Source organism: Cetorhinus maximus, chromosome 16 (assembly GCF_964194155.1).
Source record: "Cetorhinus maximus chromosome 16, sCetMax3.hap1.1, whole genome shotgun sequence".
In the NCBI taxonomy this organism is placed as follows: domain Eukaryota; kingdom Metazoa; phylum Chordata; class Chondrichthyes; order Lamniformes; family Cetorhinidae; genus Cetorhinus; species Cetorhinus maximus.
This window is the reverse complement of record NC_135894.1, coordinates 30,635,120-30,696,067: the sequence shown is the minus strand read 5'-3', so window position 1 is coordinate 30,696,067 and position 60,948 is coordinate 30,635,120. Positions and strand designations below refer to the sequence as shown.

At 49.5% G+C, this 60,948-nt stretch overlaps 1 protein-coding gene across 2 annotated transcripts; it reads right to left on the bottom strand.

Annotated features, from left to right (window-relative positions):
* Positions 1-5,964: 5,964 nt before the first annotated feature.
* Positions 5,965-41,159, bottom strand: epsti1 (epithelial stromal interaction 1). 2 transcript variants are annotated; one of them, XM_078559608.1, is made up of 10 exons: positions 40,925-41,159; positions 24,192-24,250; positions 23,604-23,687; positions 17,513-17,586; positions 16,125-16,282; positions 14,546-14,639; positions 10,761-10,844; positions 8,275-8,348; positions 7,919-8,133; positions 5,965-6,748 (listed from the first exon to the last, which is right to left on the bottom strand). In XM_078559608.1, exons 1-10 carry the CDS (start codon positions 41,113-41,115, stop codon positions 6,621-6,623), a joined length of 1,161 nt encoding a protein of 386 aa, XP_078415734.1. In that variant the 5' UTR covers positions 41,116-41,159; the 3' UTR covers positions 5,965-6,620. The 2 variants fall into 2 exon arrangements, with proteins under 2 accessions (XP_078415734.1, XP_078415735.1); XM_078559609.1 differs by lacking the exon at positions 10,761-10,844 and having other exon boundaries at positions 40,925-41,148.
* Positions 41,160-60,948: the final 19,789 nt, after the last annotated feature.

Below are 60,948 nucleotides of genomic sequence, written 5' to 3'. Positions count from 1 at the left end.
TGTACCAGGATTTTCAAACGTTTTTCTAAGATTTTCGAACTTCCAGTCTTCACAAGGCACCCTACCCCAATTTTTCCCTTTCTCTTGTGGGACGAGGGCACTGCTGGCTTGACAACCAAACCTTGTCCACCCGTGATGGGCCTTGAGAAGGCGTTCAGATTGTAACAAGCTAAAGTGCCTAAAGCACTGAAGGGAAAAGAAAACTATTGCTCTAGTTCAACAAACTGCACAGCATGCAGCCAAATACTGCCAATAACACAGTAAGATGGTCACAGTAAGGGAAACTCAGTGTTTTAGTACTTGCAGAAGGACTTTTAATCCTTTCCCTTTCCACTGTGTCTCTTGGAGGGGGGGAGAGGGGTGAGGAGGATGGGGTTGGGGGTGCAGTCCTGCACAGATGGGCCAGGCTTCTGCGCATGCATGGAGTGATACAGGCAGTCTGGACACAGTGGAGTGATGCCACTAGATTTCTGCGCATGTGCAGTACATTGCACGTGTGCTGACTGCCATCCTGTGTTGGCTGAGACACAGTGTAACTAGAATGGCTCCCATTCTTCAAGGTTTGGTGTGATACGAAAGAGCTATTCATATCTCCAGGGAAGTCACTGTCAATGAGTTTGTGTTTACCCTGTGGAAATGTACATTGAATTTCAAATGTCTTCACAATGGATGCAAAGGCAGTAGAGATGAGTGCAGAAAAGTCTTACAAGAACAGTTCCAGGGATAAGGGAGTTCCTTAACATGGATGGATTGGAGAAGCTGAGGTTGTTCTCCATAGAGAAGAGGAAGTAGAGATTTGATAGAAGTGTTCAACATCATGAAGAGACCACAGATTAGATAGAGAGAAGCTGTTCCCATTGGCGGAAGTGTTGAGAAACAGGGGGCAGATTTAAGGTGATTGGCAAAAGAACCATAGGTGAGTGGTTAGGATCGGGAGTGCACTGCCTGAAAGTGTGATGGTGGCAAATTCAATCGCAGCTTTCCAAGGGGAATTGGATCGGAAGCTGAAAAGAGAAGAATGTGATTCACTGAGTTGCTGTTGCAGAGAGTCAGTACGTACACACCAGCTGGAATGGTGTCCTTCCACGTTATAACCATTCAATGATAATCGTCCATATCCTATGCTCTAGAGCTCTGCTCTATATCTCCATGTCTTTCTGCCTCCCTCTTCTCTTCAGAAAATCCACCTTTTGGATCAAACTTTTGACTGTCCCTTCCAATATTTTGTTCTAGGGCTCACCTTTTGTTTCTATCTCATGAGACTTCAGTAAAACACCTTGGGTCATTCTCTATGTTAAAGGTATTATCTAACTGAAAGTTGTTGTTGTAGTATACAGTATAAATGCATTAAAGATACAAGCGTCTGTTTCAGATGAAGACATGAGCAAACATGATTTCAGTGGCTTTGTGACACTATCCTTCGAATTAAATTCATTGCATGGGCTATCCTCAGATTCTGTTTGGTGATCTGCCAAAGACCTTGCTTTTTTCCAAAGGTTGTTTTTGACCTTCTTGAACAGTGGAGTGAACTGACATCCAGATTCTGTGGTGTGGCAAAAAAGGAATGATGAGAGTGGGATGGTATTTAATGGTGGTGATGGGGGTCTCACTTGGCAGCTGGAGAGCCAGCCTCACATCGCCTCTTTTACGGAAGGCCTGCCATATGAAGTGCCACTCAGACAATTAAGTGGACAGTGGTGGGTCTTTCCTGGGATGAAGACCCCGAGGGTGAAAGCAGAGAGCTGCCGGCAAATCAGAGCTCCATTGAACAGGTGGTCACTGCTGCTGGTACGACACGTAACAGAGGCCTTGTATCTTCGCTGGATCCCAGGCCTCAGTAATGAGTAATGATGGGAAGGGGTTTGCAGGGTTAAGGGAAGTGGGGTGGCTCTCGGTGGGTCCCCCACCTCCCAAATGCTGGGTCCCTCAATCAGGCCTTTGAACCAGGGAACCATCCTGGAGCCTGTAACTCTGCAAGGTTTTTACTTGTCATGCTCGTGCATGAACTGCCCCGTCCACTGCTGGGTTAATACCAGGAGCAGCAGAATGAAGGCCTTCCATGGGCATTAGTTACTCACCTTAGGATCTCAACTGGTAGCAGGGCAAGAATGCCATTCACAGGCACCCTGCCACGGACTTAATTGGGGGGGAGGTGGGAAGGCAGCAGGGCCCACGCCTGCCACTTTCCCACCTGATTAAATATCCTCTCATTGGCAAACCTGCAGTGGGGGAGGGCATTAAATTCTGCCCATGGAGTTTGACTTTTTAATTTAATGCTGAAATATTTCAGAGCACAGTTATAGTAGATTCAATGCATGTTCAATAAACATTAGTGTCAATTATAACGTCACCGCATATGAACGGCTGTTATGGGCTTTGAAAATATACCCATTGGTTTTCAAGTAAAGTCATTTAGGTCAGTTTCTAATAAAAGTCTAGTTTAATTCCTTAAATAATAAGTATGCAGTATGAATCTTAACTCAGCTGGCTCACTTCCAGGAATCACTGGACCCAATTTTAACTCTGGGTAAATGAAGTGGATTGAGAGTGAGTTAAAATTGGGCCCAGTATTGTTTCAATAGCGTAAGAATAAATTAATCACGGTAAAATCTTCCTGTGATGTTTCCAGACTAATTCCTGTTGTATATTAGTTGTATCTGACATGTTGTGAGGTTATGTGGTGTCTCACTAAGAGGTCAGGAGGCTTGCATGGTTAAACATTAAGTGTTTATTAGTAACCTATATCTACATACATATCCAAGGTGCTGCCAAGTGTGGGTGCTGTCTCCATGCTAGCTCCTTCTGGACTCTGCTACACAGTCTCCCATCATGTGACTCTCAACATCATCATGTGGGTGGTACTGTTTCCCCAGGCCCACATGAACTCTTCTCTGCCCAAACACCCTTTTACTACACCACATACTTCACTTCCATTCAATTTAGGACCCAGTTGACTTGAAGAAACATTAACTGAATCTTAAAGCATGGAAGACAAAACAACTAAAACTGAGCTAAATTGAGTTGAACTATTTTTGAATGTTTATATTTAGAATGAAATTTCCTCGGACACGTCAAACATTCAAAACTAAAATGGACAAATAGATCAAAATCCTCGATGATATGAAGACTAACGGTAGTGACGTGGACTCTAACCTCACCACATTCATGGTGGAGGCACAGAATTTGGAGGAGATGCTAAGTGAGATAGTGTAATATCACAAGGCTGTGACAAGGCATTGCCATGGGGAATGACTGTCCCCAAAGCTTTTGTTTAGTTAAAAGCTGAGAGTTATTTTACTGCAATGCTTGTGTTGTGTCAGGTGTCTGGTTTAAAACTGATTACTGCACAGTGAATCAGTGAGTATGGTACTGAGCTATACAGATTAGAAGGATTCGAGAATTGGTCTTAATGACCCAAAATCAATAGTCTGCCAACTCTAACTGTCTGGAAGTTACATCACACCTTCCATGATGACAGGATTTCCAAATGCACTTCAGAGTCAATGACCTACACTGAAGCATAGACAGATGGAGCAGCCAATTTGCATAGAAGGATGACCAATTAATCAAATTTGGTGGTGTAGATTAAGAGATAAATGTCACGCAAGACATTGTGCAAACTACCTTGCTCTTTGATTTGTGTCATGCGGTTTTTTGCATGCATGTTTGCATGTTTTGCATGAACAGATATTTCAGGCCTTGCATGAATGCTTCATCTGAAATATGGCCTCTTTAACAATGCCTTACACCTTCAGTATTACACTGAAGTATCAGCCTAAATTTTGTGTTGAAATCCTTTGGGGATTGGGGGCAGTCATGAACCTACAACTATTTGATCTCGATGCAAGAATGCCATCACTGAGCCAAGCTCAACTTGAAACTGCTAATTTAGTCAAAATTTTTCACAGAGCTCCTCCAACTGTGCAATACATTCTTCATTCATCAGGTTGAATAATGTACTTTAGACATTTATTCCAGAGTCTTTCATGATTATCTTTTATGAAAAGATTTTATGCCAAAATTTTCCATAACTTTATCTCAGGTTTTAAACTAATTGGATTGATAATAGGACCTTTGTCTGCTGAGGGGATAGGCTGAAAGGCCTTTCTTGATCCAGGGCTACACATTTGTGTAGGACATGTTTTTTACCCCTGGAAAGTGAAGACAAAGAGAATGAAATGGGGCAGAGCAGATAAGATATCAGCTGTGAACGAGAATGCATTACACCTGTACTGTTTCTTTATTTCATGATGAACAAAAAATGGCTGGTCCAGTTGTACAGCTGTAACATGATTGGATAGTGACAAAACATGCGGCTGAAGAACCTCAAGGACTGTGGGTGGAAGTTCTTATTTTGATTCATTTTTAAGAGTTTCAGGCTGCTGTTAGGCTTGTTAGCCATCTCTATACTCTATCTCAAATGATGGGAGGAAGTGTTACAAGACTGGGGGAAATTAACTGGTAAATTAAACATTTGAGTTTTTCTTTTGCCAAGTCCTGCACTATTTAGCTGTCAAGGTTATCTCTGTATTCACTCTCAAAAGGAATTTGCCAGCTCTCTCCTCTTTAATGTAAATGTATGATACTGAGACCATGGGACTGCGTTTAATCCTGTCCTTTGCTGAGTTAGTGAATTCAGCCAGGGTTAAAGCAGGTTGCAACTTGTTAGTTAATTAGTTAATCAATTAATTAGTCCTCACTGCCAAGGGTCTAAGGAGCATCAGCTACATAAAGGCATTGGATAAAGATAAGGATATATTCAGCAGTGATCTCTTTCGTATTGAAAAAACCTGTTGCTGTTTCAGTCCAGCCTCCTTAAAGAATGGGCAAAGTACGAGAGGGGTTGGTTGGAAACAATGGGACTGGGAAAGGGAAGATCCAGAGGCGATATAATGGCTGCATTTAGGATTCTGAAGGACCTGGCTAGAGTAGACCATAGCCAGCTAGACAGTCAAACCAGCTGATTGACCCGAAGGGAAACAAATGTAGTACCAATATGTGGAAACACAAGGGGTAATTTTAACCCCTCTCCCAACCCCCAAAAAAACCCTTAACCCAATCTGCCTTAACCTGGGGTTTTAATGGAGGTGGGACAGGAGGTTGGTAACCAACCCACTCCCAAAGCATGGTAGCTCATTTATATCATTTAAAGAGGCTGAATGCCTCAAATCATAGCTGTAACACTGGCCAGCTCGGTTTCCAAGTCTTCAGGGTGCCCGACAACAGAGTGCTATGTGGAAGAGGCAAGTGAAACTCACTAAAATGTGACTCTGCCCTCTGTCTTTTTGCTTCTGGCTGAACTCTGAACCTACCCCAATTACCTGGACTCTAGGGGTTCAGCACTACTCCTGGTCCCAGCAGAGGCCACCTCTCCTATTGGCACTGTAAGGAATGAAGAGCTGCCAGGCCTCTGAATGGCTGGCAGCACATGGAGGTGGGACATCTGTCCTTGAGGTGTCAGGAACCCTGATGGCAGGCAGGTAGTGTCTGTTTGGGGCAGCAGGAAATGGCAGCGAAGGTGTTGTCAATCTGACTGGTGAACAGAGCCACCAATCTGGCCATTAAATGCAGAACTCTCTCTCTAGGAGTTAATCCTTTGTGAACCAATGAACAAGAACCATAGGAAATGCAGAGCATGATTTAAACCAAAATCACATCTGGCCCCAATAAATAAAAATCCCGATGTGTTCTGATGTTATTGGGCAAGGAGCGGAATTGCTTCCAATTCTCAGCTGTCTCCTGGATTTGGTTTCTGACCCTATCAGTTGAATGGTTGAATTGGTGCTACAAAATAAACTGTACACTTAGCAGAAATTCAGGCGCACATTGTTCATTTTTTGCACATGGAACCTTGCTTGAGGGGTGTCTGCCTGTTACCCAGATTCACACAAGCCAGCCTATAGTGAAAACCATCCAGAAACACACCTTAAATGAGAACAGGTCAAAAAACATTGAACAGGAAAAGTCAGTGGAGGAAATGTTTAATAAAAACAAAGTGCTAGAAAAATTCAGCAGGTCTGGCAACATCTACGGAGAGAGAAAGAGAGTTAACGTTTCAAGTCCACACAGGACTCTTGTTCAGAGGAATTGTCACTTTTTAAAGCCACACAAATTGGTTTCATATTCCAATGTGCACATGAGAAAGACCCTTTGGATCTTGAACTTCTCTCCTTGAGAACCCATTTGATTGAAGACATTTCCTGGGCAATGGAAACAATTTTTAACTGACTGGGCCTTATTCTTCAGTTTAAAGAATTAAGGAGCCATAATTGTCAGAATCTTTGCTTAGCACCAAGTGGACAAAGTCTCTCTGGTTCATGACTTCCCAACAGCCAATAGCAGTAGGTGAGTGCACACAAACTGATAGATTTTAGGTTAGGTAAGGGACATGTGCCAAAAGCAGGAAAATGGGATTGAAGCAGAGAAGTGTCTCTAATGTTATCTAATTAAATGGTGGAACAGGGTCAAGGGGCTGAATGATCTCCTGCTGTTCCTATGACACAGGAAGTGTGTATCATCATTTTAAATCAATAGCTAAATTAAAAGATGAATTAAGTCAACAGCTAACAGAATCTGGTACAGAGATTGGGTTGAAGACAACTTGCTGAGTTTTCATCTGTTCACTGCAGAAGCTGGATCAACCTGGTGTAGTCCCCATCACACTGTAGCAGGAGCTCTTCAAGCACTGACACTTCATAACTAGGGAAGCAGTTCTGGAGTTTCATCAAATTCCAGTTGTAATCAGTACCTGTTCAACAAAATCCAATAGAGAATGGTGGCAGTAACTCAGTAAAATCCATTATGTGAAAGTTTCTGTAGCAGTGTCCAGGCACAGCCCTAATCCTCTTGGCAATCCTGAACACCACACAAATTGCTGTGCAAATGGTGCCAACATCGGAAAAGATTTCCCTCTTCTGATCCTTTCAAAACCTCCGTCATCTTTCCCCTCCTCAGAAAACTCACCCACAATGTCCCACTGCATCCCCTCCTTCCTCTTGAATCCCTAAATATGTTGTCACCTCCCAACACCGCGCACACTTTCCTGGAAATCCATGTTTAAATCCTTCCAATCAGGTTTCTCCCCTACCATAGCACTGAAACACCCCTTTTCAAAGTAGTGAACTGTCCTTCCGTATCCTCCTCCTTATCTCTGGAGATTTCGATAAGGTTGACCACATCATCCCCTTCAATGTTGCTGCTCTATCATTCAGCTGAATGGGGCAGTTCTCAACCTCTTCCATTCTTTTCTATCCAGCCATGGCCAGAGTATCAGTTGCAATTGCTTCTCTGCCTTCTCCTGCACTGTTACCTCTGGACTCTCCCGGGATCAACCCTAGACCCCCTCCTGTTTCTCAAGTACTTGCTACCTCTCGACAATATTAGCTGCTGAGGTGAGGTCAGATGCCGGGTACATTGCTGGACCTCACCACAACCTCCCTCCATCGGTTCACTGCTTCTTTCATCCACCTCTTGATGAGCCACAGTTTCATCTAATAATACACCAAGAAGATAAAAGCCTTCGGTCCTTGGCCATACATCAAACTCTGTATCCTCAGTGGTGATTTAATCTCCATCCCTGCCTGAAGCAGACTGCTTGGAGTCCTGTTGACCTTGAGCTGAGCTTCCAAGCCTATCAAAAAGATCCTGTGCACCAACAGCGTGCTTCAATCCCCGTACTAGCTGTGGTGGTTCATGGTGACCTGTCTTGCCTTGCCCCATGCTTGTGGAGTGGTTCCTCTCAAGCCATATATAACCAATTGTCTCTGTCTCTCTCTCCAATGGACGGTCCTTGGTGGATTATGGTTAATTACCATACTTCCACCTTAAAATGGAGGGTTTTTTGCTGCATGAAATGATCAGTTATCATGCTGTTTATAATGTTATTGATAATGATAGTTTATATAAAATGATTAATTACCTACAGGAGAGTTGCTGCAGGCGATACCTTTGATCATAGTGCCAGGATTGTCTCGCTCATCCTCCCTCAGATCTTCAGATGAGGTCCATACAGGGGCATAGGGTATGGTGTCAGGTTCACAGCTCTCATCATCACAAAAAGGAGGGGAGAAGGGGAGCAAATTCTCAGAGGACTGTTGCCTCCTTTCGAGATTATCCAAGAAAGCTTTGTTTTTCCTTTAGAAGAGAGAGAGACCAAATGAAAGCCATCTTCCTTGAAGATCCAGTCCATTACACAGAGTCTGCAGACAAAGCTCACTCAGAATGGAATATCTGAGTATTAACACTTATTAGCATGGTACAATGTAGAATACACACCTTCTGTGTTCTTCCTGAAGCCATTTTTGTCTCTCGGTTTCCACTCGAGATTCCTTTTCTGCTGCGAGTTCACTCTTAGAAAGGAAAGCACAGTTATGATGTTCATTTCCTGAACTCACAGGTTAGTCATCTGAATGAGACTGCACTCCCAGGTCACAAGCTAGTTTGAGACTGCTCACTTTATTCACACTGTCTGCTCTTTCTTTACAGCTAGTTTAAGCTTCAGCCATCACGAGCACACTGCTCACTGGCTGAACACCCATCAGCCATTCCATGACAGCCTTCGCCTCTCAATGTGGAGGTGCAGCCTTTGGTCTGCAGAGGGAACATGTGCTTGAGGGAGCTGACGGAGGCAGTGGGCGAGCATCTCAGTTCTCAAACGCCTTGTACCATGTAGTGGTGGGTGAGAGCGGTATACACTCTCGCCTTGTCCCAGGAGGCAGTAAGGTTTCCAAACACATGAATTACTTCAGTAAGTCCTGGGAACTTCAGTTCAGGGAGATGTGGCTGCAATGTTGGAAGAAACATAATGATCTTACCTTTGTTGCTGAGGCATGAACATTGTTCTGATAAAGTCACAGCTGCATCACTTACACCCTCACTTATTAAAATGGCAGCATTCACAACCTTCTCCTCTTTGACTTACTTCACTCTCCCACAGTCAATGAATCTGCTTATCCTCACACTCACTGCTATTAGAATCAGCACTGACCCATAACTCACATCTCTCTTCCACAGTCCTGTAGTGGAAGGGTCTGGTATATACAGGGTTAATGTGGGATTGCCTACAGTACTGCCCACACAGTGATGTAAGAAGGCACATGACCCAGACCTAGGGTCAGTGTGATGTTGGCCAGAGACATGTTAAGACCTAAAGATGGAGATAGCTCCATACCTGTACCCTTTACTGTATGTGTATACTGTTACAGGTAGTTAATAAAGACTTGCTGTTAACCGACTGAAGACTACAAAGACTTCCTGAACAGACACGTTCTGCAACCAACATCATTGTGACAAATATCAGGACAGTGACACCCTCCAAACTTGTCACGGGTGTTGCCACTGACATTCTCCTCAGTATAAGATGGTGCAGAATGCTTGGTGGCTGCCCGGGACTGGGGGAGGAAGTTTGTCTGCACATCCTCCCCCTGCCTTGTGCTGGCTATCACAGACCGTGACAGAGCAGAGCTTCTGGTAATGGGCAAATCTGGAGGAGACACCATGCAGGGTTTATTGCTGCCTCACCCTGCACTCTGCATGACCAAGTGCAGATGCTTTCCACGCCCATCTCTCTCTGCTCTCCCTCACCGTACTAACTAACCTTTGCCCCTCTCTTTCATTTCAGTTGCTGTAGATGTTGAAACCTCAGTGCCAATAACAGAAGGGGAGGAACAGCCTTGCAGTAGACACACGGCCATCCAATCTCACCCTTGCATGGACCAGGCAAATTACCGGTACCTTGCCTAATGTGCAAGTGTGGTTGGAGGAAGTGTCTCCATGTGATGACTCACCAGGCACAAGTGTTCTGGAGTTAGGGCAAGGACGTAAGGTGCCACAGGGTATCAGTTCACCAGGGGCTGAGACTCATTCTGCTGCACAAGGACTCAAGTACTGAGTTCAAGGGCCCAGCCTCCTGAGGAAAGTTGATGACTGCATGCCAGGGAAGGTGGAGCATGTGGCAGCCTGTCACCGAGACTGTTTTAATGTGGCAGAGCATTAGGTATCCAGTTCCAACATGTGTCCAGGCTTTGTGTAGACCTTGAAGGCCTTGTATCTAACATTGACCATGTGAGCAGCTCCATCAGATACGGAGTGTTACACAGCAACACAGAGCCATTCTCATCACAGCTACATGGAAACCCAGGCAGCTGCAATCCTGACCACGGAGTCACCGGAGCGACACCATATCGGAGCGTCGGCGCACTGGAGCGTCAGCGCACTGGAGCGTCGGCGCGCTGGAGCGTCGGAGTGGCACCGTGCCGGAGCGTCGGCGCACCGGAGGTTCACCACAACTGAGTGTCACACATCTGCTGTGCTTTGTTCTCCACCAAAGCCCTGGTGGGTCGACTTGCTATCCTGGGAGAGTGACCTGCTCATGGGAGAGGCACCTGGTCTCTACAACATGCTGACTAACCCGCCCCGCCAGGCAGTCCTGAGTGGGAGGGTGAGGTTTTCCCTCCCTCAGGGACATCCTGCTCCCCCTGAGCAATGGGGCTGACCTGGGCACATTAAAACACAATTTTGTGGCTGATAGATGCAGATCCCTCTGGTGGAAAGGATGTCTTCCTCAGATAGTACATCACCTCTAGCAGTGACACCGTGCCCCCTCCCCACTAGGAACATCTTAGGGTAGCCCCTGCCCTTGGCCCTCGCTCGATGTAGAAGGTAATTCCGTTCTTTACAAGACAGCTGGAAAGCTCCTGGAACATGTTGTGTATGTAAGCTGTCACTCACTGAAGGCATTTTGATTCTGTGTTTACACATACCTTCTTCCTCTGTTCATCTTTCTGCGCCTGTAGCCTCTTCATTTCGGCCTCCCTCTGAGTCTCTCTGTAGCTGTGGCTCTTGGCCTAAGATACAGGCACAGTCAGGCAGTGAGGCTCAGACACAGGCACAGTCAGGCTGTGAGGCTCAGACACAGGCACAGTCAGGCTGTGAGGCTCAGACACAGGCACACTCAGGCTGTGAGGCTCAGACACAGGCACACTCAGGCTGTGAGGCTCAGACACAGGCACACTCAGGCTGTGAGGCTCAGACACAGGCACACTCAGGCTGTGAGGCTCAGACACAGGCACACTCAGGCTGTGAGGCTCAGACACAGGCACACTCAGGCTGTGAGGCTCAGACACAGGCACACTCAGGCTGTGAGGCTCAGACACAGGCACACTCAGGCTGTGAGGCTCAGACACAGGCACACTCAGGCTGTGAGGCTCAGACACAGGCACACTCAGGCTGTGAGGCTCAGGCACAGGCACAGTCAGGCTGTGAGGCTCAGGCACAGGCACAGTCAGGCTGTGAGGCTCAGGCACAGGCACACTCAGGCTGTGAGGCTCAGGCACAGGCACACTCAGGCTGTGAGGCTCAGACACAGGCACACTCAGGCTGTGAGGCTCAGACACAGGCACACTCAGGCTGTGAGGCTCAGACACAGGCACACTCAGGCTGTGAGGCTCAGACACAGGCACACTCAGGCTGTGAGGCTCAGACACAGGCACACTCAGGCTGTGAGGCTCAGACACAGGCACACTCAGGCTGTGAGGCTCAGACACAGGCACACTCAGGCTGTGAGGCTCAGACACAGGCACACTCAGGCTGTGAGGCTCAGACACAGGCACACTCAGGCTGTGAGGCTCAGACACAGGCACACTCAGGCTGTGAGGCTCAGACACAGGCACACTCAGGCTGTGAGGCTCAGACACAGGCACACTCAGGCTGTGAGGCTCAGACACAGGCACACTCAGGCTGTGAGGCTCAGACACAGGCACACTCAGGCTGTGAGGCTCAGACACAGGCACACTCAGGCTGTGAGGCTCAGACACAGGCACACTCAGGCTGTGAGGCTCAGACACAGGCACACTCAGGCTGTGAGGCTCAGACACAGGCACACTCAGGCTGTGAGGCTCAGACACAGGCACACTCAGGCTGTGAGGCTCAGACACAGGCACACTCAGGCTGTGAGGCTCAGACACAGGCACACTCAGGCTGTGAGGCTCAGACACAGGCACACTCAGGCTGTGAGGCTCAGACACAGGCACACTCAGGCTGTGAGGCTCAGACACAGAGCTGGATTTCAGGGTTTAAGGATGGTTCATTGTACCATGCGGATAGAGGAGATGTAGAAAAGCTCTCAGACTTGACCGGTTTCCTCAACATTAGGACACCCAACTACACATTTTGAAAGCAGGTTTTGAAAGCACATTTGTACCGTAAGTTTATATGTTTACAGAAGTGCCACACCGTACCCTGGACAGAAAATGAACTAACTTATGACATTCACACTTGTTGTCAAGTTTGATCATTGAGTTTGGTTAACTGTATCAGTCGGTTATCGAGTTTGATCACGTGTGTTTGGTTAAGTGTCTCAGTCGGACATCGAGTTTGATCACGTGTGTTTGGTTAAGTGTCTCAGTCGGACATCGAGTTTGGTCACGTGTGTTTGGTTAAGTGTCTCAGTCGGACATCGAGTTTGATCACGTGTGTTTGGTTAACTGTCTCAGTCGGACATCGAGTTTGATCACGTGTGTTTGGTTAACTGTCTCAGTCAGATATTGAGGACAATTAATTACACAGGAACAGTCGGACTCCAGATCGTGGGGCTATGGGAGAAGACCAAAGGAGTAGGATGAATGGGATCATCCTTTCAAAAAGATAATACAAACATGATGGGCCATATGGTCTCTGTCTGTGCTGCAACATTCTACGGTTCTATGACACGTGACAAAACCAGAGAGTTGTTGGAGTAACAAATGCTTTGCCACAGGGTGTGGTTGAGGTAAAGTCCACAGCACCTTTCGTGAAAAGAATGGAAAAACATTTGAAGGAGAGGAAATTGAGATTGATGCTGAGAGACTGGAATTAGATTTGAATTGCTCAGGGAAATAGCCAGCACAGGCTGAATGGACTGAATGGCTCCCTATTATGCTTGAAGCATCTCTCTGATACTATCAGAACATAGTATGGAACATTCAGGAAACATTCCTTGAACATATTCGTGATCCCCAATGCTTGCTCATGGTACGCTGGGCATACTTGCCACCCTAATGTGGAAAAGTATCCTTGATTCACTAACAATTAAGAGTTTTTTTCATTGTTTGCTGGGATGTTGGTGCCATTGGTGTTATAATTATGAGGTGTATAAGATTGTTATGTTTTGGCTCTGTGTCTTCAATTTAAGGTAAAATGAAGGAAGTTATGTGACCTGTTCTGAAGTTCACCTGACAGCAAGTCTGGGTGGTTTGATTGTTAAGAGTTTAAAGGGTGCCCACTTTGTTTTACTGGGAAGAAGGTGCAAGATATTTCTGCTTGGAGACAATAGCAGCAGCCAGTGTGCTCACAGTGGATAGACTGAGTTTCCAAAGTCCCAGAAAAGTGTTGAGAATGTTGGGTTGTAAACAGTTGTGCTTTAACCTGTCCATTTAATTCCAAGATAAAAGAAAGTTGAACTCTCACAGATAGCTAATCAGCATTTCTACCTGGATACAAAGCTCATGTGATTCATGTTCCCTGGTGATGGACTTTGAGATGGGAAAGGGTACAGAGGAAGCCATTGTGATATCAGGTTACAGGCTTTCATAAAATGTGATTGAATATCACAGACATGTTAGTCTGCCAGGGTCTGGGAGAGGGTACAGGCTGAAAGTCTCCATGGTGCATTGTGTCGGAATGTGGTTAGGAGCTTGCGCTTAGATTGGCCAATCCAGATTTGTGGGGAGTTAAAATGGGGCTGGAAGATTTGCCTGGCATTAGCTAAGGGGAAAAGTCTCCAGGAAAACTCAGGCTGTGAAAGAGAGAGTTCTGGAATTAGAATTTCCAGCCTGAGAAACAAAATGGTTGGAGCTAAGAATCACTTTGGACTAATTCTGGGAGAATTGAATGGCTATTTGAAAGGACAGTGTAATTTGTACCTGGTAGATTTTAACACAACTGAAAAAACACTTTTGTTCTGTAGTTTAAAGAATAAGTTGCCTACTAAAATAGTGTTTAATCAGATGTGCCTTTAGTCTATTTGTTACAGTAACCATCTTAAAACATGAAATCTTGTTCTGTCATTCATTCAGCTTTTAACTGAAAGCTCAAGTTTCTTTTTACAGGGGTTCTAAGACTTGTTGCCCATCCCTAATTGCCCTTGAGAAAAGTTGAAATTCCAATTGATACAGTTTGTGTGTGCTAATTTTACAAGGACATCAATTTGTTTCAGACAATAAGTGCATTAGTGTAAATGCGTGGATAGATAATCACTAAACTTCAGACATTTTCTGTTACACTGGGCTCTGGGTGAAGAGTCCAAACTCATAAATTATTGTTCATTCCACAAGGCAATAATGAAAAAAATGTCAATAGCCTAAATTCCAAATTGTTCTTGCTAATAGAGAGAGTGTGAGAGAAAGAGAGAGAAAGAGAGAGAAAGAGAGAGAAAGAGAGAGAAAGAGAGAGATATATAGAGAGAGAGAGGGAAAGAGCCAGAGTGTGAGAGAGGGAGACAGGGACAGAGACAGTGAGTGAGAGAGACCTCAGCTTGTAAACAATCCAGGTTCTGTCTTGAGGTGCTTACCCAGGATGTGGTTTGAACTGTGCAGTGGGGGGGCAGGGGTGAGTTCCTGCAGGATCTGTTGGTCTCGAACGTCTGAAAGAACTGCTGGTTTGCTCTGTGAAGACATTAGATGATGGTGTGAATGAGCCATCTCTGGGATAGTTTAAAAAAAACACAAGCAACACAGACAAAAAACCAATGCCAATTTCTAATCTAATCCTGGCTGCATTATTCCCAATATAGTCAAGATTGGTGAAGTGTGATAGGCAGAACATCATTTTGGCTTGGCGGCAGCATCCGGTTAGTGCCAAATACCACTGGTGTTGCTACTATATAGTAGCAGCGTGAAACAGCTAGCTTCACCTGTTGCTCTAATTTTTGAGATATCTTGCCCTTCCAGGGTAATCTGAGGTTGACTGGGCACATTTCAGGTTTGAAAGTGACTGCCTTAGGCCTGTTCGTGAGTTTGCGTGATATACAGCGCAAAATGATCTGATCAGAGTAGCCATTATCCTGCAGGATGTCTTTGATGCCCCTATTTCAGCATCAAGCTTGCATGGTGAGCAAATGGCTCGGGCCCTATTTACAAGGTTGCCGATAAAACCAATCTTATTGCATGTGGAACTGTAAGAATCCCAACGTGTATATTGACCAGTGAAGGTAGACTTGCGTTATATTGGTATTCTTGTGAGGTGTCCTGATGAGTGCAAGACGAAAAGCTTTGACATGTCTCTTTATTTATAGGCACTCTATAGCTTGCAACCATCTCCCGCAGGTCCACACTCACTCCCAGCAAGGTAGGCCTCACTCAAATCCCCGGTCTTTATTTATAGGCACTCCTCAGAATGGTCCTCGGCCATCAGTGAGTGTCGCTGAGGAGCACTATTTCACCACTTCACCAATAGCTTAATGTTCAGTAGTGGGGGTCATGGTCCAGGGGTAGGTAGGAAGAAGTGTCTGAGAGTTGGCGCTCAGCCTCTGCGAGGTAGAAGTCAGTGTGCCAGACAACAACAGCATGGCCTTTAATTTGCATTGTCACTCTAACCCGGGTGGAAAGTTTAAATTAATCCAGTGAGTGTGCGAGGCATGACACAAAAGAGCCAAATACAGAAACTGCTGAATACATTGGATTAAGTCAGCCGAGTGGAGCTGCCAGGTATAAGGAGAATTGTAGCCAGCTATACGCAAAGCTTCCTGGGCAGAGGGTTGAACTGATAACAGAGATTGGAATTTGAATAGACAACATGGGCACAGTTACAATGGGCTAAATGGTCTCCTTTCCTGCATTCTACAATTTAACTGAGATAAATGGGAAAGTAATGATTATGTAATAGAATAGAATATAAAAGTAGGCGTCTGACCATTGTCTCTCTCCATGAAAGGTTCTGTAAGTGTGGATGGGCCTCTTAATCCCAGAGTGACCCACCAGCTAAACCCCTGCATGTACTCAACTACAAATCCATTGAACATATCGACTTCCACCTAAAGTCCGGGGATGGGTCTCACTATTACTGCATGATCCCTGAGGTTTTGTTACTTGCCCCAGAATTGTCAAGGTCTGCTATAGTGTGAAGGTTCTCGAGTTGTATTTGAAACTCACTGGTAGTGATCTGCTTGGAGCTGTGCTCTCCTCTGCTCTTCCTCCTGCCTTTGCTTCTCTACGAGTTTATTCGCTTTTTCCCTCTGAATCTCCTTCTTCTTCTGATATTCCAGCTCTTCAGCTTCTTTCCTTTTGCGATCATATTCTTCTTTCTTAGCCTGATGAGAAAAGGAATAATTTAATATGAAATATTCAATCGTTATTAGTTTACAGCCTGGCGATGAAGGTGGTAACCAGGGAACATGCTAGGTTTAGGTGTACCAGCTGAGTGTGAGATCTATATCTGGTATAGGGGTACAGGCTGGGTATAGGGGTACAGGCTGGGTATAGGGGTACAGGCTGGGTATAGGGGTACAGGCTGGGTATAGGGGTACAGGCTGGGTATAGGGGTACAGGCTGGGTATAGGGTTACAGGCTGGGTATAGGGGTACAGGCTGGGTATAGGGGTACAGGCTGGGTGTGGTGTGGGGGTACGAGAGTACACGATGGGTATAGGGATACAGGCTGGGTATAGGGATACAGGCTGGGTATAGGGGCACAGGCGGGTATAGGGGCACAGGCGGGTATAGGGGCACAGGTGGGTATAGGGGCACAGACTTTGTTTAGGGTAAAGGCTGGATGTGGGGGTACAGTCTGGCTGTGGCGTTCAGGCTCCATGTGTAGTACAGGCTGGGTGTGGGGGTACAGGTTGGGTGTGGGGGTACAGGCTGGGTATAGGGATACAGGCTGGGTATTGAGGTACAGACTTTGTTTAGGGTAAAGGCTAGATGTGGGGGTACAGTCCGGGTGTGGAGTTCAGGCTCCATGTCTAGTGAAGGCTGGGTGTGGGGTACAGACTGGGAAGTGGGGCACAGGTTAGGTTGTGTGGTATAGGCTGGGGGTGGGATACAAGCTGGGTGCGGGGTGCAAGTTAGGGAGTGGGGATATGGACTGTATAAGGGGCCACAGGCTAGGTGTTGGGGACAGGCTGTGTGTAGGGCCCAGGCTGGGTGTGAGGTACAGGTTATGGAGTGTGGGCTATAGCCTGCGTGTGGGCTATAGCCTGGGTGGGGGGGTTCAGGTTGTGTGTGGAGTACAGGTGTAGAGAACAGGCTGGGTGCGGGGGTACGGGCTGGGTGCGGGGGTACGGGCTGGGTGTTGGGGTCAGGCTGGGTGTGGGGTACAGGTGTATTATTACGATCTGGGATGCGGTGACTGAGGTGCTGAAAGCAGATTGAATAGTATCCTTCAAAAGGGTGTTGGAGAAATGTTTGAAAGAGAAAAATGCCCAGGGTGATGGGGGAAAAGCAGGGAGCATGACTCTCAAAGTGCTGGCACAGGCATGATGGGCTGAATGGCCTTCTCTGCTGTATGAGTCAATGATTTCTATTGTATTTGAACACACTAACTCGTTGTTGGAACTTGGACCCTCGAAGATTTATTTGTTGCTGTCGCCGTGCTTCAGCTTCAGAAGTAACTCCACCTAAAAGAAAAAAGATTAAGTAAAGATATGGAAATAAAACAGGGAGGCTGCTAGCCATTGAAGAAGAATGGGTTATTGAGTAAATTCAATGAATAAAGAAGGCTTCATAGATCCACAAGTGCTATGTTGTGTTAAGTATGGGATAAACTGAGCATTTTATCAGGAAAGATCTTTCACAGCCTCATCAAATGGATATTATTAGGGTGAGGGATATTGGTGTCCTTCAGATCAAATTCCAAAAGGCTTTTTAAAAAACTTTCATGGGATGGCGGTGTCGCTGGACTGGCCAGCGTTTGCTGCCCATCCTAACTGCCCTTGACAAGGTAGTGGTGAGCCGTCTTTTTGAAATGAGCAGCTTGCTCATCCATTTCAGGGTCAACCACTTTGCTGTGGGTCTGGAGTCACATGTAGGCCAGACCGGGTAAGGACAGCAGATTTCCTTCCCTAAGGGACATTAGTGAACCAGATGGGTTTTTTGTGACAATTGCTGATTGTTTCCTTGTGATTGAAACTGATTTTAAATTCCAGATTACCAATTGATTGACAGCTGTCATGGTGGGATTTGATCCCATGTCCCCAGAGCATTAGATTCAGCATTTGGATGACTAGTCCAGCAACATTACCACTATGCTTCTGTCTCCCACTACAATAGCAAGCACAGGAATTGCATCCACGTCTGTTGACCTGTATATTTCATGATACAGGTTAATAATCAGCAGGACTACTGGACTTAAACATTGTAGGAGTTGTTTACTGTAAGAGTGAAACAAAAACACAATTACATTTGTCGTCTGTAAGGGGTTGTTAGAAGAGCTAATTTGGGTTAATGAAGGTACAGGAACAGGTGGTGTTGAGTTAAGTTGCAAGAGTCCATTGAGTGATCCTGGGTCCCAGTATGGGTCCTCATTGCTACAAGTCAATCAGTCCTAGCACAACTGGTAGCTCCATCAAGCAAGCCCCCTCCCTGGAACCATACCACATTACTGACTCTGTTCTCACTGTTCTTTGATTGATGGGGTGAGAGTTGCTTCTGTATTTTTCTCAGCAAGGGCATTTCATAAATGCAAGCTGACAAAATGACCTCCTCACACAGATTTGTAAGAAAATGAGCCCAAGATGTGAAAAAAAATGGTCAATTACTAAACATGCCTTTCCGCTGCCTGGGCACTGCCCAGTACCACCAGTGTGAATGCCATGTCACCTACTCCAACTCAAATGTAAAAACAGCCTAATCCCTGACTCTCTATTCTGAATTTGACTATGGGTGTCTTGATCCCAGCATCAGGGAAAAAAGCAGCTCCTGAGCCAGGACCTGCAGGCAGCGGGACCAATTCAGCCTCCTGACTGGCTGCCTCTAGGCTTGTTGTTCAATTAAAGACAGCGAATGGGCTCCTGATCCTGCCAGGCTGATCAGAGGGCCGGCAGCTCTGAATCCTCAATAGTGCCACTGGGAGCAGTGTCCGCTACTGAGGCAGGCAGGAAACTTCGAGGGTATCTCAAAGTAAGTGTGTAAAAGTGAGAATTCAGGCTGGCTGAGGGCGGTATGTCATGCTGATCGCAAGGCAAAGCCCTCCAGGTGGATCACTGGGTGATGGGTTAACTTCCAGCAGCATCGCCCCTGGGAGATGGCAGCCTAGTGGTAATTACTGAGCTACTAATGAAACTCTTTCGAGTTATCAACGGTCACAGATTGCAACTCTTTTGAGTACAATCACAGTTCTTGGTTTCCGGGAGTGGGACATGAACCCACAACCCTCTGATTCAAAGGCGAGGGTGCTATGAACTGAGCCACAGCTGACACCTCCTTAAAATTCTTTCGAGTTATCAACAGTCACAGATTGCAACTCTTTCAAGTACAATCACAGTTCTTGGTTTCCGGGAGTGGGACGTGAACCCACAACCCTCTGATTCAAAGGCGAGGGTGCTATGAACTGAGCCACAGCTGACACCTCGAGCTACTAATGAAGAGGCCCAGGCTCTGGGGGCTTATGAACAAGGAGCAGGTGTAGGCCTTTTAGCCCCTCGATCCTGCTCCGCCATTTAATAAGATCATGTCTGATCTGATAGTAACCTGAAATCTGCATCCCACCTACCCCTGATAACCGAATATGTCCTTGCTTACCAAGAATCTGTCCATCTCTGCCTTAAAAATATTCGAAGACTCTGCTTCCACCATCCTTTCAGGAAGAGAGTTCCAAAGACTCCCGACCATCTGAGTGAAAAAATGTTGCCTCATCTCTGTTTTAAATGACTGACCCCTTATTTTTAAGCAAATCTAGATTCTCCCACAAGAGGAAACATCCTCTGCACATCCACCCTGTCAAGACCCCTCAGGATCTTATGTGTTTCAATCAAGTCACCTCTTACTCTTCTAAACTCTAGTGGATACAAGCCTAGTCCGTCCAACCTTTCCTCATAAGACAACCCACCCTTTCCAGGTATTAGTCTGGTAAACCTTCTGTGAACTGCTTCCAATGCATTTACCTCCTTCCTTAAATAAGGAGACCAATACTGTACACAGTACTCCAGCTGTGGTCTCATGCCATGTACAACTGAAGCATAACCTCCCTACTTTTGTATTCAATTCCCCTCACAATAAACGATAACATTCTATCAGCCTCCGTAATTATGGGGTTTCGAATCCCACCACAGCAGCTAGTCGAATTTGAATTCAATTAATAAAATCTGGAATTGAAAATGGTGACCATGAAACAGCAGTTGATTGTTGTAAAAACCCATCTCGTTCACTAATGCCCTTTAGGGAAGGAAATCTGTTATCCTTACCTGGTCTGATCTACATGTGACTCCAGACCCCCAACAATGTGGTTGACTCTTAACTGCTCTCTGAAATGGCACAGCAAGTCACTCAGTTCAAGGGCAATTATGGATGGTAACAAATGCTGGCCCTGCCAATGACACCCACATCCCAAAATAAAGAAAACATCTTTTGGACATGAATCCTGCAGCTCCAATTAACGATTAACGTTCTCGGGCTGCCCAGGGAGGCAGCATCCATAAAGCTGGTGGCCTCCCCACGCGGGTGGTTGTGGGGGGACCTGCTCCACTGTTGGCAAAATGCTGGTAAGCGCACATAATGGTCCAGAATTGGACCTTTAACTCTGCAAATCGACTGCTCACCTCCATCCTGAGATGTATGAGATTGTTCTAGCCTCTCCAGCAGACAGAGGGTAGAATTGGAAGCTTTGTGTTTGAACAAAGTGAAATGCCCTGGTTGAAGCTGCTGTTTTAAATGCATCAGATGTCAGACTTTTCTCTTGAGTTAAAGGTTCTCAGATAAATTTCATGTTTTTTTTATTTATTCCTTCATGGGGTGTGGGTGTCATTGGCAGGGCCAGCATTTGTTGCCCATCCCTAATTGCCCTTGAGCTGTGTGGCTTGCTTGGCTATTTCAGAGGGCAGTTAAGAGTCAACCACGTTGCTATGGGTCTGGAGTCACATGTAGGCCAGACCAGGTAAGGACGGCAGATTTCACTCCCCAAAGGACATTAGTGAACCAGATGGGGTTTTACAACAATCGATGTTAGTTTCATTGACATCATTACTGAGACCTGCTTTATATTCCAGATTTATGAATGGAATTTGAATTCCACCAGCTGCTGTGGTGGGATTTGAACCCATGTCCCCAGAGCATTGGTCTGAGCCTCTGGATTAGTAGTCCAGTGACAGTACCACTACCATCCCCCATTTATGCAGTTGGTAATTGGTGAACCAATAGCATGAATCTGAAAGAGATAGATATTATTAACAGAACTGTCCTGGCAGACCGATCATGTCAGCCTGTTCCTGCCCCACGGAACTCATTTCTCGTTATCTTGACTCCATTATCTCTCCCCTTGTCCAGTCCCTTCCCACCTACATCCGTGATTCCTCTGACACCTTACGTCACATCAACAATTTCCAGTTCCCTGGCCCCAACCGCTTCCTCTTCACCATGGATGTCCAATCCCTCTACACCTCCATCCCCCACCAGGATGGTCTGAGGGCCCTTAGCTTCTTCCTTGAACAGAGGCCCGAACAATCCCCATCCACCACTACTTTCCTCCGTCTGGCTGAACTTGTTCTCACACTGAACAATTTCTCCTTAAACTCGTCTCACTTCCTCCAAATAAAAGGTGTGGCTATGGGTACCCGCATGGGCCCCAGCTATGATTGTCTCTTAATGGGTATGTGGAACATTCCTTGTTCCAGTCCTACTCCGGCCCCCTCCCACAACTCTTTCTCCGGTACATCGATGATTACTTCGGTGCTGCTTCACGCTCTCGTCGGGACCTGGAAAAATTTATTAATTTTGCTTCCAATCTCCACCCCTCCATCATTTTCACATGGTCCATCTCTGACACTTCCCTTCCCTTCCTTGACCTCTCTGTCTCAATTTCTGGTGATAGACTGTCCACCAATATCCATTACAAGCCTACCGACTCCCACAGCTACCTCGACTACAGCTCCTCACACCCTGCTTCCTGTAAGGACTCCATCCCATTCTCTCAGTTCCTTCGCCTCCGTCGCATCTGTTCTGATGATGCTACCTTCAAAAACAGTTCCTCTGACATGTCCTCCTTCTTCCTTAACCGAAGTTTTCCACCCACGGTCGTTGACAGGGCCCTCAACCGTGTCCGGCCCATCTTCCGCGCATCCGCCCTCACGCCTTCTCCTCCCTCCCAGAAGCATGATAGGGTCCCCCTTGTCCTCACTTATCACCCCACCAGCCTCCGCATTCAAAGGATCATCCTCCGCCATTTCCGCCAACTCCAGCATGATGCCACCACCAAACACATCTTCCCTTCACTCCCCCAGCGGCATTCCGTAGGGATCGTTCCCTCCGGGACACCCTGGTCCACTCCTCCATCACCCCCTACTCCTCATCCCCCACCTATGGCACCTCCCCATGCCCACGCAAAAGATGCAACACCTGCCCCTTCACTTCCTCTCTCCTCACTGTCCAAGGGCCCAAACACTCCTTTCAAGTGAAGCAGCATTTCACTTGCATTTCCCCTAACTTAGTCTACTGCATTCGTTGCTCCCAATGCGGTCTCCTCTACATTGGAGAGACCAAACGTAAACTGGGTGACCGCTTTGCAGAACACCTGCGGTCTGTCCGCAAGAATAATCCAAACCTCCCTGTCGCTTGCCATTTTAACATTCCACCCTGCTCTCTTGCCCACGCCTGTCCTTGGCTTGCTGCATTGTTCCAGTGAAACTCAACGCAAACTGGAGGAACAGCACCTCATCTTCCGACTAGGCACTTTACAGCCTTCCGGACTGAATATTGAATTCAACAAATTTAGATCTTGAACTCCCTCCTCCATCCCCACCCCCTTTCCGTTTCCTCCCCCTCCCTTTTGTTTTTTCCTATAATTTATATAGATTTTTCTTTTCCCACCTATTTCCATTATTTTTAAATCTATACCTTTAATGCCCTGTTAGTCTTTCCACCCCACCCCCACTAGAGCTGTACCTTGAGTCTCCTGCCATCCATTCTTAATTAGCACATTCGTTTAGATAATATCACCACCTTCAACACCTCTTTGTTCCTTTATCTGTGACATCTTTTGATTATCTGCTCCTATCACTGCTTGCTTGTCCCTACAACCACCACCCCGCTACCCCCCCCACCTCCCGCCCCCCCAACTTCTCTCCCCCGCCCCCCCCAACTTAAACCAGCTTATATTTCACCCCTCTCCTAACTTTACTCAGTTCTGCTTAAGGGTCACGAGGACTCGAAACATCAACTCTTTTCCTCTCCGCTGATGCTGCCAGACCTGCTGAGCTTTTCCAGGTAATTCTGTTTTTGTTTTGGATATTATGCATGTCAAGTATGTTACAAAGAAAATGATTGAATCTATCAAACCAGTTGGATTATGACAAGGGAACACTATTGCTAATTAAATCAAGCAAACATCCCATTTTAATCTTATAAGTGAGTGAAACCAGCATTCCCTCTCTGTAACTGGGATGCTGAATAGAATCAGTGAAACTGTATAGTCCCTAATTCTTACCTAACTGCATGGGAGTCAAGTTGATTGGACCAGGCCTGTTATCCTCTTTCCATTTCTTCAGGTCCTCCAGCTCCTTGTTTATCACTTGAATGAAGAAGATCAATGTTACTATCCAGTGGTCTGCATGAGCTCAATAAACGGCATGTGACAAGATACATTGGCTGAACAGTGTAGGTAGACCTGTTGCCTCTTCCAGCTATACTTCCAGCTATACTTCCAGCTATACGTGATCCATGATAACATTTGGTGAGTGAAAATCAAAACGATTCAAAAGAAGCCATTTCTGAGATCTTGGCAGGTTGTAGGCCTGGAGGAGATTACAGAGATATACAGAGGGCTGAAGCTGTGGAGGATCGAAAAGGAGAATGAGAATTTTAAATGTGGTGGTCACTGGACTGGGAGCCAGCAAGCGCAGGGGTGTTGGGTGAATGAGACTTGTGAGGTAGCAGAGTTTTAGATGAGTTGAAGTATATGAAGGGTGAAGAATGGAAAGCTAGTCAGGAGAGCACTGAGGTAACAAAAGCATGAATAGGATTCGGATTCAGCAGCAGACTTAACAAGCACCATTTCCTTTCCTTAATTACTCACTCATTTGCAGACGAGATCTCCTGCTTTCATTTGGTGCAATCATTGAATATCCTCCCCGACTGTAATTTAAAAAGAAACAAATATTACTTGTATGTTGTATGAATAGAAAGAAAGGCTTGCATTTATAGAAGATCAATCACAAGCTCTGGATGTCCCAAATGGCTTCACAGTCAATGAAGTATTTTTGAAATGTAGGAATGGACACTGTTTAACAAATCTTTTGACACAATTTGCCACAGTACAATTAATCACAATACTTTGTGTGGTGGAACTCCTATGCTTTATCTAAAAAAAAAAGCAAAAGTTATCTCTTTCTTTGTATTTACGAAGAGGTCTTTCCCGCAATATCTTTGAATTTTCAATGTTTCGTATTGCTGAAAGTCCGCGATGTTGGATAAGTTGTCTTGCTCATTATATGCAGCTGATAAAGTAAATCGCTCCAGGCACTGAGAGTCTGCATTATTGGGCATTGAAGAACCTACTGAGTATTTCACCAGATATTGTGGCCACAAGTGTTATGTGAATAAAGATGTTATAGGTTGGCTGGCCTGTCTGCCAAGTTGCTCCAGTTAGTCAGCACCCAATTGCAACAGGCACTTGAGAGGATACCTGGATAAAATTAAGCCTTTTCTCCCTGGATGGACAATTCTGCAACTCCCCTTTGTTGAAGGGTCTTGTTATGGCTTCCAATGAATTCATTGTAACCCTACTGCTGTCCATGAGACCTTGTTGTGCACAAATCGGCTGTCACTCTTCCTAGGTTCTAACATTGCACTTCAGAAAGGTACATTGCTGGCTGTAAAGCACTGACATCCCGACTTCCTGAAAGATGCTAGACAAATGTAAGTTTTTCTTTATCAGCTGCAGTCTTCACTAAAGAACATGCACAGAGCTCCCGCATCCAAAGAGCAATCCGTAGTCACTTTACATATACTTCCAACATACATGATTTGAAATATTTATTTTGTATGTCATTATTATGATTTTCTATCAGTAAGGGTGGGTGGATGATGGTATTTAATTATTTGCTGAGATTAGGACTACTATACAGGAGCTTTCGTTGTCAGGGTGACCTGTTGATGTCATATTTATGCACCGATCCTTCCAAGAACATGTTCCAACATAGCTAATCTTCAGATGGAAACAGAATCAATATTAGAATTAGATGAGGGCTAAGAAGTGATCAGTCACACCAGGAGGAGTTATCTACAGATCATCTAATAATAGAAGGGCACGGGGGTGGGGAGAAATATGTAAGTAAATCGATGAAATGGGTAAAAGAGATTGAGAATAATCATGGGGCAGACGTCAACAGGCCCCAATTAAACAGCAGTGGGAAAGATTTAAACCAAAGGTCAATGGGATTAAGGAGAAATATATTCTGGGTAAAAAAAAATAAACGAACCTATAATGAAATAGCATGGACAACTAAAAAGATCAAAGGCAAAATTGAATCTAAAGGGAAAAAATGCATGCATAAAGTAGAGAGACAATAGAGAGGACAAAAAGGGACATGAAGAAATTAGGAGAAAAGTTTTTTTAAAAAGCAATCAAGAAGGCAAAGAGGAATTACAATATTAAATTATCAACAAGCTAAACATAAATATTAAGTTATTTTACAAAGGTATAAATAACTAAGGAAAAATTAAGATAGGGATAAGGGTCTCTAAAAGATACACAAGATAAATCCATAGGTAGTGACAGTGAAAAGACAGACATATTGAAAAGTTAAAACTAACATGGTGAATATGACATTAGAAGTGGTAAGGCATTTAAGAAAGAAAGAGAAGAGATAATTGATAAACTCAACAAAATTAGAGAGGATAAAACTCCTAGAAGAGATGGATTGCTTCTGAGCTGGACAGGTAATCTGATTCTTAAATGTAAAAGGCAAATAGATCAAGTCCAAGGATCTATAGACCAATTAATTTAACATTGATGGTAGGAAATGTAACTCATTTCAAAAACAGTGAGATCAAATAAAGTCAATTGTACGAGAATCCTGTGTCCAGACCATTGGGTTCAAGTGTCGTGGTTACCAGAATTGGTTCAATGAAAACTGTTTCAATGCGTCCTGGAGAAAACGAGCAGCCTTCATTGCCTGGCAGAACAACCCAAGGTCACAAGTCAAGAAGGCAGCATTCCAAAAGCTCAAGGCTGACACCCAAAGACAAATCTGGAAGATAAAGAGCAATGGCGGAAGAGAAAGCCCAAGAGATCCAACAATATGCTGATCATCACAACATGAAAAAAGCTTTTTGAAGCCACCAGATCATCTATAGACCAAAGTCAAATGGACAAAATTCCCTTCGCTCACAGGATGGTGGTTCTCTTCCCAAGGATGACAATGCTGACATTCTTCAGCGCCGGAAAGAATGTTTTCAACAACTCCTTAGCCGTGAATCCACAGTGGCAGCTGATGCTCTCCAGGCTATCCTGTGGTAGAAACCATGAATGAACCACCATCGATGGGAGAGCTGCAACAAGCAATCAAACAGATGAAAAACAACAAAGCCTGCAGCCCCAATGGTTTTCCAGCTGAGGTCTTCAAAGCTTGAGGACTTTTTCTTAATTCATTCTTTGGATGTGGGCAATGCTGGCTGGACCAGCATTTATTGCCCTTGTTCACCTTGCTGTGGGTCTGGAGTCACATGGAGGCCAGGTAAGGATGGCAGATTGGTGAACATTAGTGAGTCAGATGGACTTTTCTTGCAATCAACAATAGTTATCATCAGACTTTTAATTCCAGATTTTTATTGAATTCAAATTCCACCATCTGCCGGGGTTTGAACCTGGGTCCCCAGAGCATTTCCCTGGGCATCTGGATTACTAATCCATTGACAATACCAATATGACATCACCTCCCCACAAGTTTTGTTCACATCAAAACTCCATGCACTCATCTTATGGATTTGGGAGGAACTAAAGTTCTGCCCCTCAAACTCCCCCAGACTCCAGGAATGCGACAATTGGAACAATATTCAAGAAGGGAGATAAATCACGCTGTGGGAACTAGCGAGGTATTTCCCTCTTCCCCATAGCTGGGAAAATCCTGACATGCAATATCCTGAATCGCCTATTCCCTGTGGCTGAGGAAATCCTCCCAGAGACACAGTGTGGCTTTTGCTCTTCCAGAGGAACCTCGGACCTGGTCTTTATTGTCAGGCAAATCCAAGAAAAAATGTGGAGAGCAACACCAGGAATTCTTCATTGTATTCATTGACCAAGGCCTTTGGGTGGGATTTTCCGCCCATTGCCAGGGTCATTCGGTCCCGCTGGGCCACAGCATCCCCCACAGCGGCTCCCACCATGACAGGGCTGGGAAATTCCAGCCTTTCTCTCATTAAATTGTAAGGCCTGGTGGATTGTGCTCCAAAGATTTCGATGTCCTGGAAACTTCATCACAATCCTGCAACTGCTTCATGATGAAATGACAGCAAATATCTTGAGCTGGAGACCTGAAACAGCCATCTTCCAAATCCCAACCCGGGTAGCCCCACGCTGTTTACATTCGACCTGACTGTGGCTATTCACCTCATCAAAGATCAACTGCCCTCTGGTGCCAGTATTAAATACTGCCTGGATGGAAAATGCTAACCTGAGTCACCTCCCTGTCAAAGCTAAACTGACCACCACAGACATACATGATTTGACAGTTTGTGGGTGACTGCAGTGTTGCTGCTGCACCAGGTTTACAAGCCACTCTCCATCTCTTCAGTTCTGTATACAAGAGACTCAGCCTGTCCTCGAATGTTGCCAAAACAGAACTCATAGATCAACCCTCACCTGGACAGCCAAATATCCTCCCCATATTTATGTTGAATGAGAGACTCTAGAATTTGTTGAGCGCTTCCCATACCTTGACAGCCATCTCTCTCTAAAGGTCACCACTGATGAGGAGATCGAACATCAGATCAGCTGCACCAGCTCAAATTACAGCAGCGAGTGTTTGACAGATCGCAACAATCAAAAACAGATTCGCAACAATCTTCAGCCAGAAGTGCCGAGTGGATGATCCATCTTGGCCTCCTCTGGAGATCCCCAGCATCACAGATGCCAGTCTTCAGCCAATTTGATTCACTCCATGTGATATCAAGGAACAGCTGAAGGCACTGGATAGTGAAAAGTCTATGGGCCCTGACAATATTCAGGCAATAACAATGAAGACTTGTGCTCCAGAACTTGCCATGCCCCTAGCCAAGCTGTTCCAATACAGCTACAACACTGGCATCTACCCGGCTATGTAGAAAATTGCCCAGGTATGCCCTGTACACAAAAAGCAGGACAAATCCAACCCGGCCAATTACCGCCCCATCAGTCTACTCTCGATAATCAGTAAAGTAATGGGAGGGGTCATCAACACTGCTATCAAGCAGCACTTGCTTAGCAATAACCTGCTCACTGATGCCCAGTTTGGGTTCTGCCAGGACCACTCAGCTTCTGACTTCATTACAGTCTTGGTTCAAACATGGACAAAAGAGCTGAACTCCCGAGGTGAGGTGAGAGTGACTGCCCTTGACATCAAGGCAGCATTTGACCGAGTGTGGTATCAAGCAGCCCTAGCAAAACTGGAGTCAATGGGAATCGGGGGAAAGCTCTCTGCTGGTTGGAGTCATATCTAGCGCAAAGGAAGATGGTTGTGGCTGTTGGAGGTCAGTCATCTCAGTCCCAGGACATCACTGCAGGAGTTCCTCAGGGTAGTGTCCTCGGCCCAACCATCTTCAGCTGTTTCATCAATGGCCTTCCTTCCATCATAAGGTCAGAAGCGGGGATGTTCGCTGATGATTGCACAATGTTCAGCACCAGTCGCAATTCCTCAGATACTGAAGCAGTCCATGTCCACATGCAACAAGACCTGGACAATATCCAGGCTTGGGGCTGACAAGTGGCAAGTAACATTTGCGCCATACAAGTGCCAGGCAATGACCACCTCCAACGAGAGAGAATCTAACCATCACCTCTTGATCTTCAATGGCATTACCATCACTGAATCCCCCACTATCAACATCCTGGGGCTTACCATTGACCAGAAACTGAACTTGACTAACCATATAAATACTGTGGCTACAAGAGCAGGTCAGAGGCTAGGAATCCTGTGATGAGTAACTCACCTCCTGACTTCCCAAAGTCTGTCCACCATCTACAAGGCATAAGTCAGGAGTGTGATGGAATACTCCCCACTTGCCTGGATGAGTGCAGCTCCCACAACACTGAAGAAGCTGGATACCGTCCAGGGCAAAGCAGCCCTGCTTGATTGGCACCCCATCCACAAACATTCACTCCCTCCACCACCGATGCATAGTAACAGCAGTGTGCACCATCTACAAGATGCACTGCAGGAATTCACCAAGGCTCCTTCGACAGCACCTTCCAAACCCATGACCACTACGATCTAGAAGGACAAGGGTAGCAGATAGATGGGAACACCACCACCTGGAAGTTCTCCTCCAAGCCACTCACCATCCTGACTTGGAAATATATCACCATTCCTTCACTGTCGCTAGGTCAAAATGCTGGGTCTCCCTCCCTAACAGCACTGTGGGTGTACCTACACCACATGGACTGCAGCAGTTCAAGAAGGCAGCTCACCACCATCTTCTCAAGGGCAACTAGGGATGGGCAATAAATGCTGGCCTGGCCAGTGACACCCACAGCCTGTGAATGAATATTAAAAAAAACCGACGTCCGCAAGTCAACAAAAGTCCCAGTGTACAGAGCAGCTGCTGTCACCACACTCCTGTAGTGCACTGTCAGGTGGGTTGTGTATCAGTGACAGATAAGAGTGTTGGAGAAACTCCATCAACAATGCCTCCGCCACCTCCTTCAGATTTAATGGAAGGAGCATCAAACAAACACGTGTCCTTTTTGAAGCCAGCTCCATAAACTTTCAGGCAAACCTCCTGCAAAACCAACTATGATGGACTGGAACAAAAATAAAAATACTTGGAAAAACTCAGCAGGTCTGGCAGCATCTGCGGAGAGGAACACAGTTAACGTTTCAAGTCCGTATGACTCTTCAACAGTTCTGAAGAGTCATACGGACTCGAAATGTTAACTGTGTTCCTCTCCGCAGATGCAGCCAGACCTGCTGAGTTTTTCCACGTATTTTTATTTTTGTTTTGGATTTCCAGCATCTGCAGTTTTTTGCTTTTATTATGATGGACTGGACACTGTGTCCAGGCGGCAGAAAACCGTCTACCCAACCCAGTCCTGTTTTCTCAACTCTCAGATGGCCAATGTTCCAGGGCAGGACAAAGAAAATGCTTCAAAGACACTCTAAAACTCTCCTTGAAGCATGACAGCATTAATATTAATGACTGGGAGGAGCTTGCTACCAATCATTCAAAATGGCGACAACTTGTCCATCAAGCCCCATCACGATTTGAGTCCCAACATCTTAATGATGAGGCAGAGCAGCATCAGAGGAGGAAGGAGGAGGAAGCAAATCCTGCACTCCGGATCCCACTACCTCATGAGATAACCTACCCCGCATGTGCCCAAAAATCCGTTTGTCGAGAATCAGCTTGCTCAGCCAGAGGAACCATAGCAGAAACTCACAATCCTGAGTAGGATCATCCTCATCCTCGAATTGAGGGACAGCCAAAGATAATGGAATATTTACTCAAAGGTATAATAGAAAAGGATCTAGAAGTGAAGTTATAATAGAAAATGCTTGGCATGGATTTCAAAAGGGATGGTCACATTTAACCAACCTTTTTGAATTTTTGACAAAGTAACAGAAAGGGAAGATAGGGCAGTGCAGCAGGTGTAATATACAAGACCTTTGTTAAGGTGCTGCATATAGGCTCATGACTAAGTTCAGAACACGTGGAGTCAGGGGACAAGTAGCTGATTGGACAGCAATGGAGAGCAGGGATTCAGGTATTTATTCAGATTGGTGAAGGTACACGAAGATGTGAATTAGTTTGCAGAATGGGTACGTAAATGGCAAATGAATTTCAGTATAGGTAAATGTGAAGCCTTATGTTTTGAGGAGAGGAATAAAGATCTCACCCACACATTGGAAAATAAAAGTCTGATTAAAGTAGAGGTTGAAAAGGATCTAGGAAGTAGCAACCCATAAAAAATGCAAACAAAGCATTGAAGTTCATTTCTAGAGGAACAGAATGCAAAAACAGAGGAGTTATGTTAAACTTATATAGATCCTTGGTTATAGCTGCACAGAATGTGAAGCCAGGGGTTTGGTGAGTGTGGATTTTTAAGGGTTAATTTCTCTCTAAAGTCTAGTTTTGTTAATTTAGCAATTAACTAAAAATTGCTGTTTAAGTTAAGAGGTAAGTTAAGTTTATTTTGGTCTTAAATGGGGATATGCAAGCTCTCCAAGAGCAGCTGCAGCTAGTTAATTAGTTAGCTAACTTAAACTGGTTTCTGAGCTTTAGCAGAGCTTGACTTAGTTGTTTCTCAAAAAGTATAAATATTGACACTTTAATCACATTTGATTTAATGTTTGTAAGTTTCCTTTAAGATTTGTCTTCTGTTTTTGCAGTTTCCCTTTAAGGGGCTGCCTTTTAATTTGTCCCGATTTGTTAATTTAGTTTATTTTGCTTGACATGAAATAGTTAAAGGGCTCTCTGAGTGCTGCTTGTCTGCACTGAGCGCTGTTTGAGGCACAGAGTGTGAAGCCAGGAGTTTGGTGAGTGAAGGAATTTGGTGAAGAGGGGAATTTTAAACTAATTAAGACAAATAAATGTAATTAACACAGTAAAGATGGCAGGCAGGCGATGTGTCATGTCTGCAGCATGTGCAAGTTCCTGGATGCCACTGTAATCCATGGCAGCCACATCTGCAGCTTGAGGAGCTTCGGCTCAGAGTTGATGAGTTGGAGGCTGAGCTGCAGACATTATGATGCATCAGGGAGTGGGTAAGTTACCTTGACACTTTGTTCCAGAAGGCAGTCACGCTCATTATATTAATGTAATCTCATTTGGTCAGGGACTGGCGGGTGTGACTGTGAGGTAAGGGGATCAAGAAGGTGGGAGTGGAGGAGCTTCAGCCCTTGCAATTGAGTATTGGAGGCAGTTCAGAGAAGGTTTACCAGGCAATACCTGTAATGGGTGGGTTGTCTTATGAGGAAAGGTTGGACAGACAAGGCTTGTATCCGCTGGAGTTCAGAAGAGTAAGAGGCGACTTGATTGAAACATATAAGATCCTGAGGGGTCTTGACAGGGTGGATGTGGAGAGGATGTTTCCTCTTGTGGGAGAATCTAGAACTAGGATTCACTGTTTTAAATAAGGGGTCGCCCATTTAAAACAGAGATGAGGTGAAATGTTTTCACTCAGAGGGTCGAGAGTCTTTGAAACTCTCTTCCTGAAAAGGTGGTGGAAGCAGAGTCTTTGAATATTTTTAAGGCAGAGGTGGGCAGATTCTTGGTAAGCAAGGGAGTGATAGGTTATCAGGGATCGGTGGGATGCAGATTTCAGGTTACTATCAGATCAGCCATGATCTTATTAAATGGCAGAGAAGGTTCAAGGGGCTGAATGGCCGACTCCTGCTCCTTGTTCCTATGTTCGTATTTAACAAGTTCAAGGTTCGGGCAGCTTGTGTGGACAAGAGCGAGGTCTGTAGTGTGGATAAACAGAGTGACCATGGTACAGGAAGCCATTCAAGTGAGGGAGTTAAAAAGAATGTAGCGTTAGTAGGGGGACACTGTTCGCTGCAGGCGAGAGCAAGAGTCCAGAAGGCTGTGTTGCAGAGTAGTAATAAGTGGATCACCTCAGGCTGGCAGGCTGTGACTAGTGGGATACCAAAGGATCCGTACTTGGGCCCCAGATGTTCACAATCTATGTCAATAATTTAGAAGTGGGGATTAAATGTAATATTTCCAAGTTTGCAGATAAGACAAAATTAGGTGGAAGTGTGAGTTGTGAGGAAGATGCAAACATGCTTCAGCGGGATTTGGAGAGGCTAAGTGAGGGGACAAAAATTTGGCATTTGGAAAACAATGTGGAGAAACGTGAGGTTATCCACTTTGGTGGGAGAAACAGAAACACAGGGTCTTTCTTAAATGGTGAGAGGCTGGGAAGTATTGAACTGGATATCTTTGTTCATGAGTCAGTGAAAGCTAACATGCAGGTATAGCAAGCAATTAAGATGGCAAATGGTACGTTGATCTTTATTACAAGAGGATTTGAGTACAGGAGTAAAGATGTCTTAACTGCAATTATATAGTCCTTGGTGAGACTGCAGCTGGAGTATTGTGTGCAGTTTTGGTCTCCCTACCTAAGGAATGATACACTTTCCATAGTGGGAGTGCAACAAAGGTTCACCAGACTAATTCCTGGGATGGAGGGATTGTCCTTTGGGGAAAGATTAAATAAACTGGGCCTGTATTCTCTGGAGTTTAGAAGAATGAGAGGTGATCTCACTCAAACATACAAAATTCTAACAGGGCTTGACAGAATAGATACAGGAAGGATGTTTCCCCTGGCTTGGGGGTGGCGGGAGAGGGGAGGGGCCTAGAACCAGGAGACACTCTCAGAATAAGGGACAGGCCATTTAGGACTGAGATGAGGAGGAATTTCTTCACTCAAAGGATGGTACATCTTTGGAATTCTCTACCCCAGAGGGCTGTGGAGGCTGAGTCATTGAGTATGTTCAAAACAGGGATTGATAGATTTCCATCTATTAAAAACATCAAGGGATATGGGGATGGTGCAGGAAAATGGTGTTGAAGTAGATGATAAGCCATATCTCATTGAATGGCGGAGTGGGCTCGAAGGGTTGAATGGGCCACTCCTGCTCCTATTTCTTATGTTCTTATGTCATCCTTGGAGTACAGTGCACAGACTGAGCTTCGTATAACAAAAAGGGTATAGAAGCACTCAAAAAGGTGCAAAACAATTACAAAGGTGATACCAGAACTGCGAGATTATAATTAGTGGGAAAGACTGAACATGCAAAGGCTCTTTTCTCTAGAAAAGGAAAGATTGAGGACTGATCCGATAGAATCTTTTAAAATTTTAAAGGGGTTTGAAAGAGGCGATAGAGAAGGTATGGCTTGTGGCGGAGGCCATACTTAGGGGCCATACAAATAAGGTGATCACAAAGAAATCCAATCAGGAATTCAGGAGAAATTTCTTTGAGAACTCATGACCACAAGGAGTGGTTAAGACGAATAGCACCGATGCACTTAAGGGGAAGTTAGATAAGTGTATAAGATTGAAAGGGATAGAAGGATTATGCTGATAGGGTGAGATAAAGTAAGGTGGGAGGAGGCTTTTGTCGACCATAAACACCAGAACAATGGGACCGAATGGCCTCTTCTGCACTGTAAATTGTTATCTATTTCCAGGCAACAGGCCCAGGGACAGCACCATTGCAGACCAGCATGGAGACAGGACGTAGTGCTGGGAGGGAAGTGTTATACAGCTTCAGGTTGAAGGGACTCTTCTCTATTTCTTCAGGTTTCTTCTGATGAGAAAGAAAGTGGTGCATTTTGGAAGGAAGAATGAGGAGAGCTAGTTTAAACTAAATGTTCCAATTTTAAACGGATACAGGAACAGAGACACCTGGGCTCAGACGTACACCAAGTTTGAAGGTGGCAGGGCAAGTTGAAAAGTATGCTTAAAGAAAAACCAACTCAAGGCTGTAAAAACAAGGAAGTTATGCTAACCCTTTATAAATTGCTAGTTAGATCTCAGCTAGAGTATTGTGTCCAATTCTGGGCACCGCACTTTGTGAAGGATGTCAAGCCCTTGGAGAGGGTGCGGAGGAGATTTACCAAAATGGGACCAGTGATGAAGGAGTTGTTACTGTGGAGAGACTGGAGAAGCTGGAATTGTTCTCCTTAGAATAAAGAAGGTTAAGAGGAAATTTTACAGAGGTGATCAAAATTATGAGGGCTTTGATAGACAATGGAGAAAAGACTGTTTCCATTGGCATGAAGGTCATTTGCCAGAGGAGACAGATTTAAGTTAATTGACAGAAAAGTCAGGCAGAGATAAGGAGATTTTTATTAACACGATGAGTTATGATGATCGACAATGTGCTGCCTGAATGGGTGGTGCAAGCATATTTAATATTAACTTTCAAAAGGGCATTGGATATATACCTGAAGGGGAGGAATTTTTGGGCTATGGAGGAAAGATCAAAGGTGTGAGATTAAATTGATTGCTCTTTCAAGGAACCAGCACAGGTATCTTGGGCTGAATGGCCTCCTTCTGCAATGTGTCACTCTTTAAGATGTGGGGGGAGCTGGACAAGGCCTCTGCTCTTCATTTGTGTGAGCCAGTCTGGCTCCTTTTTTACAATTCGTTCATGGGATGTAGATGTCGTTGGCTAGGCCAGCTTTTGTTGCCCATCCCTAATTGTCCTTGAGAAGGGGGTGATGAGCTACCTTCTTGAACCGCTGCAGTCCCTGTGGTGTTAGGGAGGGAGTTCCAGGCTCACTGCACCTCCCACCCACCCCCAGAGTTTCTAGAACACCCTGGAAAACATAAAGACAGTGAAAAACTCATTGGATTAGAAATGGATCAGGAAAATAAATGCCATGAACCCACAAGGATGTTTTCCTCACATGAATCAGCCAGTCTAATCCCAGTCTCCAACTTGCTTCCCATCTCCTCTTTTTCAAGAACTATCTAATTCGATTGGATGCTGTGTATTTGTGGTGGAGAACTGTCTATTGTAACCACCCTCTCTGGAAAGACTATTTTTCTGGCCAGTCCTTTATTTTAAATGTACCTCTTTCCATTACCATCTCATCAATCAGTGGAACCAATCCCTACAGAGATACACAGAAGTAACATTACAGAACGAGGCCATTCAGCTTGGCCATGTCGGTACAACCTCCACACGAGCAAGTAATCCTAAATTCTTGACTCACTCCTTTCCTATATCACAGGTACTTTGAACTGAGGAGGCCATTCAGCCACTTGAACCTGTTCCACCATTCAAATAGATCATGGCTGATCTATGTCCCTTCATTCATTTTTTCTTCAAACACAAAGCCAATTTAACCTTGAATGTTGACTTAGTCACCTCAACCATTAGCCCAAGAAGTGAATTCCACAGCCTCAAAACTCAGTGCAAATTCCTATTTCCAATTCTAATTCCCTTAAATTTAATCTTGTAACTACACCCCCTCATTCTTGCTCCCTCAACAATTAGAAATTCCACTGCTATTGACCTTGTCCCATCCTTTCATAACTCTAAACACTTCTATCATACCCCCTCATCACCTGTGACATCCTACTGAAAACGAAACTGTTTTTCAGGTTTGATTTTGCATTTCCTTGTACTGTTTACCTTATCATAATCCTTCAGTGTCTAGAGGATTTTTATCAGGGCACTCGTTTCTCACCTCAGCTTCTTTAATAAAAACCCCAGCTTCGCAAGTGAATTTTATAACCATAATGTCTCCTGCCTGGTGATTTGCCAATGAGTCCACATTGGGAACAGGGCGAGACAATGGACTTCGGACAACTTGCTCACGTGCAGGTTGTACTAACGTGGCCGGACTGAATGCTCTTCCTTTTCCATTTATGCCTTTTTTATAAAACAATGTCACAATCTGTGCACAATACACCAGCTACAGCTTGATTCCTCCACTTGAAATGTTTAGCTGCTTCTTTCCTTAAAATATCACAAAGCATTCATAGTCCAAGAACACTCTGTGTAAAGAAAATGATCAAAACCTACATTAAATTGCATTTCACACTCTTCTGCCCATTCCACCAAATTCTCAATGTCCCCCTAATGTCTTTTAATTCCCTCACTCTTTGAATCACAGAAATTAATGGTTTGACAGGATCCAGCACTACCCTCTCTCCCCACTTTCCCAGCGCTGTCAGATTCGAGATCTACAGCACTGCCCCCTCTCCACAGGATGCACCATTGCAGAACCTTGCCGACAGATTCCATGTTGAAAGACCTAAAATGGTGTGAAGTTGCTGTGCTTAACCCACTAAACACACCAGAAAATGTTAGTGAATTTTTAATGCCTTTCATTCTCTCTTGCCAGGGAGTGACAGGCAGATCGAGCATGCAGTGCTACTATGGTTGCAGGCTTCCCCATGGTGCAGGATGTCACTGACTGCATGCACTTTTGTTTGTGGACACTATGGGCCGACTCTGCCCTATACTGCGAAAGAGCCTCCACTCTCTCAATGTCCGAATAGTGTGCAAACCATTCAGGCCAATGCCCCAATATCCTGAGAGCTGCCATGATATTTTCACTCTGTGGCGATCCACTGTGCCGACTAGATTTGAGACAACTTGGGAAACTAAAGGAGAGCTAATGGGCAACAAGCCATAACCAGTGACCACATGGACGATGACTCTGTGCAGCAAGCATACAATGAAATGGGATATTGCTGACCAATGGCCTGAAACAACACATCCATTGCCTAGACTGCTCTGGAGGAGCAGGGAGGTGGTGGTGTAGCTCTTTTGTTACAAAACTAAATTAACAAATCCAGGGACAAAGTAAAAGGCAGCCCCCTAAAGGGAAACTGCAAAAACAAAAGACAACATTTAATGGAAACTTACAAACATTAAACTAAAATGTGATCAAAGTCATCTCAAATCCAGTTGGCACAGTGGATCACCACAAAGTGAAGATATCACGGCAGCTCTTAGGATATTGGGACATTGGCCTGAATGGTTCATACACTATTCGGACATTGAGAGAGTGGAGGGGTCGATAAAGCACCCCAGTCCCCATGGTTCACACTGAGCATGGAAGTCCTTGATGGTGCTGGCAGACACCATGTGCTCCGTCTCCAGGGACACCAGGCTGTGAACATAGCTATGGAAGGGGGGGCAGACAGTTGGGCTGGACAACCCCTTGATCACCTGCTGCTTGGACCTGTTAATGGCCAACTCATCCAGGCCCAGGAGCAGGTTCGCAAGGAGGCAGATGCTGGTGTAGTGGTACTGTCATCGGGCTAGTAATCCAGAAGCCCAGGCAAATGGTTTGGGGCCATGGGTTCAAATCCCACCACAGCAGCTCGTGGAATTTAAATTTAATGAATGAAGCTGGAATATAAAACTAGTCATCAATGTTGTAAAAACCACTGAATCTCCCTTTAGGGAAGGAAGACTGCCATCCTCACCTGTCTGGTCTAGACATGACCCTAGACTCTCAACAATGTAGTTACTGTCTGAAAGGGCCTAAGATTTAAGGGCAATTAGGGATGGGCAACAATTATTGGCCTTACCAGTGATACCTACATCCCACAAAAGGAGAGCTGCGGTACTTGACAGTCATGTGATGACTCAGATTGACACTTTTTGATGGAAGATTGATGGAGACTATAACCCACTAACCCCAAAATACCTTGGAGTGAAAGTGTTATTTATTCAGTCACTGCAAACTTCCTTACTGTTACCCAAAACAGTGCATTCCTCAAACTCACTGGCTGGCCCGGAGTTTCATCCATGATCACACCTGGGGACTTAAACCCAGAAATATGCCCATTTCTGTGTCCATTCTGCTGATGCCAAGCTATGCTCAAATTTCCTGTGAATTTCATTCAAATATGATCAACATAAAACGGATATAAATCAATGTAAACAGCCCCCTGATCTCACATTACACACTACTTAAGTCTTCACTTAACCATCCCTCAGGCACATTAGGCACAGTTTGTCCAGGGACCTGCAAACTTTTCAATTTTCAAACCTAAAATATTTGGGCAATAAAGAGCATTTAAACAAATAGAGAATACAGCAAAGATATTTATTCTTAAAAAAATGTTCAAAATGTGAGTAGCCAAATACCAGAAAAATGTCTCCTGCTATTCCTGAAAATCTGGTGATAATTTGAAGATTGTCAGCAGGAAGCTGACGTATGAGATGATAATTTGGGGGGAGGGCCAGATGTATGGACAGACATGCATTTGAGCAGAAGGATTGGGAGACAGCCATAAAAGATCACAGAGATTTGGATGGATTGCTCTTAGGTGTGTAACTCACTTAATGCCCAGAACTTTGTGATCCTTTAGGCCATATATTTAATTTGAGCCTCGATTGCACGTGTCTCTTGGTGAAAATATGCAGGAAATTCCAACTGCTCATAATCTTCCCCAGAAACTGATAGCAGGAGGGAACGCAAAGCATCCCGTGACCAGACTGAACATTTTCTAGTACACACACAAATTAATGTCAGTGCCCTTCCCATGGTCTCTTTCCATTTGTACTTATTCTTCTTCTTCAAATTATACTTCTGCTACCTCTTACCTTCGAGTTAGCTGGTTCAAGTCCCACTCTAGACACTTTTTTATTCATTCACGGGATGTGGGCATCACTGGCTAGGCCAGCATTTATTGCCCATCCCTAATTGCCCTTGAGAAGGTGGTGGTGAGCTGCCCTCTTGAACCACTGCAGTCCATGTGGTGTAGGTACACCCACAGTGCTGGTAGGGAAGGAGTCCTAGGATTTTGACCCAGCGACAGTGAGGGAATGGCGATATATTTCCAAGTCAGGATGGTGAATGACTTGGAGGGGAACTTCCAGGTGGTGGTGTTCCCATGTGTCTGCTGCCCTTGACCTTCTAGATGGTAGTGGCTATGGGTTTGGAAGGTGCTGTTGAAGGAGCCTTGATGAATTCCTGCAGTGCACCTTGAGCACATAATCTAGGTTGGTGCTCCAGTGCAGTTCTGAGGAGACACTGCGCTGTCAATGGGGCTGTCTTTCAGATGGGGTTTCAGATGAAGGCTCCATCTGGCCCCTCAGGTGGGGGTTAAAGATTAAATGACATTATTTTGAAGTACAGCAGGAGAGTTCTCCCCAGTGTCTTAGCCAATGTTCATCGCTACACTAACATTACCAAAACAGAATGCCTGGTCATTTTATGCCTGGGAGCTTGCTGTGCAGTATTCTCTACATTATAATGGTGATTTCACTTCAAAATTCTACTTAAACTGGTTGTGAAGCACCTTGGGATGTCCTGAGGCCCTGAAAGGTGCTATAGAAATGCAAATTCTTTCTTTTCCAATTCCCATTGCTCCATCCTTGGTGGTAATGCCCTAGCCTCTGGAATTCCCTCACTCCCTACCCCACTCAGCCTCCCTCTCCTCCTTTAAGACGCTCCTTAAAACGAACTAAATTAACAAAGCTTTAAGTGTTTGATCCTAACACCTTATTGTGGCCGAATGCCACCATTTTTTAGTAAAGCCTCACAGCGGTGTTATCTATGTTAGTGCTGCTACAGCAATGTAAATTGTTGCTGCATTTCTCATTTGGAGAGCTGTTTTGCTTGTTCCAGGTGTCTGGGAGCTTCTTTCTGCTCAGCTTTCTCTTTCACAGGTGTTTATACTGCCCCCAGCCCACCCTGGCCTTTTAGCTTGGAAAGCGGACCCAGCAGCAGTAACCACAGCACACGCACACACACTACAGCTAGCATTGACTCAGCCCTTTCAATTCCAGACCGAGGAACAGAGCCGCCAGGAAACGAAACTGAAACTGAGCACTGCTATGTACTTATTTTAGTCGGATGTTTCGATCTTACGCTATGTATTCAGATTGCATAAATCCAGGTTGTAGCAACGATACAAGTGAAGGCAATCCTTAATCGAAAAGTTTTCTCTCTGCACGACTACTATCTACTGGTTGTACATTTCAGATTTTGACAGGTTGTTATCAATTCACTACAATTGCAGCGTGAGAAGGAAAAACAAACACACATACAATCCCGAGATCTCTGCCTGTCTCACAGTGTGAAATAGGCTCTGTCTCACTGGCCCAGATACCAAGTTGCTGATGTTCTTACTATTGAGGCTCTCCCGTTGCTGCTGGTTCTGTTGGGCTCTGCTGTGCTCCAGGCACTTGCTCTTCCAGCCTTGTTTCCTCTCCGGCTGTAGGCTCACTCGCTGGGCTGGTGACATCGTCCAGTCCCACGGACGGGCTCGCCCCAGTAGCCCGTCCCAGTTGACCCTGATAAACTTTGCTGGTGTGGGACATGTTCGGTGTGTGTGTCCTCAGTCAGTGCCTGCCTGCCGGCTGGAGGAGGAGCCTTGCGAGGCGGCTGGACGGCTGCCAGCTATTGTAGCATAATCTCGTGACGCCAATGTAAGAGCGGAGTTTGTAATGTCACTGGGCTAGTAACCCAGAGGGCCCAGGCTACTGGGAACATGGGTTCAAATCCCACCATGGCAGCTGGTGGAATTTAAATTCAAATTAATAAATCTGGAATGTAAATCTAGTCTCAGTAATGGTGACCATGAAACTATCAACAATTGTACAAACCCATCTGGTTCACAAATGCCCAATCACAGAATCACACAGGGCAGAAGAGGCTCTTTGGTCCATCGACTCTGCAGGGACATGTGAGAAACACCTGACCTACCCACCTAATCCCATTTACCAGCACTTGGCCCATAGCCTTGAATGTTATGACGTGCCAAGTGCTCATCCAGGTACTTTTTAAAGGATGTGAGGCAACCTGCCTCCACCACCCTCCCAGGCAGCACATTCCAGACCGTCACCACCCCCTGGGTAAAAAAGTTTTCCTCACATCCCCCCCTAAACCTCCTGCCCCTCACCTTGAACTTATGCCCCTTGTGACTGACCCTTCAACTAAGGGGAACAGCTGCTCCCTATCCACCCTGTCCATGCCCCTCATAATTTTGTACACCTCGATCAGGTCGCCCCTCAGTCTTCTCTGCTCCAACGAAAACAACCCAAGTCTATCCAACCTCTCTTCATAACTTAAATGTTTCATCCCAGGCAACATCCTGGTGAACCTCCTCTGCACCCCCTCCAGTGCAATCATATCCTTCCTATAATGTGGCAACCAGAACTGCACACAGTACCCCAGCTGTGGCCTCACTAATGTTCTATACAACTCCAACATGACCTCCCTACTTTTGTAATCTAAGCCTCGATTTATAAAGGCAAGTGTCCCATATGCCTTTTTCACCACCCCACTAACGTGCCCCTCCGCCTTCAGAGATCTATGGACACGCATGCCAAGGTCCCTTTGTTCCTCAGAACTTCCTAGTGTCATGCCGTTCATTGAATACTTCCTTGTCAAATTACTCCTTCCAAAGTGTATCACCTCACACTTTTCAGGGTTAAATTCCATCTGCCACTTATCTGCCCATTTGAGCATCCCGTCTATATCTTCCTGTAGCCCAAGACTACAGGAAGACTACAGGTTCCTGTAACCTCACTGTTAACCACCCAGCCAATCTATGTGTCATCCGCAGACTTACTAATCCTATCCTCCACATAGTCATCTACGTCATTTATATAAATGACAAATAATAGGGGACCGAGCACAGATCCCTGTGGTATGCCACTGGACACTGGCTTCCAGTCACTAAAGCATCCTTCTGTCATCACCCTCTGCCTCCTACAACTAAGCCAATTTTGAATCCACCTTATCAAATTACCCTCAATCCCATGTGCATTTGCCTTCTTTATAAGTCTCCCATGTGGGACCTTGTCAAAGTCTTTGCTGAAATCCATATAAACTACATCAACTACACTACCCTCATCTACACACCTGGTCACCTCCTCAAAAAATTCAATCAAATTTGTTAGGCATGACCTCCCTCTGCACAAAGCCATTCTGACTATCCCTGATCAAACCTTGCCTCTCCAAGTGGAGATAGATACTCTCCTTCAGAACTTTCTCCAATAGTTTCCCTACCACTGACGTGAGACTCACTGGCCTGTAGTTCCCTGGCTTATCTCTATATTCCTTCTTGAATAGCGGAACCACATTAGCTGTTCTCCAGTCCTCTGGCACCTCCCCTGTGGCCAGAGAGGAATTAAAAATTTGGGTCAGAGGCCCTGTGATCTCCTCCCTTGCCTCCCTCAGCAGTCTGGGACACAAATCATCCGGACCTGGAGATTTGTCCACTTTTAAGCCTGCCAACACCTCTAATACCTTGTCACTCCCTATATCAATTTGCTTAAGAGCCTCGCAGTCTCTCTCCTCGAGTTCGATGCCTTCATCCTCATTCTCTTGGGTGAAGACGGATGTGAAGTATTCATTCAACCCTCTACCGATGTCCTCTGGCTCCACCCATAGATTGCCCCCTTGGTCCCTTATGGGCCCTACTCTTTCCCTGGTTATCCTCTTCCCATTGATATACTTATAGAATATCTTGGGATTTTTAGGGAAGGAAATCTGCCGTCCTCACCCGGTCTGGCCTACAGCCCCGCAACAATGTTGCTGCCTCTTAACTGCTCTCTGAAATGGCCTAAAAAGCTTCAGGCTTCTACAGATACCACAGGGACTGCAGTGGTTCAAGAAGGAGGCTCACTACTACCTTCTGAAGGGCAATTAGGGATGGGCAATAAATGCTGGCCTAGCCAGCGATGTTCACAATGTGTGAACGAATATAAAAAGAAGAGAAGCTACCCTTAGAGGAGGTCATGTCTATCCTTCCAGTGAACTGCATTGCATAACACATAAGAAGCTGAACACTGTCCAAAGAGAGCTAAATTGAATAGAAAATACTTGCTCATTTTTGCTGCTTTTCAAAAACATATAGGGCCTTAATTTCCCCATTACTTAGCAGCACTCCAGCAGGGTGACCTGGAAGACCCCACGGAAGTCCTGACATGCACACAAAAAGCACGCTGTATTTGAACTTTCCACTCGGGATTTTTAACTGCCTAGCTGTTTATTTACACTGAAGGCCCTCCATTTAAATGGATATGACAGAGCAAACTTCAGCTGTCGAGTTCCAGAGGATGCTCAGTATTTGCGTGGTTTTTCTCCACACACTTTCATTCCTGGTGTAACTGCATCAAGGGAGCGCTGAGAGGCAGTGGCTCACCTTGTGGTGGACCACCAGCTCGATCCCAAGATCCAGCTCCCAACTTTCTAACTGCAGCAGCTTTAATATATGCTTTTGGAGCAGGAATTACTGCAGCTTCTGGCACCTGACTTGCCCTCCAATAAATCCTCATTAAAGGATTTAAAGTGTACTCATTCCAATTACAGGGCCTCAAAAGAGTTCTGTATTGTTATTTTTTGTGTTATGATCCCAGCTGATGTTACTACTGGACAAGTCCGATCCCACAGTGGAACCTGGCTTCATAGAACATAACTTTTATTTTTTGGTTAAAAATGTGGAGAGTGGCTACTGAACAGAGTCACAGGAGTCAGCTGATGTATTTTTAACAAAAGAATAAAACATTTATTAAACAAGAAAAGATTAACTATATTACAATACTCCTTCATCCACAACTATAGCTTTACAGATATATGCAAATTCCTAAGGATAACACAAGTTACAAAATCTATCTTATACTCTGATGTTCACAGTAAGTACACAGTCCATGTAAACCAATAGGTGGACTGCAGTCAGACATGACACACTTCAAAACCAAGTTTCTATGGATTTTTCATCAACCCCCAAATGCTTGTCACACTGTGAGCCAACTGGTCTCACTGAAACTCTGTCCTTCCCACGAGGGCTTCCAATCTCCACATTCAAAGTACTCGCTTTGGGATTCTCTCCCAAGTAACACTTTCTGTCGGACGTGTTCAAAGGATCCACCTCCAGGGTTTCGAGCTCTCCTTCCAGTGTTCCTTCCCCTGGATCCCTTCGTGTATTCAAGCTTCACCTTCCATGCACACACTCAGATATTCGGCCATGCCAAGCAGAACACCACTGCTCCAAAAGCCAGTAGTAAGGAGTCACCAATCTTTGGCTATCTCCTTGGATCTTTGGGCTTCTCTCAAGCCCACCTCATTCCAAGTCTGCTTCCCACAGCCTTGTCACTTTAATTCACTGCCTTTTCCTCTGTTCCTCACTCTTACCTTCACTCAATAGGATCTGTTTCAGATTCCTGTCCTTGTCTCTTAATTTGACTGTCTTGCTTGGAACCTCTTCCTGTCCCACCCCCTGGTTTTTGGGGCTTTCTTCTTCCAGGTCACCTGACCCTCTTTTCCTGCTATTTCACTTTCTTCCTTGTTTTCCTTCTGCACAGGCACACAGGAACATCTTTCAGCTAAAGGAAAAAAACTGTGCATGTGCGCAGGGCCGTTTACTGGTCTGAAGACGTACACGTGCACCAACTGCACACGTGCGGCCGTTCTCCAGCTGGTACATGCAGAGTCCGCTGGGTCCAATGGGAACCGTAGTTCCCAAATTCCGAGGCCCGGTCTCCATTTTAAAAGATAAGTTTAAGTTTCTTCTTTCTGTTTTGTTTGGGTTCATCACATCTGTCACTACCTCCCAATGGGGAGGCGATGGTGTAGTTGTATTGTTGCTGGACTAGTAATCCAGAGACCCAGAGTAATACCCTGAGGACCAGAGTTCGAATCCCACAACAGCAGATGGTGGAATTTCAATTCAACAAAAATCTTGAGCCATGAAACCCATAGTCATCCTCATGAAATCATACCTTACAGATAATGCCCCAGACTCCACCATCACCATCCCTGGGTATGTCCTGTCCCACCGGCAGGGCAGACCCAGCAAAGTTGGCAGCACAGTGGTATACAGTCAGGAGGGAGTTGCCCTGGGAATCCTCAACATCAACTCCAGACCCCAAGAAGTCTCATGGCATCAGGTCAAACATGGGCAAGGAAACCTCCTGCTGATTACATACAACGTCCTCCCTCAGCTGATGAATCAGTAAATCAGTCCTCCCCCAATATGAACATCACTAGGAAGAAGCACTGAGGGTGACAAGGGCACAGAATGTACTCTGGGTGGGATACTTCAATGCCCATCACCAAGAGGAAGGGCAGGCAGGGAGAAATTACTGAACACAGTGGGACTGGGGGTTTGAAATGCATTTGTTTCAATGCGAGAAGTATAACAGGCAAGACAGATGAGCTTAGAGCTTGGATTAGTACTTGGGACTATGATGTCATTGCTATTACAGAGACTTGGTTGAAGGATGGACAGGATTAGCAGATAAACGTACCAGGATTTAGATGTTTCAGGCAGGATAGAGAGGGATGTAGAAGAGGTGGGGGAGTTGCACTGCTGGTTAAGGAGAATATCACAGCTGTACGACAGGAAGACACCTCGGTGGGCTCATGCAGCGAGGCAATATGGGAAGAGCTCTGGAATAGGAAGGGTGCAGTCACAATGTTGTGGGTTTACTATAGGCCTCCCAACTGCCAGCGGGAGATTGAGGAACCGTTATGTAGGCAGATTTTGGAAAGATGTAAAAGCAATAGGGTTGTTGTGATGGGTGATTTTAACTTTCCCTATATTGACTGGGAATCACTTAGTGCTAGGGGTTTGGATGGTGCAGAATTTGTAACGTGCATCCAGGAGGGCTTCCTGAGACAATATGTAGATAGTCCAACCAGGGTAGGGGCAATACTGGATCTGGTATTAGGGAATGAACCCGGCCAGGTGGTCGAAGTTTCAGTAGGGGAGCATTTCGGGAAAAGTGACCATAATTCAGTAAGTTTCAAGGTACTGGTGGATAAGGATAACAGGAGTCCTCGGGTTAAGGTGCTTAATTGGGGGATTGCTAATTATAACAATATTAGGCAGGAACTGAGGAATCTAGACTGGAGGCAGATGTTTGGGGGCAAATCAACAACTGACATGTGGGGGGCTTTCAAATGTCAGTTGATAAGAATTCAGGACCGGCATGTTCCTGCTAGGATGAAGGATAAGTATGGCAAGCTTCAGGAACCTTGGATAACGAAGGATATTGTGAGATTAGTCAAAAAGAAAAGGGAAGCATTTGTAAGGGCTAGAAGGCTGGGAACAGATGAAGCCCGTGGAGAATATAAAGAAAGTAGGAAGAAACTTAAGCAAGGAGTCAGGAGGGCTAAAAAGAACAAAGAACAAAGAAAAGTACAGCACAGGAACAGGCCCTTTGGCTCTCCAAGTCTGCGCTGATCATATTGCCTGTCAAACTAAAACATTTTGCACTTCCGGGGTCTGTATCCCTCTATTCCCATCCTATTCACGTATTTGTCGAGCTGCCTCTTAAACACCACTATCGTACCTGCTTCCACCACCTCCTCTGGCAGCGAATTCCAGACACTCACTACCCTCTGCGTAAAAAACTTGCCCCGCACATCTCCTCTATAGTTTCCTCCTCTCACCTTAAATCTATGTCCCCTAGTAATTGACTCTTCCACCCTGGGAAAAAGCTTCTGACTATCTACTCTGTCCATGCCACTCATAATTTTGTAAACTTCTATCAAGTCGCCCTTCAATCTCCGTCGCTGTAGTGAGAACAATCCGAGTTTCTCCAACCTCTCCCCGTAGCTAATAACCTCCAGACCAGGCAGCATCCTGGTAAACCTCCTCTGCACCCTCTCCAATGCCTCCATATCCTTCTGGTAATGTGGCGACCAGAATTGCACGCAATATTCCAAGTGTGGCCTAACCAAGGTTCTATACAGCTGCAGCATGGCTACCCAGCTTTTATACTCAATACCCCTGCCGATGAAGGCAAGCATGCCATATGCCTTCCTGACTACCTTATTCACCTGCGTTGCCACTTTCAGTGACCTGTGGACCTGTACACCCAGATCCCTCTGCCCGTCAATGCACTTAGGGATTCTGCCATTTACTGTATAATTCCTGCCTATATTAGACCTTCCAAAATGCATTACCTCGCATTTGTCCAGATTAAACTCCATCTGCCATTTCTCCACCCAAGTCTCCAACTGATGTATATCCCGTTATCTCCCACTGACCTGCCCATATCACTGGCTGACCCTGACCTATGTCACCCATTGACCATGCCCCATGTCACCCATTGACCCTGACCCTGCCCCATTTCAACAACTGACCCTGCCCCATTTCACTCACTGACCCTGCCCCGCGTCACCCACTGACCCTGCCCCGCGTCACCCGCTGACCCTGCCCCGCGTCACCCGCTGACCCTGCCCCGCGTCACCCGCTGACCCTGCCCCGCGTCACCCGCTGACCCTGCCCCGCGTCACCCGCTGACCCTGCCCCGCGTCACCCGCTGACCCTGCCCCGCGTCACCCGCTGACCCTGCCCCGCGTCACCCGCTGACCCTGCCCCGCGTCACCCGCTGACCCTGCCCCGCGTCACCCGCTGACCCTGCCCCTTGTCACCCGCTGACCCTGCCCCTTGTCACCCGCTGACCCTGCCCCTTGTCACCCGCTGACCCTGCCCCGTGTCATCGCTTGACCCTCCCCCGTGTCACCCGCTGACCCTCCACTTGACACCCGCTGACCCTCCCCCGTGTCACCCGCTGACCCTCCCCCGTGTCACCCGCTGACCCTGCCCCGTGTCACCCGCTGACCCTGCCCCGTGTCACCCGCTGACCCTGCCCCGTGTCACCCGCTGACCCTGCCCCGTGTCACCCGCTGACCCTGCCCCGTGTCACCCGCTGACCCTGCCCCGTGTCACCCGCTGACCCTGCCCCGTGTCGCCCGCTGACCCTGCCCCGTGTCGCCCGCTGACCCTGCCCCGTGTCGCCCGCTGACCCTGCCCCGTGTCGCCCGCTGACCCTGCCCCGTGTCGCCCGCTGACCCTGCCCCGTGTCGCCCGCTGACCCTGCCCCGTGTCGCCCGCTGACCCTGCCCCGTGTCGCCCGCTGACGGGCCCCATGTCGCCCACTGACCCTGCCCCATGTCGCCCACTGACCCTGCCCCATGTCGCCCACTGACCCTGCCCCTTGTCACCCACTGACCCTGCCCCTTGTCATCCGTTGACCCTGCCCCGTGTCACCCATTGACCTACCCCATATCACGTGCTGACCCGGCCCCGTATCACCCACTCACCCTGCCCCATATCACTTGCTGACCCTAACCCGTTTCACCCACTGACCCTGATCCTGACCCTTGTCCCTCGCTGAACCACCCCCGTGACACCCACAGTTCCTGCCCCTTGTCACCCACTGACCCTGCCCCTTGTCACCCAATGACCCTGCCCCGTGTCACCCACTGAACCTGCCCCGTGTCACCCACTGACCCTGCCCCGTGTCACCCATTGACCCTGCCCCGTGTCACCCACTGACCGTGCCCTATGTCACCCACTGACCCTGTCCCGTTTCACCCACTGACCCTGCCCCGTTTCACCCACTGACCCTGCCCCATGTCACCCATTGACCCTGACCCTGCCCCATTTCACCCACTGACCCTGCCCAATGTCACCCACTGACCCTGCCCAATGTCACCCACTGACCCAGCACGATGTCACCCACTGACCCTGCGCCTTGTCACCGACTGACCCTGACCATTTTCATCCAATGACCCTTCCTCTTGTCACCCACTGACGCTGCCCTGTGTCATCCATTGACCCTGCCCCATATCACCCATTGGCCCTGCCCCTTGTCACCCACTGACCCTGCCCCGTGTCACCCACTGACCCTGCCCCGAGTCGCCCACTGACCCTGCCCCGTGTCCCCCACTGACCCTGCCCCATGTCACCCATTGACCCTGTCCCGTATCACACATTGACCCTGTCCCGTATCACACAATGACCCTGCGTAGCCTCATCCATTGACCTGCCCCATATCACTTGCTGACCCTGACCCATGTCACCCACTGACCCCGATCCTGACCCTATGTCACCGACTGACCTTGCACCTTGTCACCCACTGACCCTGCCCTGTGTCACCCACTGACCCTGCCCTGTGTCACCCACTGACCTTGCTCCTTGTCACCCACTGACCCTGCTCCTTGTCACCCATTGTCCCTGCCCCGTATCACCCATTGTCCCTGCCCCGTGGCATCCACTGACCCTGCCCTGTATCACCCGCTGACCCTGCCCCATATCACTCGCTGACCCTAACCGTTTCACCCGCTGACCCTGTCCCTTGTCACCCACTGATCCTGATCCTGACTCTTGTCACTCGCAGAACCAGCCCCATGTCACCCACAGTTCCTGCCTCATGTCACCCACTGACCCTGCCCCATATCACTCGCTGACCCTAACCCGTTTCACTCACTGACCCGGCGCCATGGCACCCACTGACCCTGCCCCGAGTCACCCGCTGACCCTGCCCTGTATCACCCACTGACCTGCCCCATGTCAGTCGCTGACCCTAACCCGCTTCACCCACTGACATTGATCCTGCCCCTTGTCACCTTCTGATCCTGCCCTGTGTCACCCACTGGCTCTGCCCTGTGTCACCCACTGGCCCTGCCCAATATCCCCCACTGACCCTGCCCCATGTCACCCACTGACCCTGCCCCGAGTCACCCACTGAGCCTGCCCCATCTCACCCACTGACCCTGACCCTGTCCCATGTTACCCACTGACCCTGCTTCATTTCATCCACTGACCCTGCCGCATGTCACCCACTGGCCCTGCTTCATTTCATCCAATGACCCTGCCCCATTTCACCCATTGACCCTGCCTCATTTCACCCATTGACCCTGCCCCGTATCACTCGGTGACCCTAACCCGTTTCACCCACTAACCCTGTCCCTTGTCACCCACTGATCCTGATCCTGACCATTGTCACTCGCAGAACCAGCCCCATGTCCCCCACAGATCCTGCCCTGTGTCCCCCACAGATCCTGCCCTGTGTCCCCCACAGATCCTGCCCTGTGTCCCCCACAGATCCTGCCCTGTGTCACCCACAGATCCTGCCCTGCGTCCCCCACAGATCCTGCCCTGCGTCCCCCACAGATCCTGCCCTGTGTCCCCCACAGATCCTGCCCTGTGTCCCCCACAGATCCTGCCCCTTGTCACCCACTGACCCTGCCCCTTGTCACCCACTGACCCTGCCCCTTGTCACCCACTGACCCTGCCCCTTGTCACCTATTGATTGTGCCCCATCTCACCCACTGACCCTGCCCCATATGACTCGCTGACCCTGCCCCATATCACCCGCTGACCCTAACCCGTTTCACCCGCTGACCCTGCCCCTTGTCACCCGCTGACCCTGCCCCTTGTCACCCGCTGACCCTGCCCCTTGTCACCCGCTGACCCTGCCCCTTGTCACCCGCTGACCCTGCCCCGTGTCACCCGCTGACCCTGCCCCGTGTCACCCATTGACCCTGCTCCGTGTCACCCATTGACCCTGCCCCGTGTCACCCATTGACCCTGCCCCGTGTCACCAATTGACCCTGCCCCGTGTCACCCATTGACCCTGCCCCGTGTCACCCATTGACCCTGCCCCGTGTCACCCACTGACCGGGCCCCATGTCGCTCACTGACGGGCCCCGTGTGACCCACTGATCCTGCGTTGTGTCCCCCACAGACCCTGCCCCGTGTCACCCACTGACCCTGCCCCATGTCACCCACTGACCCTGCCCCGTGTCACCCACTGACCCAGCCCCTTGTCAACCACTGACCCTGCCCCTTGTCAACCACTGACCCTGCCCCTTGTCAACCACTGACCCTGCCCCTTGTCACCCACTGACCCTGCCCCTTGTCACCCACTGACCCTGCCCCTTGTCACCCACTGACCTGTCCCTCGTCATCCGTTGACCCTGCCCCATACCACCCGCTGACCCTGCCCCGTATCACCCACTGACCCTGCCCCGTCTCACCCATTGACCTACCCCATATCACTTGCTGACCCTGGCCCATGTCACCCACAGTTCCTGCCCTGTGTTACCCACTGACCCTGCCCCGTGTCACCCACTGACCCTGCCCCGTGTCACCCACTGACCCTGCCCCGTGTCACCCACTGACCCTGCCCCGTGTCACCCACTGACCCTGCCCCGTGTCACCCACTGACCCTGCCCCGTGTCACCCACTGACCCTGCCCCGTGTCACCCACTGACCCTGCCCCGTGTCGCCCAATGTCCCTGCACTGTGTCGCCCACTGTCCCTGCCCTGTGTCGCCCACTGTCCCTGCCCCGTGTCGCCCACTGTCCCTGCCCCGTGTCGCCCACTGACCCTGCCCCGTGTCGCCCACTGACCCTGTCCCGTGTCGCCCACTGACCCTGCCCCGTGTCGCCCACTGACCCTGCCCCGTGTCGCCCACTGACCCTGCCCCGTGTCGCCCACTGACCCTGCCCCGTGTGACCCACTGACCCTGCCCCGTGTGACCCACTGACCCTGCCCCGTGTGACCCACTGACCCTGCCCCGTGTGACCCACTGACCCTGCCCCGTGTGACCCACTGACCCTGCCCCGTGTGACCCACTGACCCTGCCCCGTGTGACCCACTGACCCTGCCCCGAGTGGCCCACTGACCCTGCCCCGAGTGGCCCACTGACCCTGCCCCGAGTGGCCCACTGACCCTGCCCCGAGTGGCCCACTGACCCTGCCCCGAGTGGCCCACTGACCCTGCCCCGAGTGGCCCACTGACCCTGCCCCGAGTGGCCCACTGACCCTGCCCCGAGTGGCCCACTGACCCTGCCCCGAGTGGCCCACTGACCCTGCCCCGAGTGGCCCACTGACCCTGCCCCGAGTGGCCCACTGACCCTGCCCCGAGTGGCCCACTGACCCTGCCCCGAGTGGCCCACTGACGCTGCCCCGAGTGGCCCACTGACCCTGCCCCGAGTGGCCCACTGACCCTGCCCCGAGTGGCCCACTGACCCTGCCCCATGTCCCCCACTGACCCTGCCCCATGTCCCCCACTGACCCTGCCCCGCATCACACATTGACCCTGCGTAGCCTCATCCATTGACCTGCCCCATATCACTCGCTGACCCTGACCCATGTCACCCACTGACCCCGATCCTGACCCTTGTCAATCGCTGAACCTGCTCTATGTCACCGACTGACCTTGCATCTTGTCACCCAAGGACCCTGCCCTGTGTCACCCACTGACCCTGCTCCTTGTCACCCACTGACCCTGCCCTGTGTCACCGACTGACCCTGCCCTGTGTCACCGACTGACCCTGCTCCTTGTCACCCACTGACCCTGCCCTGTGTCACCCACTGACCCTGCTCCTTGTCACCCACTGACCCTGCCCCATATCACTCGCTGACCCTAACCGTTTCACCCACTGACCCTGTCCCTTGTCACCCACTGATCCTGATCCTGACTCTTGTCACTCGCAGAACCAGCCCCATGTCACCCACAGTTCCTGCCCCATGTCACCCACTGACCCTGCCCCATATCACTCGCTGACCCTAACCGTTTCACCCACTGACCCTGCCCTGTATCACCCACTGACCCTGCCCCATGTCAGTCGCTGACCCTACCCTGCTTCACCCACTGACATTGATCCTGCCCCTTGTCACCTTCTGATCCTGCCCTGTGTCACCCACTGGCCCTGCCCCGTGTCACCCACTGACCCTGCCCCTTGTCATCCAATGCCCCTTGCCCATGTCACCCACTGACCCTGGCCCATGTCACCCACTGACCGTGACACATGTCACCCACTGAAACTGCCCCGTGTCACCCACTGACCCTGCCCCATTTCACCCACGGACCCTGCCCCTGCCCCATTTCACCTACTTCTCACCCACTCACTCACCCACTCACTCACCCACTTCTCTGACCCTGTCCCATGTCCCCCACAGATCCTGCCCTGCGTCCCCCGCGGATCCTGCCCTGCGTCCCCCACTGACCCTATCCCATGTCACCCGCTGACCCTGCCCCGTGTCACCCATTGATCCTGACCCTGCCCCTTGTCACCCACTGACCCTAACCCGTTTCACTCACTGACCCTGTCCCATGTCACCCGCTGACCCTGCCCCGTATCACACATCGACCCTGCCCCGTATCATCCGCTGACCCTGCCCCATGTCACCCGCTGACCCTGCCCCATGTCACCCGCTGACCCTGCCCCATGTCACCCGCTGACCCTGCCCCGTATCATCCACTGACCCTGCCCCATGTCAGTCGCTGACCCTAACCCATTTCACCCACTGACCTTGACCCTGACACTTGTCACGCGCTGCACCTTGTTACCTTCTGATCCTGCCCTGTGTCACCCATTGATCCTGACCCTGCCCCATTTCACAACTGACCGTGCGCAATATCACCCACTGACCCTGCCCCATATCACCCACTAACCCTGCCCTTGTCACCCTTTGACCCTGCTCCATGCCACCCATTGACCCTGCTACGTGTCACCCATATATCATGCCCTATGTCCCCCACTAACCCTGCCCCATGTCACCCGCTGACCCTGCCCCATATCACTCGATGACCCTAACCCATTTCACTCACTGACCCTGCCCAATATCACCCACTGACCCTGTCCCATGTCACCCGCTGACCCTGCCCCATTTCACAACTGACCCTGCCCCATTACACTCACTGTCCCTGCCCGGTGTCACCCTCTGACCCTGCCCCATGTCACCCTCTGACCCTGCCCCATGTCACCCACTGGCCTGATCCTTGTCACCCACTTATGCTGCCCCGTTTCACCCATTGACCCTGCCCCGTATCACCCATTGACCCTGCCCCATATCACTCGGTGACCCTGCCCCGTGTCACCCACTGCCCCTTCCCCGTGTCACCCACTGCCCCTGCCCGGTGTCACCCACTGCCGCTGCTCCGTGTCACTCGTTGACACTGCCCCGTGTCACCCCCTGACCCTACGCCGTGTCAGCCACTGACCCTGCCCCTTGTCACCCATTGACCCTGCCCCTTGTCACCCACTGACCCTGCCCCATGTCACCCACTGACCCTGCCCCTTATCAACCGCTGACCCTGGCCCATGTCACCCGCTGACCCTGCCCCATGTCACCGCTGACCCTGCCCCATGTCACCCACTGACCCTGCCCCATGTCACCCACTGACCCTGCCCCATGTCACCCGCTGACCCTGCCCCATGTCACCCGCTGACCCTGCCCCATGTCACCGCTGACCCTGCCCCATGTCACTCGCTGACCCTGCCCCATGTCACTCGCTGACCCTGCCCCTTATCACCCGCTGACCCTGCCCCTTATCACCCGCTGACCCTGCCACTTATCACCCGCTGACCCTGGCCCGTGTCACCCGCTGACCCTGGCCCGTGTCACCCGCTGACCATGGCCCGTGTCACCCGCTGACCCTGGCCCGTGTCACCCGCTGACCCTGGCCCGTGTCACCCGCTGAACCTGGCCCGTGTCACCCGCTGCCCCTGCCCCGTGTCACCCGCTGCCCCTGCGCCGTGTCACCCGCTGCCCCTGCGCCGTGTCACCCGCTGCCCCTGCGCCGTGTCACCCACTGACCCAGCCCCGTGTCACCCACTGACCCTGCCCCGTGTCACCCACTGACCCTGCCCCACGTCACCCACTGAACCTGCCCGGTGTCACCCTCTGAACATGGCCCACGTCACCCACTGACCCTGCCCGGTGTCACCCACTGACCCTGCCCGGTGTCACCCTCTGACCCTGCCCGGTGTCACCCACTGACCCTGCCCGGTGTCACCCACTGACCCTGCCCGGTGTCACCCACTGACCCTGCCCGGTGTCACCCACTGACTCTGCCCGGTGTCACCCACTGACCCTGCCCGGTGTCACCCACTGACCCTGCCCGGTTTCACTCACTGACCCTGCCCGGTGTCACCCACTGACCCTGCCCGGTGTCACCCACTGACCCTGCCCGGTGTCACCCACTGACCCTGCCCTGTGTCACCCACTGACCCTGCCCGGTGTCACCCAATGACCCTGCCCGGTGTCACCCAATGACCCCGCCACGTATCACCCACTGACCCTGGTGCTTGACACCCACTGACCCTGCCCTGGTCACCCACTGACCCTTTGACCCTGCTCCATGTCACCCATTGACCATGCTACGTGTCACCGACATATCTTGCCCTATGTCACCCACTGACCCTGCCCCATGTCACCCTCTGACCTGCCCCATGTCACCCTCTGACCTGCCCCATGTCACCCACTGGCCTGATCCTTGTCACCCACTGATGCTGCCCCGTTTCACCCATTGACCCTGCCCCGTATCACCCATTGACCCTGCCCCATATCACTCGGTGACCCTGCCCCGTGTCACCCACTGCCCCTTCCCCGTGTCACCCACTACCCCTGCTCCGTGTCACCCACTGCCACTGCTCCATGTCACTCGTTGACTCTGCCCCCTGTCACCCACTGCCCCTGCCCCTTGTCACCCACTGACCCTGCTCCATGTCACTCATTGACACTGCCCCGTGTCACCCACTGCCGCTGCTCCATCTCAATCATTGACACTGCCCCATGTCACCCACTGCCCCTGCCCCTTTTCACCCACTGACCTTGCTCCATGTCACTCGTTGACACTGCCCCGTGTCACCCACTGACCCTACGCCGTGTCACCCACTGACCCTACGCCGTGTCACCCACTGACCCTACGCCGTGTCACCCACTGACCCTACGCCGTGTCACCCACTGACACTACGCCGTGTCACCCACTGACCCTATGCCGTGTCACCCACTGACCCTACGCCGTGTCACCCACTGACCCTACGCCGTGTCACCCACTGACCCTACGCCGTGTCACCCACGGACCCTACGCCGTGTCACCCACTGACCCTACGCCGTGTCACCCACTGACCCTACGCCGTGTCACCCACTGACCCTACGCCGTGTCACCCACTGACCCTACGCCGTGTCACCCACTGACCCTACGCCGTGTCACCCACTGACCCTACGCCGTGTCACCCACTGACCCTACGGCGTGTCACCCACTGACCCTACGCCGTGTCACCCACTGACCCTGCCCCTTGTCACCCACTGACCCTGCCCCTTGTCACCCTCCGACCTGCCCCGTGTCACCCACTGATTCTACGCCATGTCACCCACTGACCCAGCCCCGTGTCACCCACTGACCCAGCCCCTTGTCACCCACTGACCCTGCCCGGTGTCACCCACTGACCCTGCCCGGTGTCACCCACTGACCCTGCCCGGTGTCACCCACTGACCCTGCCCGGTGTCACCCACTGACCCTGCCCGGTGTCACCCACTGACCCTGCCCGGTGTCACCCACTGACCCTGCCCGGTGTCACCCACTGACCCTGCCCGGTGTCACCCACTGACCCTGCCCGGTGTCACCCATTGACCCTGCCCGGTGTCACCCACTGACCCTGCCCGGTGTCACCCACTGACCCTGCCCGGTGTCACCCACTGACCCTGCCCGGTGTCACCCACTGACCCTGCCCGGTGTCACCCACTGACCTTGCCCCGTGTCACCCACTGACCCTGCCCCGTGTCACCCTCTGACCTGCCCCATGTCACCCTCTGACCTGCCCCATGTCACCCACTGGCCTGATCCTTGTCACCCACTGATGCTGCCCCGTTTCACCCATTGACCCTGCCCCGTATCACCCATTGACCCTGCCCCGTATCACCCATTGACCCTGCCCCATATCACTCGGTGACCCTGCACCGTGTCACCCACTGCCCCTTCCCCGTGTCACCCACTACCCCTGCTCCGTTCACCCACTGCCGCTGCTCCATGTCACTCGTTGACTCTGCCCCCTGTCACCCACTGCCCCTGCCCCTTGTCACCCACTGACCCTGTTCCATGTCACTCGTTGACACTGCCCCGTGTCACCCACTGCCGCTGCTCCATGTCACTCATTGACACTGCCCCGTGTCACCCACTGCCCCTGCCCCTTGTCACCCACTGACCCTGCTCCATGTCACTCGTTGACACTGCCCCGTGTCACCCACTGACCCTACGCCGTGTCACCCACTGACCCTACGCCGTGTCACCCACTGACCCTACGCCGTGTCACCCACTGACTCTACGCCGTGTCACCCACTGACTCTACGCCGTGTCACCCACTGACCCTGCCCCTTGTTACCCTCCGACCTGCCCCGTGTCACCCACTGACCCTGCCCTGTGTCACCCACTGACCCTACCCCGTGTCACCCACTGACCCTGCCCCGTGTCACCCACTGACCCTACGCCGTGTCACCCACTGACCCTACGCTGTGTCACCCACTGACCCTACGCCGTGTCACCCACTGACTCTACGCCGTGTCACCCACTGACCCTGCCCCTTGTTACCCTCCGACCTGCCCCGTGTCACCCACTGACCCTGCCCTGTGTCACCCACTGACCCTACCCCGTGTCACCCACTGACCCTGCCCCGTGTCACCCACTGACCCTGCCCCGTGTCACCCACTGATCCTGCCCCGTGTCACCCACTGACCTGCACCTTGTCACCCACTGACCTGCACCTTGTCACCCACTGACCCTACCCAATGTCACCCACTGACCCTGCCCGGTGTCACCCACTGACCCTGCCCGGTGTCACCCACTGACCCTGCCCGGTGTCACCGAATGACCCTGGTCCTTGACACCCACTGACCCTGCCCTGGTCACCCACTGACCCTTTGACCCTGCTCCATGTCACCCATTGACCATGCTACATGTCACCCATTGACCATGCTACGTGTCACCCACATATCTTGCCCTATGTCACCCACTGACCCTGCCCCGTTTCACCCATTGACCCTGCCCCGTATCACCCATTGACCCTGCCCCGTATCACCCATTGACCCTGCCCCATATCACTCGGTGACCCTGCCCCGTGTCACCCACTACACCTTCCCCGTGTCACCCACTACCCCTGCTCCGTGTCACCCACTGCCACTGCTCCATGTCACTCGTTGACTCTGCCCCCTGTCACTCACTGCCCCTGCCCCTTGTCACCCACTGACCCTGCTCCATGTCACTCGTTGACACTGCCCCGTGTCACCCACTGCCGCTGCTCCATGTCATTCATTGACACTGCCCCGTGTCACCCACTGCCCCTGCCCCTTTTCACCCACTGACCCTGCTCCATGTCACTCGTTGACACTGCCCCGTGTCACCCACTGACCCTACGCCGTGTCACCCACTGACCCTACGCCGTGTCACCCACTGACCCTACGCCGTGTCACCCACTGACCCTACGCCGTGTCACCCACTGACCCTACGCCGTGTCACCCACTGACCCTACCCAATGTCACCCACTGACCCTACCCAATGTCACCCACTGACCCTGCCCCTTATCACCGCTGACCTAGCCCCATGTCACCCGCTGACCCTGCCCCGTGTCACCCACTGACCTGGCCCCGTGTCACCCACTGACCTGGCCCCGTGTCACCCACTGACCTGGCCCCGTGTCACCCACTGACCTGGCCCCGTGTCACCCACTGACCTGGCCCCGTGTCACCCATTGATGCTGCCCCTTGTCACCCATTGATGCTGCCCCTTGTCACCCACTAACCCTGCCCTTGTCACCCTTTGACCCTGCTCCATGTCACCCATTGACCATGCTACGTGTCACCCACATATCTTGCCCTATGTCACCCACTAACCCTGCCTCATGTCATCCACTGTCCCTCCTCCGTGTCACCCACTGACCCTGCCCCATGTCACCCTCTGACCTGCCCCATGTCACCCTCCGACCTGCCCCGGGTCACCCACTGACCCTGCCCCTTATCACCCGCCGCCCTGCCCAATGTCACCCACTGACCCTGGCCCATGTCACCCACAGATCCTGGCCCATGTCACCCACTGTCCCTGCCCCATGTCACCCACTGACCCTGACACATGTCACCCACTGACCCTGCCCCTTTTCACCCACTGACATTGCCCTGTGTCACCCACTGAAATTGCCCTGTGTCACCCACTGACATTGCCCTGTGTCACCCACTGACATTGCCCTGTGTCACCCACTAACCCTGACCTTGTCACCCATTGATGCTGCCCCTAGTCACCCATTGATGCTGCCCCTTGTCACCCATTAACCCTGCCCTTGTCACCCTTTGACCCTGCTCCATGTCACCCATTGACCATGCTACGTGTCACCCATTGATCATGCTAAGTGTGACCCACATATCTTGCCCTATGTCACCCACTAACCCTGCCTCATGTCATCCACTGACCCTGCCCCGTGTCACCCACTGACCCTGCCCCATTTCACTCGCTGACCCTGCCCCATTTCACTCGCTGACCCTGCCCTGTGTCACCCACTGACTCTACGCCGTGTCACCCACTGACCCTGCCCCATTTCACTCGCTGACCCTGCCCCATTTCACTCGCTGACCCTGCCCTGTGTCACCCACTGACTCTACGCCGTGTCACCCACTGACCCTGCCCCTTGTCACCCACTGACCCTGCCCCTTGTCACCCACTGACCCTGCCCCTTGTCACCCATTAACGCTGCCCCTTGTCACCCATTGACCTGCCCCTTGTCACCCACTGACCCTGCCCCATGTCACCCGCTGACCCTGCCCCATGTCACCCGCTGACCCTGCTCCTTATCACCCGCTGACCCTGCCCCTTATCACCCGCTGACCCTGTCCCATGTCACCCGCTGACCCTGTCCCATGTCACCCGCTGACCCTGTCCCATGTCACCCGCTGACCCTGGCCCATGTCACCCGCTGACCCTGGCCCATGTCACCCGCTGACCCTGGCCCATGTCACCCACTGACCCTGGCCCATGTCACCCACTGACCCTGGCCCATGTCACCTACTGACCCTGTCCCATGTCACCCACTGCCCCTGCCCCATGTCACCCACTGCCCTTGCCCCATGTCACTCACTGACCCTGCCCCTTGTCACCCACTGACCCTGCCCGGTGTCACCCACTGACCCTGCCCGGTGTCTCCCACTGACCCTGCCCGGTGTCACCCACTGACCCTGCCCGGTGTCACCCACTGACCCTGCCCGGTGTCACCCACTGACCCTGCCCGGTGTCACCCACTGACCCTGCCCGGTGTCACCCAATGACCCTGGTCCTTGACACCCACTGACCCTGCCCGGTGTCACCCACTGACCCTGCCCGGTGTCACCCACTGACCCTGCCCGGTGTCACCCACTGACCCTGCCCTGTGTCACCCACTGACCCTGCCCGGTGTCACCCACTGACCCTGCCCGGTGTCACCCACTGACCCTGCCCGGTGTCACCCACTGACCCTGCCCGGTGTCACCCACTGACCCTGCCCGGTGTCATCCACTGACCCTGCCCGGTGTCACCCACTGACCCTGCCCGGTGTCACCCACTGACCCTGCCCGGTGTCACCCACTGACCCTGCCCGGTG

What these genes read in the sequence shown, in the direction of transcription:
- epsti1 (XM_078559608.1), bottom strand. Translation starts at nt 41,115, where the DNA reads ATGTCCCACACCAGCAAAGTTTATCAGGGTCAACTGGGACGGGCTACT. An exon ending in GAGATCTCGTCTGCAAATGA is followed by an intron (nt 23,688 to 24,191) that starts GTGAGTAATTAA and finishes TCTTCATTCAAG; the next exon opens with TGATAAACAAGGAGCTGGAG. An exon ending in CTGCAGCAACTCTCCTGTAG is followed by an intron (nt 6,749 to 7,918) that starts GTAATTAATCAT and finishes TTTGTTGAACAG; the next exon opens with GTACTGATTACAACTGGAAT.